This window comes from Chiloscyllium plagiosum, unplaced genomic scaffold, assembly GCF_037043375.1.
Source record: "Chiloscyllium plagiosum isolate Xiang-an unplaced genomic scaffold, Cpla_swu_hap1 HiC_scaffold_35, whole genome shotgun sequence".
In the NCBI taxonomy this organism is placed as follows: domain Eukaryota; kingdom Metazoa; phylum Chordata; class Chondrichthyes; order Orectolobiformes; family Hemiscylliidae; genus Chiloscyllium; species Chiloscyllium plagiosum.
In genome coordinates, this window is record NW_028270173.1 from 57,984,803 (window position 1) to 58,056,891 (window position 72,089).

General features: G+C 42.5%; 2 protein-coding genes and 1 pseudogene across 4 annotated transcripts; 1 reads left to right on the forward strand and 2 right to left on the reverse strand.

Moving 5' to 3' along the window:
- Positions 1–16,953: 16,953 nt before the first annotated feature.
- LOC122541630 (uncharacterized) lies at positions 16,954–39,957 on the forward strand. Of its 3 annotated transcripts, none has more exons than XM_087978778.1 (2): positions 16,954–17,146; positions 38,232–39,957. In XM_087978778.1, exon 2 carries the CDS (start codon positions 38,837–38,839, stop codon positions 39,614–39,616), a length of 780 nt encoding a protein of 259 aa, XP_087834904.1. In that variant the 5' UTR covers positions 16,954–17,146; positions 38,232–38,836; the 3' UTR covers positions 39,617–39,957. The 3 variants fall into 3 exon arrangements, with proteins under 3 accessions (XP_087834904.1, XP_043534483.2, XP_043534484.2); XM_043678548.2 differs by lacking the exon at positions 16,954–17,146 and adding an exon at positions 19,440–19,456; XM_043678549.2 differs by lacking the exon at positions 16,954–17,146 and adding an exon at positions 36,828–37,238.
- Positions 39,958–48,066: 8,109 nt separating this feature from the next.
- LOC122541619 (uncharacterized) lies at positions 48,067–51,947 on the reverse strand. The gene has a single exon (XM_043678516.2). The coding sequence runs from the start codon at positions 51,511–51,513 to the stop codon at positions 50,563–50,565; it is 951 nt and encodes a 316-aa protein (XP_043534451.2). The 5' UTR covers positions 51,514–51,947; the 3' UTR covers positions 48,067–50,562.
- A 17,969-nt stretch (positions 51,948–69,916) lies between these two features.
- Positions 69,917–71,098, reverse strand: LOC148140965 (uncharacterized; annotated as a pseudogene).
- Positions 71,099–72,089: the final 991 nt, after the last annotated feature.

Consider the following 72,089-nt stretch of genomic DNA (forward strand, 5'->3'; position numbering starts at 1 on the left):
GCTAACCACTGTGCCACCGTGCTGCCTTTTACTAGGTTCAAACCTGGACTCAAGTGTATTCTCAGTGCTGCTCCTGACCTATGAATCTACTGGTTTGATAGTATTAGGGCCGTGCTGGGTGTGAGATGTGGTGGGAATACAATCCTGCTGCTGCTGCTTATGCCTCACTGGAGCCCATGGACATCCAGTTGATGGATGTGTCCTCAGTCTACTTCCCTTGTGATGATGAACATGGTGAAGGTTTCATTCATCAGTTGGGAGGGGAGTGGTAGTTTTCCTTGAACTGGTTTGATCTTAAGGCATGAGACTCATGGAGTCAACATTGAGGACTTGACTACCTGCCAATGGGGTGGGACATTCCTAGGGAAAGTGATGGAGGAGACTGGGATGTTTCCAGGTTGATATGATTCTGTAAGTATCACTGCTACTTGACCAGTCTGTGAAGTAATACCTATCACATGAGGGCTTGTCCTCAGACCTTGGTAAGAGAGACTTTACAGACTTCACTGAACTCAGATCACCTTCATCTTATTCTGACACACTGTCAGAATTATCCAGGTCCATCTGATTTTCTTCTTTGAACTTTGTAGTGATTGTTTATCATTGTTGGTATGTTCACATCAGAGGGCAGTTCAAAATCAACCATGTTGTGTGAGACTGGAGTCACGTGTAGACCAGACCAGACAGTTATAGCAGGTTCCCTTCCCTGAAGGACAATGATTGGGTTTTTAGGACAAGCTGAAAGTTCTTATAGTTTTTCTTTTCATTCTATTCAGAAAATTGCAAAATGTGCTAAATATAATTTCACAACATGGAGTGATTGATGTGAAGATTAGAGATCCTTTAAGGGGGAACCAGATAAGCATTTGAGGGAGAAAGGAATGGAAGGATCCTCTGATGGAGTGAGATGAAGAGGATGACAGGAGGCTGGTGTGAAGCATAAACAGCGGAATGGTCTAATTGGGCCATGTGGCCTCTTTCTCACTGTAATTCGATGGATGTAACTTACTGTGGTTAGTTTCAAATTCTTAGTCTCTGAAAAACCGAGTACCATAGCAATTGGGCTGGTATACATGGAAGCACATTTGTTGAAATATCTTATAATACCACCCTTGTAGATTTTACTTGAAGGCCTAAGCCTTTCCATAAAGCCTGGGCTTGCATTTGTTAATTTTGCTCAGTGCAGTGGCTGATTGCACATCCCAAATTCAGTTGTCTGAGTAAGTACAGTGTATCTAATTTCCCAGGATAAAACGGATACACTAAAGCAATATATCCCTCAACTTCTAGCATTTCCTGCCCAGCCTGTTTTCTTTGGATACTTGGATCTTCACCAGCACAATGCAAGCTCTGTGACATGAGAGCCCATTTTACAGTTCACCTGACTGTCTTTTTCATTGCCCTCACAGTCCCGAGGAAGATGGGAGTCTGGGTGGAGAAAATAAATTAGCCATTTTGTATGTTCCTGGTCACTATCTTGTCACCCTTCTGGAAACAGAAAGTGTGGGACAGTGAAATGAGGAAAATGAAAGGATTTGTAACTGATTCTCACACACAGGGGAACAGCAGACTGACACTCCCTGTGGAGCAGTGTCTAACTGAGGAATCACACTGACAACACAGGAGGAGGGGGAGTTGGAGGAAATCATGTTTCCTTTTCCTGTTTTACAGAAGGGTTGTACTGTACTACACCAGAGAATACAGAGAGGATAGACACCCCAGTTGGATCCTGATAATCATCCAAGTAATAACTGAACAACTGTAGGACAGCAGTCCTATTACACCATTACTCATCAAGTCATAGAGATGTACAGCATGGAAACAGACTCTTCGGTCCAACCCGTCCATGCCGACCAGATATCCCAACCCAATCTAGTCCCACCTGCCAGCACCTGGCCCATATCCCTCCAAACTCTTCCTATTCATATACCCATCAAAATGCCTCTAAAATGTTGCAATTGTACCAGTCTCCACCATTTACTCTGGCAGCTCATTCCATACATGTACCACCCTCTGTGTGAAAAAGATGCCCCTTGGGTCTCTTTTATATCTTTCCCCTCTCACCCTAAACCTATGCCCTCTAGTTCTGGAATCCCCGACCCCAAGGAAAGGACTTTGCCTTTTTACCCTATCCATGCTCCTCATAATTTTGTAAACCTCTCAGGTCACCCCTCAGCCTCTGACGCTCCAGGGAAAATAGGCCCAGCCTGTTCAGTCTCTCCCTATAGCTCAATTCTCCAATCCTGGCAACATCCTTGTAAATCTTTTCTGAACCCTTTCAAGTTTCACAACATCCTTCCGATAGGAAGGAGACCACAATTGCAAGCAATATTCCAATACTGGCCTAACCAATGTCCTGTACAAACGCAACATGACCTCCCAACTCCTGTCCTCAATACTCCGAGCAATAAAGGAAAGCATACCAAATGCCTTCTTCCCTATCCTATCTACCTGTGACTCCACTTTCAAGGAGCTATGACCTGCACTCCAAGGTCTCTTTGTTCAGCAACACTCCCTAGGACCTTACCATTAAGTGTATAAGTCCTGCTAAGATTTGATTTCCCAAAATTCAGCAGCTCACATTCATTTCAATTAAACTCCATCTGCCACTTCTCAGCTCATTGGTCCATCTGGTCCAGATCCTGTTATAATCTGAGGTAACCCTCTTCGCTGTCCACTACACCTCCAATTTTGGTGTCATCTGCAAACTTACTAACTGTACCTCTTTTGCTTGCATCCAAATCATTTATGTAAATAACAAAAAGTAGAGGACCCAGCACCGATCCTTGTGGCACTCCACTTGTCACAGGCCTCCAGTCTGAAAAGCAGTCCTCCACCACCACCCTCTGTCTTGTATCTTTGAGTCAGTTCTGTATCCAAATGGCTAGTTCTCCCTGTATTCCATGAGATCTAACCTTGCTAATCAGTCTCCCATGGAGAACCTTGTCGAATGCCTTATTGAAGTCCATAAAAATCACATCAACCGCTCTGCCCTTATCAATCCTCTTTGTTACTTCCTCAAAAAACTCAATCAAGTTTGTGGCACATGATTTTCCATGCACAAAACCCTAATCAGTCCTTGCCTTTCCAAATACATGTACATCCTGTCCCTCAGGATTCTCTCCAACAGCTTGCCCACCACCGATGTCAGGCTCAATGGTCAATATTTACCTGGCCTGTCCTTACCACCATTCTTAAACAGTGGCCCCACGTTTGCCAACCTCCAGTCTTCCGGCACTTCACCTGCGACTATCCATGATACAATTATCTCAGCAGGAGGCCCAGCAATCACTTCTCTAGCTTCCCACAGAGTTCTCAGTTACACCTGATCAGGTCCTGGGGATTTATCCGTTTCAAGACATCCAGCACTTCCTCCTCTGTAATATGGACATTTTGCAAAATGTCACCATCTATTTTCCTACAGTCTATATCTTCCATATCCTTTTCCACAGTAAATACTGATGCAAAATACTCATTTAGTATCTCCCCCATTTTCTGTGGCTCCACACAAAGGCTGCCTTGCTGATCTTTGAGGGACCCTATTCTCTGCCTAGTTACCCTTTTGTCCTTAATATATTTGTAAAAACTCTTTGGATTCTCCTTAATTCTATTTGCCAAAGCTATCTCATGTCCCCTCTTAAGTATATTCCTACTTCCTTTATACTCTACTAAGGATTCACTCGATCTATCCTGTCTATACCTTACATATGCTTCATTTTTCTTAAACAAACCCTCAACTTCTTTAGTCATCCAGCATTCCCTATATCTACCAGCCTTCCCTTTCACCCTGACAGGAATATACTTTCTCTGGATTCTCGTTATCTCATTTCTGAAGGCTTCCCATTTTCAGCCGTCCCTTTACCTGCGAACATCTGCCTCCAATCAGCTTTCGAAAGTTCTTGCCTAATACTGTCAAAATTGGCCTTTCTCCAACTTTTAGATCTGGTCTATCCTTTTTCATCACTACTTTAAAACGAATAAAATTATGGTCGCTGGCCCCAAAGTGCTCCCCCACTGACACCTCAGTCACCTTCCCTGCCTTATTTCCCAAGAGTAAGTCAAGTTTTGCACCTTCTCTAGTAGGTACATCCACATACTGAATCAGAAAATTGTCTTGTACACACTTAATAAATTCCTCTCCATCTAAACCCTTAACACTATGGCAGTCCCAGTCTATGTTTGGAAAGTTAAAACCCCTACCATAACCTTCCTATTTTTCTTACAGATAACAGATCTCATTACAAGTTTGTTTCTCAATTTCCCTCTGACTATTAGGGGGTCTATAATATAATCCCAATAAGGTTATCATCCCTTTCTTATTTCTCAGTTCCACCCAAATAACTTCCCTGGAATATCCTCCCTCAGCACAGCTGTAATGCTATCCCTTATCAAAAATGCCAGCCCCTCTCCTCTCTTGCCTCACTTTCTATCCTTCCCGTCGCATTTGTATCCTGGAACATTAAGCTGCCAGTCCTGCCCATCCCTGAGCCATGTTTCAGTAATTGCTATGATATCCCAGTCCCATGTTCCTAACCATGCCCTGAGTTAATCTGCCTTCCCTGTTAGGCCCCTTGCATTGAAACAAATGCATTTTAATTTATTAGTCCTACCTTGTCCCTGCCTGCCCTGACTGTTTGACTTTCTTCTGTTCCCAACTGTATCAGTCTCAGATTGATCTCTTTCCTCACCATCTCGCTGGGTTTTCCCCCCCACTGTCCAACCACCTTACTAGTTTAAATCCTCCCGAGCAGCTCTGGCAAATCTCCCTGTTAGTCCCCTTCCAATGTAGGTGCAATCCGTCTTTCTTGTACAGGTCACTTCTACCCCAAAAGAGGTTCCAATGATCCAAAAATGTGAATCTTTCTCCCATACACCAGCTCCTCAGCCATGTATTCAACTGCTCTATCCTCCTATTCCTGCCCTCACTAGCTCGTAGCACTGGGAGTAATCCAGATATTACTACCCTTGAGGACCTTTTTAAATTTCTGCCTAACTCTCTGTAATCTCCCTTCAGAATCTCAACCTTTTCCCTTCCTATGCCATTCGTTCCAATGTGGACAATGACCTCCTGCTGGCCCCTCTCCCCTGTGAGAACATTCTGTACCCTCTCTGAGACATCCTTGATCCTGGCACCAGAGAAGCAACACAACTTTCTGCTCTTTCGCTGCTGGCCACAGAAACGTCTATCTGTACCTCGAACTAGAAAATCCCCTAACTCAATTGATCTCTTGGAACCTGATGTCCCCCTTGTTGCATTAGACGCAGTCTCAATACCAGAAACTTGGCTGTTCATGCTACATTCCCCTGAGAATCGATCACCCCCTACATTTTCCAAAATAGCATACCTGTTTGAAATGGGTATATCCACAAAAGACTCCTGGAGTTAACTCATCTATGTGACTGTATCTGAGATTTTTCCCCCCTTCCTATAACTGCCACCCATCACATACTGTTGCTGTTGCAAATTCCTCATTGCTTCTAACTGTCTCTCCAACTGATCCATTCGATCTGATAAGATTCGAAGCCAGCAGCATTTATGGCAGATATAATCCACAGTAAGCCTTAAACTCCCATATCTGACAAGAAGCACACATCACTCTATTAATGGCCATTTTTGCTCCTTCACAGTCTACAGACCCAGAAAATATCACAGTCTTATTCCTCTACAAACACTGCCCCAAATTAAATTCATAGTTATGGCTTATATTTCAAGTTTAAGCAAGAGACATATCTTCAAAAACACATAATCAACAAAGATTCTACTCTACTTACTACTGCAGATTCTCTGTGGGCCACACTTAAAACAACGATTAATTTATCTGATTCTGTGCTATGAACTTCGCCCAAACAGTTCCTCCAAGATCAGTTCTGAATTTCACTGTTTGATAATTTTCCCAGATGCACTGCGATGTCCAGTGATACACGAATTCAAACATCAAAGGCAGTTACTGTGCAGGTTCTCTCTCTCTCTGTCTCTCTCTCTCTCTCCTGCACTGTCCTCACCATGTGCTTCCTTTGTCTGTTCTTTTCCCTTTTAAAACTGCTGTTGTTTTGAATTTTTCTTTTCAAAATTCCAAAACAATGCAACAGCATATGAAACAGTAATTGCTGCTCCTGCAATTCGAAGGAATCACCTCCAGCACCTAAGATACTTCAAAAAAGGAGCAGCTGTTACAGCCAGAAAGTTTTCTTGTCTTCCGTCTTGGATTACCCAGAATCCTCAAGAGAACGTTAGGCAGTGAAACCATCATCTGGAAATCAGTCGAGTCAGGGGAGCTTTGACATATCATCAGTGATGTGGAGTCTTCCATCAGAACCAACCTTTCTGAAGGAAGGCTGGTGGTGATCGGTCAGGGTGAGGTTGGGAAGAAGTGTAAGTGGCTCCCAGTGTGGTGGGAGCTTCAATCATTCATGAACCACTGACTCATTCCTACAGGGAAGAGGCTGTTAAAGTGTAAGGTATGTGAAGATAGCCAAGGCTGGTAAGATCTTGTAAAACACAAGGTACATCTGTTGTACCACCTGGTCAGTTATACAGAAGAGAAATAATTGAAGTGTCAATTTTGCAATCAGTGCTTTACACATTCGTCCTTGCTCATGAATCACCAGTGCATTCACACAGGGAGAAACCATTCATGTGACTTATGCAAAAAAATCGTCCTCAGATTTATCAACTCTCCATCTACACCAACGCATTCACACAGGGGAGAAACCGTTCACATGTGATGTGTGCAACAAATCATTCTTGCAGTCATCAAACCTCCACACACACACCAACGCATTCATACAGGTGAGTTATTCATGTGCACAGTCTGCAATCAATCTTTCTTGAAGTTATGGAGTCTCCGCATGCATCAACACAAACACACTGAGGAGAAACCATTCATGTGTGATGTGTGCAAGAAATCATTTGTGGTGTCATCATAACTCTGCATTCACCAATGTGTTCACACAGGAGAGAAGCCATTCAAATGTAAGGTTTGCAATAAAACTTTTGTAAAGTCTTCTGACCTCTGATGTACAAGAGGTTTCACTCAGGTGAAAAACCCTTCAAGTGTGAGGTTTGTTAGAAGGCTTTTACATGCTCCTCAGACCTCCTGAAGCACCAAACAGTACACACAGGGGAGAAATCTTTCAAATGTGAAGTGTGCAACACGTCATTCTCATGGTCATCAATGCTTGTAAATCATGTCCTTCAGCCCAACAAGTCCACACCAACCCACTGAACAGCAACCCACCCAGATCCATTCCCCTACATTTACCCCATCACTTAACACTGCAGGCAATTTAGCATGGCCAATTCACCTAACCTACATAGTTTTGGACTGTGGGAGGAAACCGGAGCACCCAGAGGAAACCCACACAGACACGGAGAATGTGCAAACTCCACACAGACAGTTGCCTGAATTGAACCCGGGTCTCTGGCGCTGTGAGGCAGCAGTGCTAACCACTGTGCCGCCCATTAGATGTGGATGTCAACTCTCTATATAGGTTCCTCACATCTCATGCTGTATAATTTAACATTATTCTTTCATTATTCCGTGAACATAAGAAATAAGAGCAGGAATAGGCCATCTTCCTCCTCCTCATGGCTGATCTTTTTGTGGACTTAGCTCCACTTACCCACCTGTCCATCATAAGACCTAATTCCTTTACTGTTAAAATATCTGTGTTTGCCTTAAAAATTTTCAGTGAGGTAGCTTCAACTGCTTCATTGGACAGGGGAAGCTTTTATTTGGCTAAGCAATTTACAATGTCCAATATTCCTTACATCTCTCCCTTATTCTTTAAATCTTAAAATAATCCTTTGGTCAAGCTCTATCAGTAAAAATATTTCATTTCTCTGTTTCTGTGTGTTATCATATTTTGGTTTTCATGGTATTTATATGATTACGATGTGCCATTATCAGCTGATTAGTTCCAGTATCTCTCCTGCAATGAACATTTTAATTTCACATCCAGGTATGATACTGTCATGTCCCTTTCCAGATCTTTTTTCAGTGATTAAACTATTGTTTGTATTATTGTCTGTGCTGAGAACTAATTTCATTAACAGCATAAAGCATATAGAGGGGTCATGGAGATGTACAGCATGGAAACAGACTCTTTGGTTCAACTCGTCCACGCTGACCAGACATCCTAAATTAATCTAGTCCCATTTGCCAGTACTTAGTCCACATCCCTCTAGACCCTTCCTAGTCATATACCCATCCAGATGCCTTTTACATGTTGTAATTGTAACAGCCTCCACCATTTACTTTGGCAGCTCATTCCATACACGCATCACCCTCTGCATGAAAAGCTCCTTTTCAATCCTTCCCCTCTCACCTTTAAACCCATGCCCTCTAGTTCTAAACTCCCCCACCCCAGGGAAAAGACCTTGTCTATTCACCCTATCCATGCCCCTCATAATTTTATAAACCTTTATAAAATCACTTTATAGCTCATTCCAGACACGCATCACCCTCTGTGTAAAGGGATATGGGCCAAGTGCTGACAAATGGGACTAAATTAGGTTGGGATATCTGGTCGGCATCTGTTGGACTGAAGGGTCTGTTTCTGTGCTGTATTTCGCTATGACTTGTCAGCCTCCGATGCTCCGGAGAAAACAGCCCCAGCCTATTCAGCCTCTCCCTATAGCTCAAATCCTCCAACCCTGGCAATATCCTTGCAAATCTTTTCTGAACCCTTTCAAGTTTCACAACATCCTTCTGATAGGAAGACCAGAATTGCACATGATATTCCACATATATGCTTAATTTTAAAAAATCCCTTTCCTACTAGCTGCGATAGATTCTTTCATGATTAAATCCTACATGAATCTTTATCTTTAAATGTTTTCTTTTAATATTTGTACTACCTAATGAGTTATTCTTTTTCGATAAAATGTTTATTTCTTACCAGCAGTCATGCTGGCTGCTGCCTGCTGCCTCATTCCCACACCTCTCTGCTGACCACTGTGCAACCCCAAACTGTCACTGTGAGCTGCTGCCCCTTCCTCTGCTGCTGGTCTCATCCTTTTCTTCACAGCACACCACTTCAGGCTGTTTCCAAGTACCCTGGTCACTATGCCATTTACTGGTGGCTTTGGTAATAAACATAGCCTTCACTATACTTTGTGTTAGGCTTTTGGGTGATCTTTGAGCAATCGTGAGTGTTTTTTTTTTTGCTGGTCTGCCCCTAACTCCACTTTTCTCATAGGCCCCATTATTTCTATGAAGTGATTTTCTATTAAACGAGTTTTCACTAGAGGCTATGTGGTGTATCACAGCCCTTCCTTCTCCTGCAGTTTTGCACATTCTTCCTTTTCAAATAGTAATCCAATTCTCTCTTAAACACTTCAATTGAACCTGCCTGTACCATGCTGTCAGGAAGTGCGTTCTAGATCCTAATCACCCACTGTGATTCTCAATCTGTCCACCAGGGGGAACAGTTTCTCCTGATTGATTGTGTCCAGGCCTGTTATAATTTTGATTAGCTATGTCAAGTTGGGAAATCAAAAGCCATTCTTGTGAATCATAGCAGCACTGTCTGTGGTACCTATCCACAGCCTTCCCAATGAATGATGTCCAAAGTTGGACGTAATACATCAGCTGACACCAAACTAGTGTTTTACACAGACAGTTGACAATTTCCTATATAGACAATTATAATCTATCAACCTATTAAAAATGTTTAGGATGCAAAAGCTTTCCTAATTGATCTATAATTCTGTCTTGCAACCATCAATGATTTATACATATGTATTCCCAAATTCCTCTGTTCCTGGACCCTCTATAGGAATGTATTCTTTATTATTGATTCTCTGCATTCGCACAACAACAGTGAATCATGTTTCATAATTGTTAACACAGGGAGTTCTCATATAAAGCATGTTTCAGCAGCGCAATTTAGCTATAATGTCACTGAAGAATTAAGGAGTGGTATTTTCGGGATTCTAATGGCGATCATTTTATGTGCTTTGTTCTGCACATGTGCCAAAGTCTCCACACTGCTCTGCACATGTGCCAATGTCAGCTACCATCAGAGCATAATGATTCAGCAGCTTCATCCCTGCATTAACAATAGTTTTTCAATGTAATGTGTTAAATTTCCTTCCGTTTTGTTAATAAATATGATTTAAACCTTCATTCAGGCTGTGCTATACTTTGTGTTAGGCTTTTGGGTGATCTTTGAGCAATCGTGAGTGTTTTTTTTTGCTGGTCTGCCCCTAACTCCACTTTTCTCATAGGCCCCATTATTTCTATGAAGTGATTTTCTATTAAACGAGTTTTCACTAGAATGCAACTACAGCATTACAGGAGAACCGATCTGTACATTTATATTTATTCTCTTTCAATCTGACTCATTTCCAAAGGTGAGATGTTGCTGTCAAGTGTGAGTATTGTGAGGAAGAATCCACAGGCTCATAAAACCTCTGAACAGGCAAGGTGCATCTATTATACAACTGTTAACACAGGGTAGCTAAGGAAAAGAAACCCTTCAAGTGTGGGGTGTGTGAACAAGCATTCACATGGTCATCAACTCTTGTGAAACACTGATGCATTTGCTCTGTTCAGATGTGAGGTGTGTAACAAGATCTTTGCAGAAACATTCACCTTGCTGGCACACTGGTGAGTTCATATTGAAGAGCTGCTCACATGCAAACACCAATGCATTCAATTCACACAGGAGGGAAACCATTCATATGTGAGATATGTGACAACTCATTCTTATAGTCATGAAATCCCCACAAACACCAACTCATTCACACAGGGGAGAAATTAATCATGTGAGAGGTTTGTGACAATGTCATTCTCGTAGTCATCAAACCTCCACAAACACCAACACTGGAGAATCCATTCAAGTGCGAGGTGTGACATAAACCTTTCCTAAGGTCATCAATCGTCCACAACACCAGTTAATTCACACAGGGGTGAAACCATTCACATGTGAGGTGTATGACAAATCATTCTGATCCTTATCAGACTTGCATGTTCACCAGCGAATTCACAAAAGGAAGAGAATGTTCAGTTGCAAGGTGTGAGACAAATCATAGATGAGAAACCATTCATATGAGGTGTATGACAAGAGTTTTGCACAGTGAGTCTCCTAGTCCATTAATACTCTCACACTGAAGAGAAACCCTACCAATGTGAGTTCTGTAGTAAAGCATTCATGGAGTTATCCGATCTCCTGGAACTTCAGGGAACACACACAGAAGACAAACCCTCCCAGTGTGACATGTCAGAGTTGTTTCACCTACTCTCTCACCACACACAGATGGCTTCACATGGACTCTCTTGCAATAAGAGCGGTGTGTGTTGTTTATCCTCCTGTGCTCACACAGGAGAGCTGTCGTTTCAAAGCACAGTCTGTCGCAGCAGGGTCTTTCTTAAACCTCTCCCACCAGCATACCAATCATTTCAAGGAGGTTAATTTAGCCTCTGATTTGATAACCAAACCACACCAAATGAAGACATCAATAGGTATAGAACTCCTGCTCATGCACAAATATCACTGTGTCTCTGTGAGTATTTCCTCAGCCATAGACAAAAGGTGATTTAGGAAAATGTGTCAGGATTTTCCCTGCTTTGGACAAAAGGGAAATACCTCAATAGATTTTGCAGCATGACTTATTTCCCTTCTTGAAGATAGTTACAATTGTCACATTCTTAAAGTTGGTGGTTATCAGGGAAATTCTTTTTCCTCCCAAACCTGTAAGATAAGTGCATGGAATGTTTGTACAAATAAAACTGTAGCCCACAACTGGAATACCATTGGCTTGCAGGTATTGTTTTTCATCTCTTTCGTTATTGCAGCTCTCCCACTGATGGTGACTTCCCCATGGATTCTAAAACAAAGTACTGGGGGATAGACTGAATCAACTATCCCTGCAGATTCATAGTTGAGGATTTATTCTAAATTTTCTCTCCAGCATTAATGAATGAAATTGTCAGCCTGAAGAAGAGAAATACCATCCTATGAATGAAGGAAATTATTGACCCTGTGATGTCAGTCTTGGTAGTTTTAGAAGAGAATTGCCTGTCATAATTGAACAATGTATTGATTGTCCCTTGGGATTAGTTTGCTCACCACACATCCTTTTTCTTCTAGACTTCTCTTTGGGTATCAGCCTTGAGCTGTTGAAATGCTGCTATGTTGAATTGTGACCGTGGGTTGTTCTGCCCGGCAAGGAAGGCTGATTGCTTTTGTTCCTGAAAGTCATGTATTTGAATTTTATGTTCATCAATGACAACAATGTTCAAACCTAATGGTCTGGAATTCAGTACAGCTGACTTTATATTAATGCCACTGTTTGGGAATTGAGTTGGATGTGTGAAGATTTTTCAGATTGGTCATGAGCTGCTCCTGGAGTCAGGCTGTTTTCAGGCTGAGAGATTGTTCTCCTTCCTCTCGGACTTTGGGCTTTGTGATGTCTTGGTGTTGGGTGGATTTTCATGACTGATCGAACAAATCAATGATCTATCCAGCAGCATCAGTCCCCAGATAGATTGAATAATACAGGCATCATTTAGAACTTCGACGTGAATTCAGATTTTCCAGAGAAACGTCCAAGATGTTTGTGACCAGAAAAATATCGAGAACAAGACCAGGAACTGGCTGTTACATTCAATTACCCCAAAGCATTTGACTCACTAAATCATGGGCATCTGTAGATTGTGTTGCGATTATTTGGATGTCCAAGAAACTTCACAATCCTGCAATTGCTTGACAATGATATGACTGTAACTATCCTGAGTGGGGTTTCTGAAACAGAAGCTTCAAAATCTAGACTAGTATTAAACAGGAATTAAGAGGAAGAGGTGAATTAAATTAATTTTACTTTACCTCTCCTGTCCATAATAGCGACGTTTGCAATTACTTTCTTATTTTTACCTTTCCCCATTTAAAAATAAGCAATGACACTTTGCAAAGTTCAATTTAAAAATTACTCTTTGACACACCACATCTTTCTTCGGGTTTATTACAGCATTCAAAACCCAGGTTCACACAGACAAAGAGAAGTTACAAACTACTTAAAATCAAAGATATCTGAATGAATCCACAGGAATCAGAGAGTAAGTCAACGTTCAGTTGAGTTTCTTTCAGTTGGCTGTATATAACAGTCTCTTTTGAAGGAGTCAGACACAATTTAATTGCTGATAAAAGTATAGGCTTGGGATTAGTTCAATTCACAAACAAAACACCAGATTCTTTCCAGAAATCATAACTTTTTAGAAATATTGTGATCAGCTATTTATTGGAGCTGCTTAGTCTTACGAGCAGGCTCATTAAAGTCGACAAACACTAATTAAAAAGTGATTCAAAGAAGCCAGTGGTTCCAGTGATGTGATTTAGGCTTCCTGCTTAGCCACTCAGCAAATGTGGTGTGGTTTGAAGATGTCCCAATACCATGATTTGGAGATGCCGGTGTTGGACTAGGATACACAAAGTTAAAAATCACACAAAACCAGGTTATAGTCCAGGATGTATTCTGCTTCTTCATTACGTAAGCTCTGAAAGCTAGTATTCCAAATAAACCTGTTGGACTATACCCTGGTGTTGTGTGATTTTTAACTCTTCCCAATACCAATTGTCTTTTGAGACAGACTTGACTCCAAGTCAAGCAATAATGGGTTTTGATGGTTTCCTTTGCTCAGAGGTTTTGATAGTCTGGAAGGGAATGTTCCCAGCACTTTAGCAGGAGGCTGAGTTTGACCATCCATGAATATTCTCATTCCTGATGAAAGGCTTGTGCCTGAAATGTCAACACTCCTGCTCCCCGGACGCTGCCTGACCTGCTGTGCTATTCCAGCACCACACTCTCAACTCCTTTCTTTACTCAGCGAGTCGTGAGTTCATGGAATGCCCTGCCAGTAGCAGTGGTGGACTCTCCCTCATTATGGGCATTTAAGCGGGCATTGGATAGGCATATGGAGGATAGTGGGCTAGTGTAGGTTAGGTGGGCTTGGATCGGCGCAACATCGAGGGCCGAAGGGCCTGTACTGCGCTGTATTCTTCTATGTTCTAATCTCCAGCATCTGCAGTCCTCACTTTCGCCATTCACGAATATTGTTTGCTGAAGATGCTTTAATATTGTCTCTCACCCCCATGTGCAGGGCTGCAAAGTGATGTGAATGGAGGTGTTCATGGAGCTGCCCTCTGTTACTTGACAGGTTATCCATAATTCTCAACAAAGTTTGGTAGGACTACAGAGATTTTTTTCTGAATTTTTGGTTGTGGAGCTGTTTCAATCTGTTAATTACCTACTATTCTTGGTATTTAGTCTGTCCTCTGTCGAACATTTACTAGGTTCAAACCTGGACTCAAGTGTATCCTCAGTGCTGCTCCTGACCTACGAATCGACTGGTTTGATGGAATTCGGTCCGTGCTAGGTGTGAGATGGTAATGGGAATACAATCCTGCTGCTACTGCTTATGCCTCACTGGAGCCCATGGACATCCAGTTGATGGATATGTCCTTAGTCTACTTCCCTCATGATGATGAACATGGTGAAGGATTCATTCATCAGTTGGGAGGGGAGTGGTAGTTTTCCTTGAACTGGTTTGATTTTAAGGCATGAGACTCATGGAGTCAACATTGAGGACTTGACTACCTGCCAATGGGTTGGGACATTTTCAGAAAAGGTGACGGAGGAGTCTGGGATAGTTCCAGATTGATACAATTCTGTGAGTATCGCTACAACTTGACCAGTCTGTGAGGTAATACCTCTCACATGAGGGCTTGTCCTCAGACCTTGGTAAGAGAGACTTTACAGAGTTCACTAGGTTGAGATCACCTTCATCTTATTCTGACACACTGTCAGAATTATCCAGTTAAAACATTTGCAGATGATATCAAAATTGAAGGTGCAATGGAGAGTGAAGAAGGTTATGTCAGAGTACAATGGGATCTTGATCAGATGGGCCAATGGGCTGAGGAGTGGCAGATGGAGTTTAATTTAGATAAATGCGAGATGCTGCATTTTGGAAAAGCAAATCAGAGCAGGACTTACACACTTAATGGTAAGGTCCTGGGGTGTATTGCTGAACAAAGAGACCTTGTAGTGCAGGTTCATAGTTCCTTGAAGGTCGATAGGATAGTGAAGAAGGGGTTTGATATGCTTTCCTTTATTGGTCAGAGCACTGACTATAGGAGTGGGAGGTCATATTGTACAGGTCATTGGTAAGAGTCCAGAATGTGGTGCTGGAAAAGCACAGCAGGCCAGGCAGCATCTGAGGAGGCATCCTGTCTCCCCACTGTAGAGGAGACCGCATTGGGACCAATGGATACAGTAAATGATGTGTGGAAGTGCAAGTGAAACTTTGATGGATGTAGAAGGCTACTCGCAGAACGCTTCAGAGAACATCTCTGGGACACCTGCGCCAACCAACCCCACTGCCCCATGGACGAACATTTAAACTCCCCTCCCACTCCGTAAAGGACATGCAGGTCCTGGGCCTCCTTAACCACCCAAAGCCTGGAAGAGGAATGCCTCATCTTCCCCCTCGGGACCCTCCAACCCCATGGCATCAATGTGGATTTCACCAGTTTCCTCATTTCCCCCCCCCCCCCCCCCCCACCTTATCCCAGTTCCAACTTTCCAGCTCAGCCGCCCTCATGACCTGGCCTACCTGTTCATCTTCCTTCCCATCTATCTGCTCCACCCTCCCCTCCGATCTATCACCATTACCTCCACCTCCATCCACCTATTGTACACTTTGCTACCTTCTCCCCAGCCCAACCCCCCTCCCATTTACCTCTGCACCCCCGAGGCTCCCAGCCTCATTCCTGATGAAGGGATTTTGCCTGAAACGTCTATTTTCCTGCTCCTTGGATGCTGCCTGACCCGCTGTGCTTTTCCAGCACCACACTCTGCACTCTAACCTCCAGCAGTCCTCAATTTCACCAGGTCATTGGTTAGGCTAATTTTTGAATATTGTGCATAATTCGCATCTCCCTCCTATAGGAAGGATGTTGTGAAAGTCAAAAGAGTTCAGAAAAGATTTACAAGGATGTTGCCAGGGTTTGTAGTTTTGAGTTCTAGGGAATTGGATGGGGCTATTTTCACTGGAGCGTGGAGGCTGAGGAGTGACCTTATAGAGGTTTACAAAATTATGAGGGGCATAGATAGGATAAATAGACAAAGTCTTTTCCCTGGGGTCGGGGAGTCCAGAACTAGAGGGCATAGGTTTAGGGTGAGAGGGGAAAGATATAAAAGAGACCGAGGGGAAAGATATAAAAGAGACCAAAGAGGCAACTTTTTCACACAGAGGGTGGTACGTGTATGGACTGAGCTGCCAGAGGATGTGGTGGAGGCTGGTACAATTACAACATTTAAAATGCATTTGGATGGGTATATGAATAGGAAGGGATATGGGCCAAGTGCTGGCAAATAGGAATAGATTAGGTTGGGATATCTAGTAGGCATTGATGGTTGGACCGAAGGGTCTGTTTCCATGCTGTATATCTCTATGACTGGGTTCAGCCAATCACAGATCCTCGGGTGGGACAGCGTTGATGCCCTCTATCCGTCTTGGGTTTGTCGTATTTTTTAAATCAACCTGTTCAGCAATATTATTGCACACCTCTGCAGCAGGTAGCACTTGAACCCAGGCCTCCTAGTTCAGAGGTAGAGACGTTACCAGTGCTCCATAGGAGCCTGTCAAGGCTATAGTACAAGGCAGGCTTACTGTCTCCAGTTGGAACGACATGAACATTACCTGAAACGCTGCTCCGCCTGCCTGCCTGCCTGCCCCCGGGGTCTGACGGGAGCTGTAGTCCTGCCGCGTGACGCGGCGGTTGGGAGTTTGAATCCGAGGGCGCGCGAGGGTTGGGCGGACGGCGGGACCTGGATTTGTAACCGCTTTCTTTCCCCTAATTTGCTCGACGTTCTCAGTTCCGCATCTTTATGGTCAACTGGCTTTCCAATGTACTGTGGCTGGTGATAGGCTGTTTTCTCAACGCTCAAGTGTTTTTTTTTGAAAAGTTTGAGGCTCCTAATTTCTCCCGCACTGTTGCTGAAACTCCTCTCCTCGTCACAGTTTAAGAAACTGAACGTGCACCGCTGCACCACACGGTCCTCAAATTATTTATCTTCTTTGTGAAGCTTTCTGCTTGGCATTCCTTTACGACTGGTTTCCTTTTTTTTTTAAATCCAGAGGTGAGTGTCATTTCTTTCTGACTCGACTGTCAGTGGGTGAGTTTGTAAGAGAACCAGTGTGAATCTGGCATCCTGTAATCAGACGGATTTGGTCAGAGGCAGCATGTGAATGAGAAATAGATGGGGGTGGGGGGTCGAGGACAGACCCCCAGGGAGTGGGGGTGAACTGGGTGGAATAGTGTGTATCAATGTTTTAAAAACGGAATAGAAATAATTTTTAAAAAAATAAAAATTGCTGGAAATCTTCAGCATCAAGTCAGGGAACTCTGGAAAGAAACAGCGTTTCAGACTGAGATGACCTTTCATCAAAATTGCGCAGTTGCTGAAAACCTGAAATAAAAGCTAAGTGCTGCAGAAACTCAGCAGGTCCAGGAGAGAGAAAAACAAAGTAAATGTTTAAAGTCCAAGATGACTTTTTGCAACTGGATGTCGGGCAGTGCTTCTGTAACTCAAAAAGAATTCTCTGTTCACCAACAACATCCTTCCTCCTCTATTCCATCCTCCAGTTCCTCTGTCATCTTCGCAACTGTTCCGATTGTGCCACTTCTTTCTCAACCATCTGTGGTGGACAAAGCCCTCAGCCGTGCCCATCTTCTGCACTTCAGACCTCACTCCCTCTCTTTCTTCCTTCTGAATAGGCAAAGTATTTTCTCTGGGGTGGGGGGAAGTCCAGAACTAAAGGGCATAGGTTGAGTGTGAGAGGGGAACGATATAAAAGAGACCTAAGGGGCAACTTTTTCACGCAGAGGGTGATACTTGTATGGAATGAACTGCCAGAGGATGTGGTGGAGGCTGGTACAATTACAACATTTAAAAGGCATCTGGATGAGTATATGAATAGGAAGGGTTTAGAGGGATATGGGCTGGGTGCTAACAAATGGGACTAGATTGGGTTGGGATATCTGGTCAGCATGGACGAGATGGACCGAAGGGTCTGTTTCTGTGCTGTACGTTTCTATGAAAGCAATTGGATGAGGCTTGGCCTCGTCCACCATCCCACCACCATCTAAATCAAAAAGATGATTCGCCACCATGTCCAGCAGGATGACAGCACCAAAAACCTCACATTTCTCTCTCTTCCCTTTTCAGCCTTCCACAGGGACATGCTGGTCCACTCCCCTCCATTCCCACGGTATTTACCCAGAAGATGTAACATCTGTCTGTTTACTACTCCCCCCTCAGTATCCCAGGCCCCCCCACCACATTGAGGAGATAATACACAGACTGGATGATCGCTTTGCAAAGCACCTATGTTCTGTCTACAAAAATGACAGTTTGTTGCCTGCCGATTTAACATACTACCACGTTCCCTGGCCAATATCTTTGCCTTTGGACCTGCTGAGTGCTCCAACAAAGCTCAGCATAAGCTGGAAGAACAGAATCTCATTTTCCACTTGGGGATCCTGCAGCCTTTGGGATTCAATAGCAAGCACAATAATTTTAGGGCCTGATCACCACCTCCCATTTCCATACTCCAACTCCCACACACCAGGTGTTATCATTAAATGTACCACAAACAACTCATTGCCAGCTACTAATGGTCCCTGTACCGATCCTTACTTGTTCATTTGTCTATTCAATTGTTTTTCTTTCTCTCTCTGGGGGCTTCATCTCGAGCTATTGTTAACTCCTTCCCCAACCCATCTTCAGCATACCATACCAATCAATCAGCTCTGAAGAAGAGTGCTGGACTTGAAACAGCTAGCTCTGCTTTCTCTCCTCAGATGATGCCAGCCTGATGAGGTTTCTGTTTTTGCGCCCTCCACTTTCACGAGTATCCGTAGTCATTCCATCCTCCTGTGACCCTCCCTCCTGTGCATGTGCTGATCCACCAATGCACATCACTGCCTTGGATATTGTGGATCTTCCGCTTCTGATCTTGTCATACACATCCCACTTTGTCAGTTTGAAAATCTCCGAGGATGTAGAATACTATTCCCATACTAGAAATCTTTGTCAAACATTTATCAGGGGAACTGAGAAGCAGCTGCAATAACTGAGGATTTATTCAGATCGGACAATGACAAGTTTAAATCCCCACCTGATCTGCTGTTCAAAGTTACCTCCATTTCCCCATGATTTGGAGATGTCGGTGTTGCTTCCAATTAAACCTGTTTGACTATAACCTGGTGTTGTGTGATTTTTAACTCCATTTCCCCAAGTTTCAGGAAACTCATGTTGCTCCAGAAATATTTGGATTGACTGTGAGAGACGTCAATCAGAGAGCGCACCCACTCTGCACATTGTCTCCTCTTCCTCTTCCAGAGCTGGTTCACTTCCTATAGGGACTGAAAACCAAGTGAGGAGATGGTGAGTGAAGGGGCAGCTTTTATACAAATTGTATCCCATAATATCCACACCAACCTTCAGGCAGTCTGACTATCCTGTGGGTAATCAGGGGTGGAAATGTCCCTTATGCTGTGTGAGAGGATCCAGCTGAGAGAGCTGTTTACTCGGTGCTTTGTGCTGAACTGTGTGACTGGAGCTGTGTGTTGGATATTGAGTGCGTTTATTGGAAACACTTCCCTTCTGATTGCCAGACTGAGTTTTGTTGATGGCTTCGTCCTGAATATGAGAAGTTGAGGTTTATTTCTCTGGGAAATGTAGAGTGTCTGAGGATTCATATTATAAGAGTCATGTTGTTGTGTCGCCAAAATCTTATAAGAACATAGGGGCTGCTCTTTCCTTAGAGAGAAGTGACCGGTGGTTATTTAACCTGAGGGCCATCAGGCCTCGGGCGAGGGAAGAGGTTGAGAAGGGGATTCCTTCATGGTAACCTTGAACCGTGATGGGAATTGAACCCACTCTGTTGGCATCAAGCTATATTGTTGTCCATTGGGCGGCACGGTGACTCAGTGGTTAGCACTGCTGCCTCACAGCGCCAGGGACCTGGGTTCAATTCCAGCCTCAGACTGACTGTGTGGAGTTTGCACATTCTCCCCGTGTCTGCGTGGGTTTTCTGTGGGTGCTCCGGTTTCCTCCCACAATCCAAAGATGTGCTGGTCAGGTGAATTGGCCATGCTAAATTGTCCGTAGTGTTAGGTGCATCAATCAGAGGGGAGTGGGTCTCTTCGGAGGGTCGATGTGGACTTGTTGGGCCGACGGGCCAGTTTCCACACTGTAGGGGAATCTAATCTAAACATAGAAACAGACCCCATTGCCAAACAGATATCCTAAACTGATCTTGTCACATTTGGCTCATATCCCTCTGAACCTTTCCTATTAATGTACCCATCCTTTTAAATGTTGTAATTGTACCAGCCTCCACCACTTCCTCTTGCAGCTAGTTCCATATACACACCATTTTCTATGTGAAAACAGTGGCCCTCAGTCGCTTTTTAATTTTTCCCCTTTCATCTTAAACCTATGTCCTCTTGCTTTGGAATGCCCTCCCCTTATAAAAAGACCTTGACTATTCACCCTGTCCATGCCCATGATTTTATAAACCTCTAAGGCCATCCATCAGTCTCCAATGCTCCATGGAAAGAAGCCCCAGCCTATTCAGTCACTCCCTAGAACTCCAATCCCAGCCATGTCTTTGTAAATCTTTTCTGAACCCTTTCTAGTTTAATAAATCTTTCCTATAGCAAGGAGACCAGAATTGAACACAATATTCTAAAAATGGCTGAACCAATGTCCTGTACACTGCAACATGACATCCCAACTCCTATACTCAATGCACTGACCAATGAAGGCAAGTGTGTCAAACCATTCTGTCTCACTGTGACTTCATTTTCAAGGAACTATGCACCTCTACTTCTAGGTCTCTTTGGTAACATTCCCCAGGGCCCTACCATTAATTGTATAAGACCTGCCCTGGTTTGCCTTCCCAAAATGCAACACCTCACATTTATTAAAATTTGCCACTCCTCAGCTCATTGGCCTATCTGATCAAGGTCCTGTTGTGCTGAGATAACCTTCTTCAGTGTCCACAACACCAATAATTTTAGCATCATCTGCAAACTTGCTAACCATCCCTTCTATATACATATCCAAATCATTGATGTAAAAGTTGAAATGCAACAGTCCTGAGGACAAGACAAAGTACGTGTTGCCAGCCAGGGAGTAGGTACTGGGTCTGTGGAATAAGCAGAAGGGGCAGATTGATTTCTTGTTCAGTTCTGTTAGTGTGTTGGCAATTAGCTATCATCCTGTGGGCTGTAAAGGGATCTAGATGTTTTCTGTCCTTTCAAATCCCTCCAAGAGTCCAACCACCCTATCTCTGTAAGCTCCTCAAATGAAAAACAAAATGGATTTTATAGAGTCTTCTCAACCATCAGATGTCTCAAAGCTCATTACATTCAATGAAGTACTTTTGAAGTGTAGTCACAGTTGCAAGGTAGCATGCACAGCAGATTCCATTAACTGTGGTGTGATAATTGCTAGACAACCATTTTTACTGGTGCTGGCTGAGATATTATTACAATCTCTGCAGAGACTGTGATTTAAAATCCCCTTGATCAATTGTATGGAATCACTCAAATTCAAAGTTTTAAAACTTTTCCTTCAACAAACCAAATAAACAATATCTTGTTGACAACTAGAGAAAAGATATCTCCCCTTAAGTTTTAACACAACTGAACATTTTACGGCAGAGTTATATTCTACATGCTGCTACGTGCAGAGTCACTGGTTTTGCAGAGAGCAGATCAACATTGAGAGTACTTTCCAACAGCTTCACTTCTTTCAGTTTCATTGATTTGTAACTGAGTGACCAACAAAAGCTGTTTCTGAGTTTTCATGAAGTTCTGAACCAGCTATCAATGTTAATGCTCCCTCCAGCAATTCTTTTGCAGGACTCATTAGGACAATTTTTTCAAAGTCTTTAGATATCCTCTGGCTTTTTTTTTTAAACAGAGACCATGTTCCCTCCCAAATTCTATCTGGCAGTTCACAGAAAGGACACCCTCTCCTCTCTGCTGATTACACTGGCTGTAATCCTTGGTCCCTGCCAGAGAAATGGACCAAGGTGTCCCAAAGGGGATGGTCCTTGTGGAATGTTGACTAGGGAGGGGAGGGGATTATGAGCTGGTGGTGGCATCCTGCTGGAGACGGTGGAAATGGCAGCTAATGATCTTTTGGATCTGGATGCTGGTGAGCAGGTAAGTGAGGGCCAGTTGCTCCCCATCACTGCTGTGGGAGGGAAGAGAGGGAATGAGGGATGAAGTGTGGAAGATGGCTGAAGGCCCTATCAATCGTCATGGTGGGGAATCCTTGGTTGAGGAGAAAGGTGGGCATTTCTGAGGGCCTCTTGAAGAGGCTGTCATCATTGGAACAGATGCAACAGAGATGGAGAAACTGGGAGGATGGAATAGAGTCTTTACAGGAATTAGTGTGATGATGCATAGTCATGGCGACTGTAGGAATCACTGGACCCGAAACGTTAACTCTGTTTTCTCTCTATGAATACTGCTGGACCTGCTCAATTTATCCAGCAATTTCTGTTGTTATTTCTGATTTACAGCATCTGCAGTTTTTTTAAATTATAGAATTCATAAAACACTCCAATCCAAGATTAGAGTTCTAAGTCTGAACAAAGGAAACTACTATACTATGAGGGGTGAGTTGACTGCAATAGATTAGATAACACAAGTTAGACATGGTAATGGTTAATATTTAAGGAACAAATGCATATATTGCAACTGTTGTATCTTTCTTTCGGATTAAATAACATGATATGAAATGTGACCCAACAATGTCCAATGAGATTGAAATTTATTTTAGTTCCAAATAGAAGACATATAAAGTTGCTGGAAAAAGTAGCAAGCCTAAGGATTGCGAGCTATTTAGAATTCAGAGGTTGATTAAGAGTGAAAAATAGATTGAGAATAAACTTGCAAGGTACATAAAAGCAGATAGAGCTTCTATATATAAAAGAGGAAAAATGATTAGCAAAGACCAAATGTTGACTTGTAGACTTAAATAGGAGAATTGATTAAGGAAATGGCATAGCAATTAAAGTAACTAGTTCTGTGTTTCCAAAAGAAGACACAAATAACTTCCCAAAAATGGTAGGGAAGCAAGGTTTATTGAGAAGGAGCAATTGAACAAAATTAGTATTCGTTTGAAAAAAAAAGCATTGGAAAAAATTAATCAGACTAAAAGCTGATAAATCCCCAGGGCTAAATAATTTGCTTCCCAGTGTAATAAAGGAAATAATGAGTGCACTCACTTTTTTTAATATTCTGTAGGTTCTGGAACTATCCTGGTAAATTAGTGGCAAATGTAACTTCACTATTTACAAAAGGAGTGAGAAAATGTAAAGTTAGAGACCGGTTAGCCTATCGTCAGTAGAAGGAAAAATGCTAGAGGCTATTACAAAGGATAACAGGGCATTTAGAAAATACCAACAGGATTACACAAAATCAGCATGGATTGTGATGTTTTTGTGTTTCATGAGCCTACTGGAGCTTTCTGAGGAACAGATTGGTGTATTTGGATTTTCAGAAAACTTTTGTTAAAGTTCCACATAAGAAATTATTGTGCAAAGTCAAAGCATGTAGGATTGTTGAATTTGCTGATGTGGATTGAGAATTGGTCAGCAAAGAGGGAACAGAGAATAGGAATAAATAATCTTTTCCAGCGTGGAATGTGTTGACCAGTGGGGTACCACAGAGATTAGTGTTTGGGCCCCAGCTATTCACAATCCTACTGCATACATTAGAGAGAATATTTCCAAGTATACTGGTGAAACAAAATTAGGTGGATTTCGAATGATGAGGGAATTTTGAATGATGCGGGAATAAAGACATTTGAAGGCTATTTAGACAAGTTGAGTGAGTGTAAGATGCAGTGTAGTGTGCAAAAGTACAAAGTTGAGGAGAAAGTGAGGTCTGCAGATGCTGGAGATCAGAGATGGAAATGTGTTGCTGGAAAAGCGCAGCAGGTCAGGCAGCATCTAGGGAACAGGAGAATCGACGTTTTGGGCATTAGCCCTTCTTCAGGAATGAGGGAAGTTGGTCCAGCAGGCTAAGATAAAAGATAGGGAGGAGGTACTTGGGGGAGGGGCGTCGGAAATGTGATAGGTGGAAAGAGGTCAAGGTGAGGGTGATAGGTCAGACTGGGGTGGGGGCGGAGAGGTCGGGAAGAAGATTGCAGGTTAGGAAGGCGGTGCTGAATTTGATGGATTTGACTGAGACAGGCTGGGGGGAGGGGAAATGAGGAAACTGGAGAAATCCGAGTTCATCCCTTGTGGTTGGAGGGTTCCTAGCCGGAAGATGAGGCGTTCTTCCTCCAACCGTCGTTTCGCTGTGGTCTGACGATGGAGGAGTCCAAAGACCTGCATATCCTTGGTGGAGTGGGAGGGGGAATTTAAATGTTGAGCTACAGGGTGGTTGGGTTGGTTGGTCCGGGTGTCCCAGAGGTGTTCCCTGAAACGCTCCGCAAGTAGGCGGCCTGTCTCCCCAATATAGAGGAGGCCACATCGGGTGCAAAGGATGCAATAGATGATATGTGTGGAGGTACAGGTGAATCTGTGGCGGATATGGAAGTTTCCTTTGGGGCCTTGGAGGGAGGTGAGGGGGGAGGTGTGGGCGCAAGTCTTGCACCTCCTGCGGTTGCAGGGGAAGGTGCCGGGAGTGGAGGTTGGGTTGGTGGGGGGTGTGGATCTGACGAGGGAGTCACGGAGGGAGTGGTCTTTACGGAATGCTGATAGGGGAGGGGAGGGAAATATATCCTTGGTGGTGGGGTCCGTTTGGAGGTGGCGGAAATGGTGGCGGATGATGCGCTGTACATGGAGGTTAATGGGGTGGTAGGTGAGGACCAGTGGGGTTCTGTCCTGGTGGCGGTTGGAGGGGCGGGGTTCAAGGGCGGAGGATCGGGAAGTGGAAGAGATGCGGTGGAGGGCATCGTCGACCACGTCGGGGGGAAAATTGCGGTCCTTGAAGAAGGAGGCCATCCGGGATGTGCGTTTTTGGAACTGGTCCTCCTGGGATGAGATGCGGCGGAGTCGAAGGAATTGGGAGAATGGGATGGCGTTTTTACAGGGGGCAGGATGGGAGGAGGTGTAGTCCAGGTAGCTGTGGGAGTCGGTCGGTTTGTAGTAGATATCCGTGTTGATTCGGTCGCCTGAGATAGAAATAGAAAGGTCGAGGAAGGGGAGGGAGGAATCTGAGATGGTCCAGGTGAATTTGAGGTCGGGGTGGAAGGTGTTGGTGAAGTGGATGAACTGTTCAACCTCCTCGTGGGAGCACGAGGCGGCGCCGATACAGTCATCGATGTAGCGAAGGAAAAGGTGGGGGGTGGGGCCAGTGTAGTTGCGGAAGATGGATTGTTCCACATATCCTACGAAGAGGCAGGCATAGCTGGGGCCCATGCGGGTGCCCATGGCTACTCCTTTCGTTTGGAGGAAGTGGGAGGATTGGAAAGAGAAGTTGTTCAGGGTGAGGACCAGTTCGGTCAGTCGAAGGAGGGTGTCTGTGGAAGGGTACTGGTCGATACGGCGGGAAAGAAAGAAGCGGAGGGCTTTGAGTCCTTCGTGATGGGGGATGGAGGTGTACAGGGACTGGATGTCCATGGTGAAAATAAGGCGTTGGGGACCGGGGAAGCGAAAATCATGGAGCAGGTGGAGGGCATGGGTGGTGTCCCGAACGTAGGTGGGGAGTTCTTGGACTAAGGGGGACAGGACGGTGTCAAGGTATGCGGAGATGAGTTCGGTGGGGCAGGAGCAGGCGGAGACAATGGGTCGGCCGGGGCAGTCAGGTTTGTGGATTTTGGGCAGGAGGTAGAAACGGGAGGTGCGGGGTTGTGGGACTATGAGGTTGGAGGCAGTGGATGGGAGATCCCCCGAGGTGATGAGGTTATGGATGGTCTGGGAGACGATGGTTTGGTGGTGGGGGGTGGGGTCATGGTCAAGGGGGCAGTAGGAGGAGGTATCTGCGAGCTGGCGTTTGGCCTCAGCGGTGTAGAGGTCTGTGCGCCAAACTACTACCGCGCCTCCCTTGTCTGCTGGTTTGATAGTGAGGTTGGGGTTGCAACGGAGTGAGTGGAGGGCTGCGCGTTCCGAGGGTGAGAGGTTGGAGTGGGTGAGAGGGGTGGGGGAGTTCAGGTGGCGGTTAATATCGCGGCGGCAGTTGGCTATGCAGAGGTCGAGGGCAGGTAGGAGGCCAGCACGGGGTGTCCAGGTGGATGGGGTGTGTTGGAGGCGGGAGAAGGGGTCGTCAGAGGGTGGGCGGGAGTCTTGGTTAAAGAAGTAGGCGCGGAGGCGAAGGCGGCGGAAGAATTGTTCGATGTCACGCCGCGTGTTGAAGTACAAAGTTGTCTACTTTTGGTGCAAAATACAGTGACATTAGAATGGAATACAATTTAAATGGTGATATACTGGGAAGTATTGATGCATAAATGAACCTGGGGGTCTTTCTGACACCGGTCACAAGCATGTAGATGCAGCAAGCAGTTAGAAAGGCGAATGGCTTGTTGGCCAACATTGCATAAGAGCAAGAAGTATTAATGAAGCTGTACAGTGTCTTTGCAAGACCATTATGGCACATTGATCATCTCTTGAGAAAGGATACACTTGTCATAGAGGAATATAGTGAAGGTTTACCAGACTAATTCCATGGATGACAGGTTTGTCATAGGAGGAGAGGTTGTGTCGACTTGGCCTGTATTCACTGGAGTTTAGAAGAATGAGTGGAGATTTCTTTAAAGTGTATAACTCTGATGGACACATTGAATGCATGAATGATGTTTTCCCGAGCTGGGGAGGTGAGGGGTACAAAGCAAGGTGTCATGTTCTTATGATACACGGCAGTTATTTTGGACAATGATGAGAAATGTCTTCACTTAGAGACTGCTGAATCTGTGTAGTTCTCTATCACACAAGTCTGTGAAAGCTGACTCATGCTTAAGAAAGAAATAAGTTTCCAGAGGCTTAATGTGTTCAGGAGTACAGGGGAAGAGTAAGAGTATGATGTTAAAATAGACAATCGGGCTTGATTGTGTTGACTGGTGGAGTAGGCTTAATCAGCCAGATGGCCTATTACCGCTTGAATTTTGTATATTTCTCTGTTTGAACATTATCTGAACAATGCAGTGAGGGTAGCAAAGGCATGAAATGTACTCTAGTTGAGGCATTTCAATGTCCAACACCAGGAGTGGCTTGATAGCACCACTACTAATTGGCCAAATCCGAATTAAATTAGAATTGCTACAGTGTGGAAACAGGCCCTTCTGCCCAACCAGTCCACACCGACCCTCTGAAGAGTAACCTACCCAGACCCATTTCCATCTGACAAATGCACCTAAGACTATGGGCAATTTAGCATGGCCAATTCACCTGATCTGCACATCTTTGGAGTGTGGGAAGAAACTGGAGCACCCGAAGGAAACCCACAGACACTGGGACCCTGGTGCTTTGAGGCAGCAGTGCTAACCACTGTGCCGCCCCAAAATGTACCTACTTGTTAGAACTGATGAATTAAACTCGAGGATGTGGTGCTGGAAAAGCACAGCAGGTTAGGCAGCATCCAAGGAGCAGGAGAATCGATGTTTCGGGCATAAGTCCTTCATCAGGAATGAGGCTTGTGGGCTGGGTGGCTGAGAGATAAATGGGAGGGAGTTGGGGCTGGGGAGGAAGGGGGGAAAGTAGCTGAGAATGCAATAGGTAGGTGAGGGTGGGGGAGAAGGTGATGGGTGAAGTGGATAGATGGGAAAGGCAAAGGACCGATCAAGAGGGCGGTGTTGAGTTGGAGGCTTGGGACTAGGATAAGGTGGGGGGAAGGGAAATGAGGAAACTGGTGAAATCCACGTTTATCCCATGTGGTTGCAGGATCCCAAGGTGGAAGGTGAGGCATTCTTCCTCCAGGCGGCGGGTGGTTAGAGTTTGGTGATGTAGGAGGTCCAGGACCTGCATGCCCTTTTTGAAGTCAGAGGGGGAGTTGAAGTGTTCAGCCACGGCACGGTGGGGTTGGTTGGTGCAGGTGTCCCAGAGAAGTTGGCACCCTGTCTCCCCGATGTAGAGGGTGCAATGGATACAGTAGATGACATTTGTGGAGGTGTAGTAAACTTCTGGAAGGATCCTTTGGGGCCTTGGAAAGTAGTGGTGGTGATGAGGGGGTGGGGAGTTTGGGGTGCAGGTTTTGCACTTCCTGCGGTGTCAGGGGAAGGTGCCAGGAGTGGGGTGAGGGCTGGTGGGGGGCATGGATCTGGCAAAAGAGTCGTGGAGGGAATGGTCTTTCAGAAATGTTGAAAGGGGTGGGGAGGGAAATATATCCCTAGTGGTGGGGTATGTTTGTAGGTAGCAGAAGTGACGGAGGATGATGCGATGTAGTATGTGGAGGTTGGTGGGGTGGAAGGTGAGGACCTGGGGCATTCTGTCCGTGGGGGGGGGCGGGGATTCAAGGCTGGAGGTGCAGGAAGTGGATGAGATGCGCTGGAGGGCATCGTCTACCACATGGGAAGGCAAATTGTGGTCTTTGGAGAACGAGGCCTCACCCGACTCCCAGCACTCCCTTGTCAGATCCATGAGCCCCCACCAGCTCTCACCCCACTCCTGGCATCTTCAGTCCTCACTTTGTCCTCCCTGATGAATTAAACTGCATTTATTTCCATGCAAGAGGCCTGACAGGTTAAGCAGAGGAACTGAGGGCATGGATGGGAACATGGGACTGGGATATTATAACTATTACAGTAACATGGCTAAGGGAGGAATAGGACTGGCAGCTCAATGATCCAGGGTACGAATGCTACAGGAAGGATAAAATAAGAATCAAGAGAGAGGGGGAGTGGAATTTTTGATTTGGAAAAAAACATCACAGCAATCCTTAGAGATATTCCTGGGGTATCATCCGGTAAAGCAACATGGATGGAACTGAGAAATAAGAAGGGAGTCATTACTTTGAAGGGATTGTACTACAAGTTCCCCACTAGTCAGCAGAAAATTGAGTAAATATGTAGGGAGAATGCAGGTAGCTGTAAGAATAATAGGGGTGTAATAGTAGGGGATTTCAACTTTCCAAACATAAACTGAGACTGCCACACTCAAAATGTGGCGCTGGAAAAGCAACAGCTGGTCAGGCAGCATCTGAGGAGAGGAGAGTTGACGTTTTGGGCATAAGCCTTTCATCAGGAACGAGACTGCCAGAGAGTTAAGGGCTAGGGTGGGAAGGAATTTAAGATGTCAAGAAAACATTCTCAATCAATACATAGAAAGCCCAACTGGTCAAGGGCACACCTGAACTACTACTTAAGAAATAAGGCAAGGCAAATGTCTGCGATGTTAGTGTGGGTGCACTTTGGGACCAGCGACCATAATTCTATTAGTTTTAAAGTAGTTATTGAAAAGGATAGGCTACAAGTTAATGCTCTAAATTGAGACAAGGCTAATTTTGATCGTATTAGACAGGAACTTTCAAAAGTTGATTGGGACAGGCTGTTTGCAGGTGAAAGGGACATCTGACAAGTGGGCGACTCTCAAACGCGAGGTAATGAGAGTTCAGGGACAGTGTGTTCCTATTAGAGTGAAGGGCAAGATTGTCAGGAGTTGGGAACATTGGATGACTAGAGATACTGAGGCTCTGGTCAAGGCAAAAACATATGTCAGGTGTAGACAGCTGGGATGAAGTGAATCTATTGAGGTGTATGGGGGTGAAGGAGTACACTTCAGAGGGAAATCAGGAGGGCAAAAAAGGGACAGCAGGTAACTTTGGCAGATAGGTGAAGGAGAATCCAAAGAGATTCAACAAGTATATTAACAGCAAATGAGTAACGAGGGAGAGTTGGGGCCCCTTAAAGATCAACAAAGTCATTTATGTGTGGAACCACAGGAGATGTTTGAGATCCTAAATAAGTATTTCACATCAGTATTTACCGTGGAGAGAGACATGGAAGCTGGGGAACTCAGGGAAATAAATTGTGATGAAAAAGAGTCCACATCACAGAAGAGGAGGTGCTGCGGGTCTTAAAACACATTAAGGTAGATCAATTTAGAGTCTAGCTTTGCTTGCTGAGCTGTAGGTTTGATATCCAGACATTTCATTACCTGGCTAGGTGACATCATCAGTGGCGACCTCCAAGTGAAGCGAAGCTGTTGTCTCCTGCTTTCTATTTATATGTTTGTCCTGGATGTGGTTGCTGGGGTTTGTGGTGATGTCATTTCCTGTTCATTTTCTGAGGGGTTGATAGATGGTATCTAGATTTATGTGTTTGTTTATGGCTTTGTGGTTGGAGTGCCAGGCCTCTAGGAATTCTCTGGCATGTCTTTGCTTAGCGTCCCAGGATAAATGTGTTGTCCCAGTCGAATTGATGGTTTTTTTCATCCGATGACACAAAACGTGGTAGTGTGATGGACTGTGAAGAAGGTTATCTAAGAGTATAATTGGATCTTGATCAACTGGGCAAATGGGCTAAAGAATGGCAGATGGAGTTTAATTTAGGTAAATGTGAGATGTTGCATTTTGGTAAGACAAACCAGGGCAGGGCATCCCTTGGGAATGTTGTTGAACAGAGAGACTTATGGGTGTAATTACATAATTCCTTGAAAGTGGCATAACAGACAGGATGCTGAAAAAGGCATTTGGCACGCTTGCCTTGATTGGTCAGAGCACTGAGTACAGAAGTTGGGACATCATGTTAGGGCTGTACATGCCATTGGTAAGGCCACATTTGGCGTACTGCATATAATTCTGGTCTCCCTACTATAGGAAGAATGTTATTAAACTGGAAAGGGTGCAAAAAAAATTTACATGGATATTACTGAACTGGAAGGTTTGAGTTATAAGGACAGTCTGGATAGGCTGGGACTTTTTTCCCCCTGGGGTGTAGGACACTGAGATGTGACTTTTTGAGGTTTATAAAATCACGAGGGACATAGATAATATAAAGAGCCAAGGTCTTTTTCCCAGGGTAGGGGAGTCAAAAACCAAACGGTATAAGTTTAAGGTGAAAGGGAAAAATTTAAAAGAGACCTGAGGGACACCTTTTTTTCATACAGAGGGTGGTGCATATATGGAATGTGCTGCCAGAGGAAGTGGTGGCAACAGGTAATTAACATTTAGACAGGTACACGGATAGGAAATGTTTGGAGGAATACAGGCCAAACACAGGCAAATTGGCCTGGTTCAATTTAGGAAACCCAGTCAGCATGGACAAGTTGGGCAGAAGGGTTTGTTTGTATTGTTTAACTCTGTGACTGTACACTGAGTCTACAGTAGATAGTGAAGCAACCAACAGAGTACTTGACTTCACCTTAATAATAAACCAGATTGATATGATTTATTATTTGATTTATTGTTATCATTGTCACAGTGAAAAATTTATTGCATGTACTACAGGCATAGAACAGATTGAGGAATACAATGTTACAGCTGTAGCAAAGATGCATAAAGAATGAGGTCAGCGTTTAAATTTGAAGAATGACAGGTCCATTCAGAAGTCTAATAACAGTGAGGAAGAAGCAGTTCTTGAATCTGTTGGTATGGGTGTTTAAACTTTTGTATCTTCTGCCCAATGGAAGTGGTTGGAAGAGATCATAATGGGGTGGGAGGAGTCTTTGATTATGTTGGGTGCCTTTCTGAGGCAACGAGAAGTATTGATAAAGTCAGTAGATGAAAAGTTGACCTGCATGATGGACTGGGCTAAGTTCACAACTCCCTGGAATTTGTTTTACAGTCCTGGGTAGAGTAGTTGCTGTACCGAGCTGTGATGCATCCATGTAGCATGCTTCTATGGTGCATCTATAAAAATTGGTAATGCCAAATTTTCTTAGCTTCCTGAGGAAGTAGAGGAGTTGCTGTGCTTTCTTGACCGTCACATCAACGTGGGTTGCAGCAGGACAGATCGTTGGTGATCGTCACTCTCGGGGACTTGATCGGACCATCTCCACCTCAGCTCCATTGACTTAGATAGGAGCGTGCCCTCTATCTTTCTTCCTGAAGTCAATAACAAGCTCTTTCGTTTTGCTAACGTTAAGGGAGAGATTGCTATCTTTACACTATGCCACCAAGCATTCTATCTCTTTCCTGTATTCTGTCTCGTCATTGTTTACGATCCAGCCTACACAGTGGTGGTGTTAGTGTACAAAATATACGTACAAAACCTTGTCCTCATTAGTCTACCTGTAGAAAATGCATCTGTGCCTGACAATATCTGTAGGAGTGATCACTGCAAAGTTGTTTTAGAGGTGATGTCCCTCTACTGTCCACAAAAAGATCAGCCATGATCTTATTGAATGGTGAAGCAGACTTGACAGGCCAGATGGCCTACCCCTGCTCATATTTCTTATGTTCACATTGTGGATGCCGTTCAGCGTGTTGAATGACACAACCACTATACTAAATGAGAGAAGTTTAAAATAGTCTTGCAACTCAAAACTAGAAACTGAAAGCACTGTAGAACATCAGCAACAGCAGAATTGTATTCAGTTACAACCTGTGTCAAGCCAGGAGTTCAAACCTGATTCAATAAATAATGCAGGAGGGCATGCCAGAAGTAACAGTAGGCATGTATTAAGATTTGGTAGCAAGCTGGTATAGCTACAACACAGGAACACATGCACACCAAACAGTGAAAGTAGCATGCAATCAGCAAGACCCCAAAAATATCCCCATTTCCAATAATGGGAGAGTAGAGCATATCAATGCAAAAGGCTGAAACAATTGTATCTATCTGGATCCAGAAGTACTGAGTGAATGCTCGATCACCGTGTCCTCCTGAGTTTGCTGGCATCAAAGAAGCCAGCCTTCAGTCAATTCAGTTCACTCCAAATGATACTTGGCTGAAGGCACTGGACACTGCAAAGGCTATGAGCAACAGTACTGAACATGTGTGTTCCAGAACTAGCTGCACCCCGAGCCAAGTTGCTTCAGTGTAGCTACAGCACTGACACCTGCCTGGAAAAATGGAAAATCACCCAGCTATGTCCTGTCCACAAAAAGACTAACCCAACATGGCCAATCACCATCTCCTCAACCTACTTTCAAACAATTAGCAAAGTGATGGAGGATGTCATTAACAATGATATCAAATGACAATTACATAATCTGCTCATTGACACTCACATTAGATTATGTATTTAACTCTATTTACCAAAGCTCACATGCCCTTTTTGTCTTTCTGATTTCTCTCAAGTATACTCCTACTGCCTTTAAACTCTTCCAGGGATTCATTTGATCCCTGCTGTCTGTACCTGACATATGCTTCCTATTCCTTGATCAAAACCTCATTTCCTCTGGAAATCCAGCATTCCCTACACCTACCAGCCTCGTCTTTCACCCCCTGCAGGAACATACTCTGTCTGGACTGTTGTAATGTCATTTTTGAAGGCTTCCCAATTTCCAGCCGTCCCTTTACCTGCGAACATCTGCTCCCAGTCAACTTTTGAAAGTCCTTGCCTAATACTGTCAAAATTGGCCTTTGTCTAATTTAGAACTTTTAATTTTTAGATCCAGTCTATCCTTTTCCATTACTATTTTATGATCACTGGCCCCAAAATGCTCTCCCACTGACACCTCAGTCATCTGCCCTGCCTTATTTCCCAAGAGTAGGCTAAGTTTTGCTCCTTCTCCAGTAGGTACATCCACAAACTGAATCAGAATTCTTTTCTTGTATAGACTGAACAAATTCCTCTCCATCCAAGCCCTTAACATTATGGAAGTCCCAGTCAGTGTTTGGAAAATTAAAATCGCCTACCATTGCCACCCTATTATTTTTACAGATAACTGAAATCTTCTTACAAATTTGCTTCTCAATTTAATGCTAACTATTGGGAAGGTCTATAGTTCAATCCCAACAAGGTGATCATTCCTTTCTTAGTTCGCAGTTCCATCCAAATAACCTCTCTTGAAATACTTCCAGGAATATCTTCCTAAGTATATCTGTAATATTATCCCTAATCAAAAACACCACTCCCCCTCCTCTTTTGCCTGCCTTTCCATCCTTCCTATAGCACCTATACTCCGGAACATTAAGCTGCCAGTCCTGTTCGTCCCTGAGTTACATTTATGTAACTGCTATGATATTCTAGACCCACCTTCCCAACCATGCCCTGATTTCATCTGCCTTGCCTGTTGCATTGAAATAAATGCAGTTTAATTTATCAATCCCATCCCATTCTCTGCTTTGTTCCTGATTGTCTGACTTCCACGTATTCCCAACTGCCCCAGTCTCAAGACTAATCTCTTTTCTCACTATTTCCTTGACCCCACCCCCAACCTTACCAACTCCCCCAATCCCCCCAACTAATTAAATCCTCCCGAGCAGTTCTAGCAAATCTCCCCACCAATACAATTCAGCTACAATCTGTCCTCCTTATACAGGTCACTTTTACCCCAGAAGAAATTCCAATGATCCACAAATGTTGAATCCTTTTCCCCTGCACCAGCTCCTCAGCTACGCATTCATCTGTTCAATCCTCCTATCAGTTTGCATGGATTGTTGGAGCATTAGAAGCAATGAGGAATTAACAAGAGCAAGGGGGTGTGACAGATACTTTCACGAGCTCATGGCACCAGGCATAATCCAGATATTACTACCCTTGACGACCTACTTCTTAAGTTCCTGCCTAATTTTCTATGTTTTCTCCTAAAAATCTTGTCCTTTTCTCTTTGTATATCGTTAGATCCATTGTGTATAATGACCTCCTGCTGATCCTCTCCCCTTTAAGATTGTTCTGCACCCCCTCCGGGATATCCTTGAACCTGGTTCCAAAAAAGAGACACTATTCTGATGTCTCTTTGTTAGCCACAGAAACGTCTGTCTGTGGCTCTGACTTGAGAGTACTCTATCGCAATCAGTCACTTGCAACCTGACGTACCCCTTGTTACATTAGAGCCATTCTCGGTGCTAGAAACCGGGCTGTCAGTGTTACATCCCCCTGAGAGTCCTTTACCCCCTACATTTTCCAAAACAGCATACTTGTTTGAGATATGGGTAGCCACAAGAGACTCCTGCACTACTGCTCACCTCTCCAACCTTTCCTGGAGCTAACCCATCTTCCCGACAGTATCTGTAGTTTCTCTACCTTTTCTGAAACTCCTATCTGTCACACCCCCTTGCTCTTGTTAATTCCTCATTGCTTCTAATGCTCCAACAATCCATGCAAACTGATAGGATTTGCAACCAAATACACTTCCTGCTGATATGATAATCAGGAACATTGAAATTTTCCTTAATATTCAATACATCACTCTACTAACGGCCATTTTTGCACCTTAATAATCTACAGACCAAAACAAAAGCATAATCTTACTGCTCTAAAAACACTGCTCCAGGATAAATTAGTACATATGTTTTATATTTTTAAAGTGTAATCAAGAGACAAATCCCAACGAAATAATCAAAAGAATCCCACTCTACTCATTATTGCAGATTTACAAAAAAAGTAAGGTTACACTTTGGGGAAAAAAAGCTACTTAGCTGTTCCCCTGCTCTGAATTCTCCAAGATCAGCTGTGAGTTTCACTGTTTATTTTTCTTAGAACAACTCTGATGTCCAGAGATACCTGAAACCAAACTGCAGAGGCAGTCAATTGTGCAGGTTCATGGATCCTCCCACATTTTCTCTCAGCAATCAGCTCCAACATTGAAAATACCTCTAAACAGGAGCACCTCTTAATTCCAGATATTTATTGAACCTGGATCCCCAGATTGTACCTGGGTCTCTGGGTTAACAGTTCAGTGGTAACACCACTCGGCCTTTGCCTCACTATTGTCCAGCATCATTCACAACTCCTCAGACCTGAAGCAGTCTGAGTCCACTTGCAGCAAGAGCTGGATACAATTAAGATTTGAGCTTATGAATGGCAAGTAACATTTGCACTACACAGATGTTATGCAATGACCTCTCCAAGAATAGAGAATCTTACCATTACCCTGGGCAGTTAATGGCATTACTGTCACTGAATTCCATCAATATATGTCATGGGAGTTACCACTGACCAGCAGAGGATTGGGAAGCTCACTTGGCTCGACGGCAGTGTGATGCCAACTGTGCAGATTCATTTCCTTTACCAACTAAAGTTACCATAAAGGTCTTGTCTTCTCAACCTCACCCCTTGACTAAGCTGTAGTGACCCACAGTTTAAACCACCAACAGTCTTCTTTATCTCTAATGAGAGAGCAGCCCTATGATCCTCCGCGACTGTGGCGGCTTTATCTTTTATTGACCAGAAGCCGAACATGCACATATGTATTAATACAAGGTCAGACACTAGGAATTCTGTGGTGAGTAACTAACCACCTGAGCATGTCCACCATCTACAAGGCACAAGTCAGGAGTGTGTCTCTCCACTTGTCTAGATGCATACAGCTCCAATGACATTCAAGAAGCTTGACATCATTCAGGACAAAGTAGGCAAGCAGGAGGAACACAAAAAACCATTCCGCATCAGGTGGTGCAGAAGTCAATGTTTTTGGTATAACCCTTCTTCAGGGATGGAAGTGGGGGTAGGCAAACTGTAGATAAAGGTAAGTGGGGAAAGGGTCAGAATGATGAGGTAGTGATAGATTAATATAGGTGGTGGGTACGATCTGGTTGGTTGATGAGAGGAATAAATCCGATTGGTAGCTGGAAGGAAAGGTCAGTAGGTGCTGGAATGGAAGGGAGGAGGCCTGGAGAGGGAGTCAGGTTATTTGAAATTAGAGAACTCAATGTTGAGTCCTCCAAGCTGTAAGCTGCCCAGGCGGAAGATAAGGTGTTGTTCCTCTGATTTGCGGTCTGATTCACTGTGGCAATTGAGGAGGCTTAGGCTGGACATGTTGTTGGAGAGGGAGAGGGAAGGGGAGTTGAAATGGGTGGTGACCGGGAGGTCAGGCTGAAATGATTGGTGAAACGTTCTCTTAGTTTATGTTTGATCTCACCAATGTAAAGAAGACCACATCGGAAGCACCGGATGCAGTAAACTAGGTTGGAGGAGAGGCAGTGAACCTCTGTTTCATGTGGAAGGACAATTCGGCCTTTTGACTGACTCACCATCTAACACACTTACACATTTTCAAATAGTGAAATGGCAGTAGCAGCAATGTGTACCATCTGCAGCACTGATGCTTTGCAGCAACTGAACATGGCTCCTCCAAAAGCACTTTTCACACTTGCAAGCTCTACCACCTGGAAGGACAAGGGCAGCTCTACTGACCTGGGGACATGTCCTCAGACCTTGGTAAGAGAGACTTTACAGATTTCACTGGACTGAGATCATCTTCACTTTATTGATACAGATCTATCTGATTTTCCTCTTATCATTTGAACATTGTATTGATTTTTTATCATTGTCTGCTCAGCCACTTCAGAGGATAGTGCAGAGTCAACCATGTGTGGGACTGGTGTCACATAAAGCCCACTCATAGCAGTTTTAGCAGGTTATCTTTCCTTAAAGGTCAATATTTGGGGTTCTTTGACAAACTGAAAGTATTCTTTTTTGTTTAGTTGTTTCCTCAAATTCCAAAATATGTTATATTCCCCTTCACAGCATGCAGGGATTGAGGTGAAGAGCAGAGATACCTTTTAAAGGGGAAACCAGACAAGCATATGAGGGAGAAAGGAACAGAAGATCTGCTGATAGGATGAGATGAAGAGGAGTAAGAGGAGGATGGTGTGAAGTGCAAACTCTTGGATGGACCAATTGAGTGGAATGCCTGTTTCTCACTGTAAATCTGTTTATGTAACATCCTGTTGTTGGATTTGAACTCTCAATCTCTGAACTGGTAATCCAACACCATAGCAACTCAACTGTAATACATGGAAAAATTTATTTGAATGTCTTTTAATATTTTCTTTAAAGACTTTAGCTGAAGGTTTTGCCTTTGCCAAAAACCTGAGCTTGGATTTAATAAATTTGCTCAGTGCTGCAGCTGATGGCTGAAATGGGATGTGCAGTCTGAACAAAGGCAATGATCTAATTTCATGGGATAAACTATAAGTCTTCAAACGGCTGCACTGAAGCAATATTTTCCTCATATTTTCTTCACATAATTTTTGAAAGCATTAAAGAAATTTCAAATCTTAACTAAATTAACATATCTCGTGAGTATCACCTTACTTATTAAATATATTACTCTGAGGGTTGAACTAATCTTTGCCAGCCAGATATGAACTCATCGTGAATTGATAGCCCATTTTACACTCTTCCTGACTGTTTTTCTATTATCCTCAGGCTTCCTGGAAGATGAGGACCTGGATGGAGGAAAGAAAGTTGCCACATTGTCTGCTCCTGGACACCATTCAGTGTCTATGCTTTAAGCAGATGGAATGTGACAGTCAAGTGAGGAAAAAGGGCTTGCATCTGATACCTCAAACCAGGAAATAGCAGATTGGTACCACTGTGGAACAGTCTGTAACTGAGGAGTCAGCCCCTTTATCAAAGGAGAGTGAGTTGGAGGAAATCATGTTTCCTTTTCCTGTTTTACAGAAGGATTGTACTACAGCAGAGAATTGAGAGAGAAAGACACCGTGGATAGATTTTGACCGTCACCCAAGGAACATTGCTCAATACAAAGAAGGTTGGGTAATTAGGGGACTTATGACTTCTTATTAGGTCTGAAACTGGTCAGTGGTGTGGGCCTTCTATCTAAACACCTTTCTGAAGGTTTGGCTCTGGATGAGGAAGGGTGAGGAAGAGGTGTTTGACAACTTCAAAAATTCATCGAGCCTCATGAGCTACTGACTTGTTCCTACAGGTGAAAGCCGCTCATGTTAGGTGTCTGAGTAGGGCACACAATGTGCATCTGTTCTAACCATTGTTAAAACAAAGGCAGCTACATGGAGAAGAAACCCTTCAAGTGTGAGGTTTGTGCTAAAGCCTTTGTGACATCTTCAAGCCTTCTGATGCATCAGAGGATTCACACAGGGGAGAAGCCATTTAGGTGTGAAGTGTGTGAAGCGTGTTTCACCCAATCCTCCAATCTACTTACACACCGGCGGATTCACACTGGGGAGAAACCTTACACATGTCAAGTATGCAACAAATCATTCTTACAGTCATCGAGCCTTCGCAGACACCAACGCATTCACACAGGGGAGAAACCATTCAAGTGTGAGATGTGTAACAAATCATTTTCACGGTCATTGACTCTTCTTGATCACCAACGTATTCACACGGGGGAGAAACCATTCACGTGCGAGGTCTGTGACAAATCATTCTCAAGGTCATCAACCCTCCTCGAACATCAACATATTCACACTGGGGAGAAACCATTCATGTGTAAAGTGTGTAATAAATCATTCACACGGTGTTCTGACCTGCGTGTACACCAGCGCATTCACACTGGAGAGAAGCCATTCAGGTGTGAGGTGTGCAACAAGTCGTTCTCTGATTCCTCAGCCCTCCGGGAACACCGACGTATTCATACAGGAGAGAAACCATTCACGTGCAAAGTGTGTAACAAATCATTCACTCAGTCGTCAACACTCCTTGTTCACCAACGTATTCACTCAGGAGAAAAACCATTCACATGCGACATGTGCAGCAAATCATTCTCACAGTCTCGGACTTTCCGTGTACACCAATGCATGCACCCAGAAGTAGCCATTCAAGTATGAAATATACTTCCAAGTTTGCAAAGCTCCTCTTCTAACACAGTTCTCATAGGAGAAGCCATTCATACTCAATGTGTGTGATAAATTATTGTCATCTGTCTTCGAACATTTGCGTGGGGGAAACAATTCACATGCGAGCTGCACAGCAAATTTCCAAATTCATTGAACTTGTGTAATCAGCAAAGTACAGGAGAACCTCGATTTATCTGAATATTAAGTATCTGAATTTTGGATTATCGAAACAGGATCTCAAGGTCCCGCAAAAACGTTACATTAAGGTGTAAGTGAATTACCCGTACTGAAGAACATGTGAAAATGTTGGCAAAAACAAAGAAACACAAGCACCTCAAGCATCAGCGACTGGATTTTTTTACATAAGTTATACAGCCCTTTACAAAAGTAAGTGTTTTATTCCTATCACCATACTGGGCTGTTCATAAAAATAATGGCAGAGAAAGTAAACACCTGCGCAAGGTAGTGCTTCTGCCTTTATCGCGCGACACTGAATTCAGCGGAAACTGACCAATGCTATTGTGATTGTAGAAGCTGTTTTGGGACCTTGTTTAATGCTAGGATTTCATATATTTATGTGATGGTAAGGGTTTAGTCCTTCTCAGTTTAACCTGCAATTTGCAGAATGTAAAGATTGTTTAAATTATACATTTAAACAAACTCTCCGTGAGGGGGGAGTAACCTTTCAAGTATGAGATTTGCAATAAGTCTGTCTTTGTCTCTTTAACTGTCCTGAGACCCCAGAGGATTTATACAAGGTAATCTTGGAAGGTATAATGTGTTTGTGACAAGGGTTTCATGTGCTGTTCAGATCTGCTAAAGCACCGGTGGATTCTCATAGGATAGAAACCATTCAGGTGTGAGGTGTAATACTTGGCTTTCAAACCGTCACCATGTCTCCTGTTCCATCAATGCACTTTCACACAGGATAAACTGTTGATGTGAGTTTCATAATGAAGTCTTCACATGTTTGTTGGACACTGCTTGGAATACCAGCAAACCTAACAAGAGCTACCTGGCTAAGTTCTTGCTCCATATGTTCTCAGTATAAACCTCTACACAAGCTCACAGTGCAGGACATACAGTGAGATTGAGGCACAGAACAAGAAGCAGCTTCCACTCCTATCAAACAATGAATCGCAGCAACTCCTGTGCTGCTGGACAATAATGTTAACAATGGAGTCCTCAAGCAGTGTGTTGTCAGTGAAACATGGGACTTGGAGCAACCCTCATGTAGTGAGGACAACCAATTTTGTTTCTATCCAGAGCAGTTACACAAACTGAATGACACACTGTACATCTTGAGAAAAACAGACTGGCAGATGTTTTGTGTATGAATTTTTCAACCAAAGAGATGTACAGCGTGGAAGTAGACTCTTCAGTCCAACTTGACCAGGCCGACCAGCTATCCTAAGTTAATCTAGTTCCATTTGCCAGCACGTGGCCCCTATCCCTCTAAATCCTTCCTATTCACATACCCATCCAGATGTCTTTCAAATGTTGTAATTGTACCAGCTTCCATTACTCCTTTGGCAGCTCATTCCATACACACACCACCGTATCCATGAGAAAGGTGCCCTTTAGGTCCCTTTTAAATTGTTCCCCCCGTCACCCTAAATCTATACCCTCTATTTCTGGACTTTCCCACCCCAGGGAAAAGATCTTGTCTATTTACCCTACCATAGAACAGTACAGCATAGTAAAGGCCCTTCGGCCCTGGATATTGTGCGAGTCCTCCGTCATGCCCCTCATGATTTTATAAACTTCCACGAGGTCACCCCTCAGGTTCTGACAATCCAGGGAAAACAGACCCAGCCTATTCAGCCTCTCCCAATAGCTCTAACCCTTCAACCTTGGTCCTATTCTTCTAAATCCTTTCTGAACCCTTTCAAGTTTCACAGCATCTTTCTTATAGCAGAGAGACCAGAATTGCACACTATTCCAAAAGCGGCTGAACAAGTGTCCTGTTTAGCTGCAACATGAGTTCCCAACTCCTATATTTAATGTACTGACCAATAAAGGAAAGCATATCAAATATTATCATCACTATCTTATCTACCTGTGACTCCACTTTCGAGGAACTATGAATGTGCACTCCAAGGTCTCTTCGTGCAGCAACACTCCCCAAGATCTTGCCATTAAGTGTATAAGTCCTGCCCTGATTTGCCTTTCCAAAATGCAGCACTTCACATTTATCTAAGTTAAACTCTATCTGCCATTCCTCAGCCCATTAGCCCACCTGATCAAGATCCTGCTGTACTCAGGTAAACTTCTTCGCTGTCCACTATACCTCCAATGTCATCTGCAAACTTATTAACTATATCGCCGATGTTCGCATCCAAATCATTTATATAAATGACAAAAAGCAGTGGATCCAGCATTGATCCTTGTGGCACTCCACTGGTCACAGGCCTCCAGTCTGAAAAGCAACCCTCCACCACCACCCTCTGTCTTCTACCTTTTGAGCTAGTTCTGTATCCAAATGGCTAGTTCTTCTTGTATTCCACGTGATCTAACCTTGCTATCCAGTCTATCATGAGGAACCTTATTGAACACCGTAGTGAAGTCCATAGAGATCACATCCACTGCTCTGCCCTCATCAGTCCTCTGTTACTACTTCAATAAAGTTAGTAACCACTACCTGTTTGGGAGAGAAAAGTAGAGTCTGATGGCTGACCACTTTAAACTATCTTTCTCAAACTACTCCTATCTATTCTGAACTGGTTGCAAAAAAATGTTACTTTCATTTCAAAGATATCAGTTCCAACTGAACACTTTTTTTTAAAAGGTTGTGGTTTCCATGCTGTGTATAGGCAGAGGAAATTGGAACCAGAAAGATCAAACTTTTTTTTGGATCACATATGATCATTTTCTTTACGGATTGTGTGTGTGAAATCATTGTAAATAATACTGCATTTTTTTTTCTTATCCAACATTCCTTTTGTGATAAGTACATTTATACACTGTAACTTTCCATGTTGTGAAATCTGAAACTGAAGCTGGGGGGTGGAATCAATAGCAAATTTCGAAACTCAGATTCACAGATATTCAAAAGCATTGAGGGTTACAAAGTGAATGTAGCTGATGAGATAGGGATATAAAATGGAGAGAGGTGCTGTTTTGTTCAAAGACACAATTACAGGTATGGGGAGGGCAGATGTGTTGGAAGGATCATCAACTAAGGAAACATGGATTGAGTTAAGGAACTAATAAGGGGAAACAACACTGCTGAGAGTATACTATAGCCCTCAAAATGTCAGAGGAGCAACAAGTACCCAGGCAAATCTCTGAGAAATGCAATTACAATTAGTTCGAGCCTTGTCATTAATGCCCGCATCATACAAGACTAAAGAAGAAAAATCAAAAGTTTCTGTCTGACACCAAGCGCTCAATACTACAGAAAGCCAAGAAGAGGACAAAACGTGAAGAGGTGAAATCAAAAAGTAGATTCAGAAAGCAAATAGAGGGTATGAATATACACCAGCTAAATCAAAGTGAACCCAATTATGTTTTATCAGACATAGAAAGTAAGACTAGGATTAAAAGTTCAGCCCTTTGAGCCTGAGTCAGCATTCAATATGTTCATGGCTGGTCCTCTAATTTAATGCCCTGTTCGTACTTTCTTCCTAGATCCCTTTTGCACTAAGAATAGAATAGAATATCCTTTATTGTCATCTTGGGTACAAGTACCTAAGTACAAATCTTGGATAGAAAAGAGGAATGAAAGGAAAAATAGTAGCATGACTTCGTGTCTAAAAATAAGTTAGAAATAAGATAGTTATAACAGACTTATAGGATTTACAGTCGAGTAAAGAGTTTCAAATAGTAGCAGCTTGGCATGTGGTCTGGCTGCCCACGCCAGGCACATGTCCAACAACTGTCCTGTTCCCCTCCACCTTCCAGTTTGCTCCTCACTGGCACTCAGCAGCAATAAGGTAGGTCGCACTGCACCAGGACATGGATTTTCCCTCATGCTGTACTAGGACTCACTTCCCCACATGCTGCACCAAGACACAGGTTTCCCCTCACACTGCACTAGGACACTGGTTTCATCTCGTGCTGCTCCAGTACCTGCGCTACTCTGGTATTCAGTTTCCCCTCGTGCCGCTCTGGCACTTGGGTCTCTCCTTGCACTGCTCCAGTACTCTGGTTTCCCTTTATGCCACTCCAATATTCGGATTTCCCTTTGCACTGCTAAAAAGAGAGAAAAGAAAAAAGAATAGGCAGAGCAGAGTAGCTCCAGTTGGAATGTTCCACTCTGCTGCATCTTGCCAACTAAATCTAACTCCTCCTTGAAAACATTCAAATGTTTGGTCCCAACTGCCTTCTGTGGTTGAGAGTTCCACAGGCTCACCCACTCTGGATGAAGACATTTCTCTTCATCTTAGTCCTAAATGGCCTACTCTGTAACCTTAGAATGTTACCCCTAGTTCTGAACTCTTCAGTCATTGAGAGCATCCTTTTTTTTCCATTTATCTTGTCCAGTTAGAATTTTATACATTTATGTATGATTCCACACCAACACCCCCCCAACCCCAGGTCATTGAATGTAGTCCTAACCGATCCAGTCTCTCTTTATGGGCCAATCTGCCAGCCTAGAAATCAGATTGACAACCCTTTGTTGCACCCTTTCCATAGCCAAAATGTCCTTCCTCACATAAGGAGACCAAAACATGCATACTATACTGCAGATGCAGACTCACCAAGGCCCTATACAACTGCAGCAAGGTATTTCTGCTCCTGTATTCACATACTGTCACTATGATGGCCAACATACAATTTGTCGTCTTCACCACCTACTCCACCTGTATGCTTACTTTCAGCACCCAGGTCTCATTGTACCTTTCCCAGTCTATTACCATTCAGATAATAATCTGTTTTTCTGATTTTTCTATTAAAGTGAATAACCACCTATTCATCCACATGAAACTTCATCTGTCATGCATTGCCCATTGACTCTAAATCACACTGAAACATTTCTGCATCCTCCTCATAGATCACCCTCCCATCCAGCTTTGTGTCACCTGCAAACGTGGAGATATTATTTGTTTTAATTAGTTACGTCATCTAAATCATTAATATATTGTGAATAGCTACACTCCAAGCACTGATCCCTGAGATACCCCAGTAATCATTGCTGCCACTTGGAAAAAAGACCTATTAGGAATACAGTAGCGCCTCGACATACGAACGACCCCTTTCATGTACAAATCGGTTTACGAACAGGATTGTACGTAAAATTTTGCTTCAACGTACGTACGAAATTCAAGGTACGAACGCAAAAAGCCCATGTGCGACCACGAGGTTTCATTGTTCTGCTTTGCTACACGTTTGTTGAATGCAAAAGCTCTCAGGCCCCATGTGATCTAATTCAGTTAGTCTTTGGCGCGTGTGCTGTGAACAGCCGTCCAAGCATTCTTACGCTATCCAAACAATGGGAAAAATTGATTCAGTTCACGAACTTTTCAGTTTGCGAACCAGGTCCCGGAATGGATTAAGTTCGTAAGTTGAGGCGCTACTGTATAGGAACAGAATTAGGTCATTTAGCCACTCGAGCCTGTTCCACCATTCAATGAGACTGTTGCTGATCTGTGGCCTAATTCCATATATCTGCCTTTAATACTTTTGTTTAACTTTATTATCTCAAATTTAAAATCAACAACTAATACTACATCTGTTGCTGTTTGTGGAAATGGGTTCCAAGCGTGTACCACCCTTTGCCTGTAGAAGTGCGTCTTAACATCAGTCCTGAACAGTCTCGGCCTAATTCTCAGACTATGCCCTTTAGTTCTAGAATCCCCAACCTATAGAAACAGTTCGTCAACTCTTTCTTTTCTTGTTAATATGTTGAAGACTTTGATCAGATCACCCCTTAATCTTCTAAATTCTAGAGAAAGACAGCCTAATTTGAAAGTCCTCATGACTTATCTCCAAGTCCAGGTATTATTCTTGTAAACCTATGTTGTACTACCAGGAGAAAGTGAGGACTGCAGATGCTGGAGATCAGAGCTGAAAATATGTTGCTGGAAAAGCACAGCAGGTCAGGCAGCATCCAAGGAACAGGAGAATCGACATTTCAGGCTTAAGCCCTTCTTCAGGAATGAGGCCTGAAGAAGGGCTTATGTCTGAAACGTCGATTCTCCTGTTCCTTGGATGCTGTCTGACCTGCTGTGCTTTTCCAGCAACACATTTTCAGCTATGTTATACTGCCTCCAAGGCCAGTATATCTCCCTAAAGTGTGGTGTCCAGATCTTCTTACAATACTCCAAATGGGATCTAACCAGGGTTTTGTGTAGAGGCTGCATTACTTCTGCATCTTTGTACTGCAGCCCTTTAAATATAAAGGTCAGTATTCCATTATTCTTACAATTTGTTTCCAGTCTACCAACCAGTTCTGTATCCTTGTCCACATACTAATCTCAATCGCATGCACTTTAACTTTACATGTTAATTTCTTATGTGGGACCTTATTGAAACCCTTCTGAAGGTGCAAGTTAACACTACTCATTGGGTCTCCCTATTAATTCTGCAAGTTACATTCTTGAAAATTTCCAGTAGACTTGTGAAGCATGATATCCCTTTCGTAAAGATGTGCTGACTCTATTTGATCCTGTAATACATTTTCAAGTGCTGCGCTATTAAATATTTGATAATGGACTCGAGCATTTTTCCCACCACTGATGTCAGGCTAACAGGTTTATAATTTCCTGACCTTTCTTGACCTTTTTTAAATAGCTACCTCTCAATCCATAGAAACTGTTCCAGAGTCTTGAACCACTCATGCATCTGCTATTTTTAGGGCCACTTTGTTAAGTGCCCTAGAATGTAGATTATCAGGCCTTGGGGATTTATTGGCCTTTATAATCTCAACAATTTCCCTAACACCATTTCTGTACGAATACTGATTTTCTTCACTTCCTCTCTCTTACCTCCCTGTGATCCTACAATTACTGAATCATTGAACTATTAAGGTATAGGAGGCCATTCAGTCTGTTGTGCCTGCACCAGCTCTAATATCCAGTTTGATTCTATGATCTAGTGTTAATCTCCTATCTTTTCCCCCATATCATACCATTACTATCCAAAAAAAATTCAAAGCCCTCTTGAACCTGTCTCCATGACATTGCATTCCATTACAGTTGTACCTTTATTGTCTGCATCTCTAATTTCCTATTGAATGCCTTCCTTAACATTACCACTGCAGTTTAGTGGTCTATATACAAACACCACTATCATTTTCTGCCTGTTGGTGTTTCTAGGCTCTACCCATACAGAATTCACTTCACCAGAGCTAATATCCTTTCTCAATATTGTAGTAATGTCATCTTTAATCAGCATTAATATAAATAGAATGGTGACTATCAACAGCTGTGCTTGACACCAGTCTGGATTTTGAAGCTTTCTGGTTCAGATCTCTTACTCAAGACACTTATAATCATTATGAAGTAATTGCAGGATTGTGAAGGTGATTTTACCCTTAATTCATGTCCTGACAAGACTAAGACCATTTAAAGCAACATGGTACTTGGATAGAAAGTTAATTAAAAAGTAAACCTATACTTAAGAAAACTTCAGGAAATGAACTTTCACTTTTTTTTTGGTGCTCTTTGTAAATAGAGGTTTGGTCACAGTCAACATTGTCTCCTCTCTCTCCCTCTGATTTACCATATCACATGGGGAAGCTTTCTTTTCTCTTCAATTCAAGTTTTACTTTCAGGATCATTTATTATTTCAGCATAACAAGGCAATACCAAACTCTGTTTTTAATTCTTAATAATTCAGCCATATGCCTGTATTTCTGTAAATTACAAAATTTTAAGCTGATTAACCATTATTACATCTCAATGCATGCAGAACTTAATCAAGATTTATGGATAATTGTAATTGGTTTTTCTTAATACAGTGTTATAAAATAAAATTGATTATTTAACCACTCTGTTCGCTTAATTATCGAATACTATATCTAACTACATATTTGTGAGGAAGTTTCTTGGATGTAAAAATTGTTCCAACAAAATCCATGTAGTTTCATGTTTCTAGTCAGATATTTTGGTCAAGTCATTGAATATAAGGAAAGGTTCATGAGATTGCTGTTGATATTTTTCTTGAATTTTTCTGGCAACAAAGACCATGTCGGATATTCCTTTGGAAGGTCTAATGCCAAGCCAAAATTCTATGATGTCTGTATCACTTGATCCATGTAGGACTGATGCTGCTGGATAGACCATCGATTTGTTTGATCAATGATGAACAAACACACAGCACCAAGAAATCACAGGCCCAAAGTTCAAGAAGATGATTCTGGATGTTTCTGCCTGAAAACACTCCAATTGTCAGTGGGCAAAAATGTGGCAGATGGAATATTATGGAAAAATGTGTACCTGTCCAATTTTGCATGAAGAATAAAAAATGCAACATATTATTCAAATGGAGTCAGTGAATTTGATGATACAGAGGGATCTGGGGAGAGCAAACAAATAGGAAGAGAAACAGGATGTTGTTGATAATTGCAAGGAGAGTGGAACATAAAATTAGGGATGTTTTGTTAGGTGTTGTATAAATTCTTTGTGAGACCATGTTTGGGAGACTGTATAGTTTTGGCCTCCTGATTTAAGAAAGAATGTAAATGTGTTGTTCACAGTGCAGAGATTTACTCAAATCATACTTGGGAAAGAGATATTTTATCAGTAAACTACATAGACTGGAGTTTAGAAGAATGGGAGGTGATTTTATTGAAATATATGGTGACCTTTTAAATTTATAAAATCATGAGGGGTATAGATAAGGTGAATAGCAAAGGTCCTTTCCCTAAGTTAGGGGAGTTCAATACTAGAGGGCATATTTTTAAGGTAAGAGGAGAAAGATTTAAAAGGGACCTGAGGGGCAACATTTTCACACAGAAGGTGGTTTATATGTGGAATGAACTGTCAAAATGGTTGATGCAGATATAATTAAGATATTTAAACGATGTTTGGACAGGTACATGAATACAGGTTTAGAGGGATATGGACCAAACACATATGGTAAATGGGACTAGTTAAGTTCAGGAAACTTGGTCAGCATGGACGAGATAGACTGAAGGGTCTGTTTCCATTCTGTATGATTATAACTCTATATGAGGTCCTGAGTGGACTGGTCAAGGTGAATAGTTAAAGGCTTTGTGAGAGAAACCAGAATTCACAGCACAGTTTAAACATAAAGGGTTATCAATTTAATATGGAAATGAGATGGAATTTTTCTCTCAGATGGGTACAGGTCTTTGGAACACTTTTCCATAAAGACAGATGAAGGCAGGGTTATTGATTATTTTTAAGGCCGAAGTTGATACATTATTGACTGACAAAGGAGTCAGATGTTATTGGGAATAGGTGGGCTGAGGCTGCAATCAGATTAACCAAGATATTATTGAATAGCAGTGCAGGTTTGAAGGACCGAATGGCCTAATCCTGCACCTTGTTCATACATGCATTCGTAGATATGACCTCCTGGAACTAAAACAATCAGCCTTCGGTGCTGATAGAGCAACCTATTGTCACAGGTCAAGAAGGCAGCATCTCAATCTGACCCCACTAACAAATCTTAAAAGGTAAAAAATGTGTGGTGGGATGAGGAACCCTGAAAGAACAATATGCCAATAGTAATAATGTGCATCTTTGTATAGTCACCTGGACCAAGGTCATACAGACAAGATCCCTTTCATTCGTGGGACAAATGTTTCTCTTAAGAATTAACATTAGAGAAATCCTTTTGAACCTTTTCTCAAACACAGGGGCAACTGACACCCTCTAATCTATTCTCCCGTTCTCAGTGGTAGAATCCATGGACGAATCACATTGATGGGAGAGTTGCAACAAGTATCAAACAGATGAAAAACACCAAAGTCTGTTCCCCCATGGAATTCCAACTGAACCTTTCAAAGCATATAGACTTTTGCACAGTTCGAGACACTGAACTCATCCTATGGATTTGAGAGGAAAGATAATCCCCCCACCCAACCTCAAAAATGTAACTGTTTTCAAGAAGGGAGGTAAATTAAATTGCAGAACTGATTGAGGCAGTTCTCTCTTGTCCATAACAGGGGTAATCCAGACACAGTCTGCTAAGTCACCTACTTCCTGTGGCTGAGGAAATCCAGAGACCCAGTGATATTTGTGCACAAGTAGGAGCTTCTATATATATTCATGTCTTCATTTGGTGTTGTCTGGTAATTTGGTGTATGGTTAACTTGACAGTTTTGAAATGATTGGACTCATAATAGGAGACAGACAGGGTTTCAGAACAACAGTTGTCCTGTATGAGCACTGGAAGGTAAACAGCAGAAGCAGGTGACCCGACTTCAAGTCCATGTGGAGATATCAGTGTGTGGTGAGAGTGGAGGAGTTGGTGAAGCAATCCTAGTACACATCACACTGGAAGGGATTGTCTCCTGTGTGGGTTCATTGATGTTCCAAGATGTCCAACAATTGTGTTAAGCCCAAAAAGATTTCTGTCCTGTGTGAGTGCATTGGTTGACTGGAAAGCTTTGTCTCACACTTCACACCTGAATGGTTTCTCACCAGTGCAGGTCCAATAATGCTACAGGAGATTGGAGGTTTGGTTAAAGTTTCGTCACAAACATAATATTTAAAGGGCTACACTCCTTTTGGTTTCTACTGATCGGGCAAGAGTTACAATGACTTCACACCTCACAGAGTTTCAATTACTGTGTGAAGGTTTGGCCACATGCTTAAAAGGAATCTTCCATTTTATTAGATTTGTCAGCATTATAAAAGCTTCATGAATCTTGTACTTTATAGGTCTCTTCCCTTGGGATTATCTAGTGGTACAGGAGGCTTTTTAAATATGTGAAGATTTTTCTAACATCTGATCAGATTCTTCCCTGTGAAGTTTATAGTGCAGACAGAAGTGGTTAAGAGCAAGAATGGTACATAGCTTATCTAGCATGTGAATACTTTCACCTCTGTGTGAATGCGCTGGTGTACACGGAAATTCGATGAGTCTGAGAATGATTTATCACACACCTCGCATGTGAATGGTTTTTCCCCTGTGTGAATGCGTTGGTGATTGAGGAGCGTTGATGACCTCGAAAACGATTTGTCACACAACCCGCATGTGAATGGTTTCTCCCCTGTGTGACTGCGTTGGTGGTCAAGGAGGTGTGATGGTCGCGCAAATGATTTGCCACATGCTTCACATGTGAATGGTTTCTCACCAGTATGAATACGTTGGTGTACACGGAGGTGGGTTGAGTTTGAGAAAGATTTTTTGCACACTTCACATCTAAATGGCTTTTCCCCTGTGTGACTGCGTTGATGAAGTTGGAGGTGTGAAGACTGCGAAAATGATTTGTTGCACATCTTACACATGAATGGTTTCTCCCCAGTGTGTAGGCGTTGGTGTCTGCGAAGATGTGATGAGACCGAGAATGATTTATCACAAACCTCACACGTGAAGGGCTTTTCACCAGTGTGAATGCGTCGGTGTTTCACAAGTGTTGATGAGTGAGTGAAGGCTCGATCACATACTTCACACCTGAAAGGTTTCTCACCTGTGTGAATCCTCTGATGTATCAAGAGATCAGATGAGTGGCTGAAAGCCATCTCACAAACCTCACACCTGAAGGGTTTGTCACCTGTGTGAATACGTTGGTGTGTCAGGAGGGTTGTCGATACAGCAAATGATTTATCACAAACTTTGCATTTGAATGGTCTTTCCCCTGTATGAATGTATCGGTGTGCACGGAGATGTGATGACCGTGAGAATGATTTCTCACACACCTCACATATGAATGGCTTCTCCATTGTGTGGATGCATTTGTGTTTCATGAGTGCAGATGACTTCGAAGAATCTTGGTCACATGCCCCACACTTGAATAGTTTGTCTTCCATGCTGTTCAACAAATGTAGCTTGTGTGTCAGGAGAAATTGAATGTGTGCAGCCCTCCTCACAATCTCACACCTTATAGGACTCTTATAGCCTCTCACTTATAGGACTGAGTCAGTGGGTCTTGGACTTGATGAATTATTGAAGCTGTAACCACAACTGGGGTTCACTTATATTTCTTTCCAGCCTCATATGACTGATCACCCACAACTGATCCTTCAGAAATGTTAGTTGTGATGGAAGGGTCCACACCAGTGACCAGTTTCAGTGTCAAAACTCCCCTGACATGACCGATTTCCAGGTGATGGTTTTAGTATCCAACCTTCCCAGTGTTGAAACAATGCTACAGAGGGACTGGATGTTTTCTCACAATTGTGCATTTGTTCCTTGGGTGATGGTCAGAATCTATCTGTGGTGTCTATCGTCTCTGTGACGTTTGGTATAGTACGATGGAATCATTCTGCAAAGAAAAAATAATCATGATTTCCTCTCCTTTACTGAATGGGCTGACTCCTCAGTTTACACAATCAGAGAATCGTTAGTGCAGAAAATAACTGTATCATGTTCCCAAGTACACAGTTTACTCCCACTTTCTCTTAATTATCCTTCACATTCCTCCTTTTCAGTTAACTGATTTGCTTTGATTGAATTGCCCCTACCACATCACAAGCAGTATGTTCCAGATCCTAACTACTTGCTACATGAAAAAGTGTTTCTTCACATCCTTTTTGAACTTTTTTAAACCAATTATATTAAATCACTGTCCTCTCTTCGGAGATTTTTCCACTGATTTGGCAGTCTGTATTCCCACGTGGGGGAACCAAATACAAGTCTTTTCCTTTTCTTCACTTGACTATCACACACCCTTTGTTTCCAGCACGGATACTGGACAGTGACCAGGAGCAGACAATGTAGCTACTTTTTTTCATCCATTCAATTCCCCAAGTTCCCAGACTTCATGAAGGCAATGGAAATGAGAGTCAGGCAGAGTGTAAAACAGGCTATCAATTTGCTTTGCTTTCCAAGTTTTGTTTGTGAAGACCAGATGAAACAAACAATAATATAAAATATAAGGTTCAATATATATAGTGTTCAGGACAAATGTGAATTCAATGGAAATTTTTAAATTATTTGAACAAAACATCTGGACAGGAATGTTGGAAGGAGATATCGCTTCAATGTAGCTGATTGAAAGGTTCTGGGTTATCCTGGGAAATTAGATTCACTGCATGCACTCACCCTGCACATAACAGTCACAGCACAAGGCAAAACTGTCAAATCCAAGCCCAGGCTTTTGGAAAAGACTGAGACCTTCAGGAACAATCTACATAGAAGGCCTTCAAAAACATGAAAATGAATGTGTCTCCAGATATGACTGTGGAGATTACAGAAATCAGGAGCAGAAAGACCATTGGACAATTTGAAAACAGAGATGAGAACTTTAAACTTGAGATGTTGCTTGACCAGGAGTCACTGTATTCCTGTGAGGCCAATGGCAACTAGTAAACAAGTTTTTGGGTCAATTACAACATACAGTCTCAATCAATATGTAGATGGCTCTGCTAGAGAAGGGGCAAAAATCAACCTCCTTTTGGGAAATGAGGCAGAGCAAGTGACTGAGATGTTAGTTAGGGAGCACTTTGGGACCAGTGTAAATAATTCTATTAGTTCTAAAATAGTTATTGAAGAGGATAGGTCTGGTGAACAAGTTAAAGTTCCAAATTGGGGCAAGGCCAATTTTAATATTATTAGACAGGAACTTTCAAAAGTTGATTGAGATAGGCTCTTCACAGGTGAAGAGATGTTTGACAAGTGGGAAGCTTTCAAGAGTGAGATAACAAGAGTTAACAACAGTGTATTCCTGTTAGAGTGAATGGCAAGGCTGGCAGGAGTAGGGACACTGGATAATCTGAAATGTTGAGACTTTAGTCTTGAAAACAGGAGGAAGCATATGTCATGTATGGACAGCTGGGATGAAGTGAATCCCTTGAGGACCATAGGTGGTGTAGGAGTACTCTTAAGGAGGAAATCAGGAAGGCAAAAGGGGAACATGTGATAGCTTTGGCAGATACGGTGAAGGAAAATCCAAAAAGTCACGATATAAAGGACAAATGAGTAACGAGGGAGAGAATGGGGTGGCACGGTGGCTCAGTGATTAGTACTGCTGCCTCACAGCGCCAGAGACCCGGGTTCGATTCCAGCCTTGGGTGACTGTCTGTGTGGAGTTTGCACATTCTCCCCGTGTCTACATGGATTTTCTCCGAGTGCTCTGGTTTCCTCCCACAGGTCAGGTGAATTCACCATGCTAAATTGCCCATAGTGTTCAGGGATGTGCAGGTTAGGCGCATTAGTCAGGGGTAAATATAGTTGAATGGGTCTGGGTGGAGTTTCAGTGTGGACTTGATGGGCCAAAGGGCCTGTTTTCATACTGTAGGGAATCTAACAGGGCCCCTTATAGGTCAACAATGCCATCTATGTCTGGAACCACAGGCAATGGGTAAGATCCAAACAGAATATTTTATCTCATATTTAATGTGGATAAAGACATGGAAGCTGAGGAACTCAAGGAAATAAACACTGAAGGCTTGAGAAGTGTCCACATTGCAAAAAAAGGTAGATAAATCCCCAGGACCTGATCAAGTGTATCCCAGGACATTGTCAGAAGCTAGGAAAGAAATTGCGGAGCCCCTAGATGAGATATTTGTATCATCAACAGTCATAGGTAAGGTGGCACAAGACTGGAGGGTGAATAATGTTCTGCCATTATTTAAGAACAGCTGCAAGGAAAAGCCAGGGAACTACAGACCAGTGAGCCTGACATCAATGGTGGGTAAGTTGTTGGAGGGGATTCTGAGAGACAGGATCTACATTTGGAAAGGCAAGGGATGATCTGCATAGTTGTGTGTATGGGAATCTGTGTTTCACAAACTTGATTGAGTTTTTTGAAGAGGTGACCAAGAAAGTAGATAAAGGCAGAGCATGGACTTTAGCAATGCCTTTGACAAGATACTGGATGGTAGATTGGTTAGTAAGGTTAGATCACATTGATCCAGGGAGAGCTGGCCAATGGATACCAAACTGGTTTGACAGTACTAGACAGGTTTGTGGTTGAGGGTTGTTATTTAGACTGGATGTCTATGGTCAGTGGTGTACTGCAAGGATCGATGCTGGGTATGCTGTTGTTCATCATTTTGTATAAATGATCTGGATGAGTTAGTAAGTTTGTTGAAGATATCAAAATGGTGATATAGTGGACAGTGAGGGTTATCTAAAGTACAACAGGATCATGAACAATTGGACCAGTGAGCCAAGAATTGGCATATGGAATTTAATTTAGATAAATGCAAGATATTGCATTTTGGTAAGACAAACTAGGACAGGACTTCCACGGTTATTGGTAGGGCCCTTGGAAGTATTGTCAAACAGAGAGAACTGTTTAAAACAAAGAGAACAGAGTGCAGGTACATACTTCCTTGAAAGTGATGTCACAGATAGACAGGGTGGTGAAGAAAGCATTTGGCCTTCATTGGTCAGAACACTGAGTACAAGATTTGGGACTGATTTGGGACATCATGTTATGGCATACAAGACATTGGAAAGGCCACATTTGGCGTACTGTGTACAATTCCAGTTGCCATGCTTTGGAAGGATGTTATTGAACTGGAAAGAGTGCAGTAAAGATTTACAAGAATGTTACTAAGACTGGATGGTTTGAGTTATAAGGAGAGGCTGGATAGGCTGGGACTTTTTCCCTGGAGTGTAGTAAGCTGAGAGGTGAAGTTATAGAGGTTTATAAAATCATGAGGAACGCAGATAACTTGAGTAGCCAAGGCCTTTTCCCAAGGGTAGAGAAGTCCAAAACTAGAGGACAATGGTTTAAGGTCATAGGGGAAAGACTTAGTAGGGACCTGAGAAGCAATTCTTTCACTAAAAAGGTGATGCTTCTATGGAACCAGAACTAAGCTACCAGAACAGTAGTAGAGGCGAGTAAAATTACAACATTGAAAAGGCATCTTGGCAGGTAAATGGATGGGAAGGTTAGAGGGATATAGGCCAAACACAGACAAATAGGATTAGTCCAGTTTAGGAAATCTGGTTATCATGAACAAGTTGGGCCGGAGGGTTTGTTTCACTGTTGTATTACTCTATTGGCAGAGCTCAGGCTTACAGTGCAGCATCCTGTCAGAAAAGTATCTATATGAATTAGGTAGGGTGCAGGAAATATTCACTAGAATGGTTCCAGCAGTGAGGAACTTTAATTCTGTAAAGAAATGAGAGAAGATGGAAATTTTCTCTTTGGAGAAAACTCCCCCTATAAATCAGAGGGAAATGCTTTCAATAAACATGCTCAAGTCAAACAGTTCAGCACAAAGCAGTAATGAACATGTTTCTCAGCTGGATCTTCTCCAACAGCATATGAGACTTTTCCACCCCTGACTGCCCACAGGATAGTCAGACTGCCTGAAGATTGTTGTGGATATTATGGGATACAATTTGTACGAAAGCTGTCCCTTCACTCACCATCTCCTCACTTGGTTTTCAGTCCCTATAGGAAGTGAACCAGCTCTGGAAGAGGAAGAGGAGACAATGGGCAGAGTGGGTGGGCTCTCTGATTGACGTTTCTTACAGTCAATACAAATATTTGTGGAGCAACATGAGTTTCCTGAAACTTGGGAAACTGACCGGGGAAATGGAGGTGACTTTGAGCAGCAGATCAGGTGGGGATTTAAATTGTCATTACCCCATCTGAATAAAACCTCACTTATTACAGTTGCCTTCTCAGTTCCTCGGGTAAATGTTTGACAGAAATTTCTAGTGTTGGAATAGGTAAAAAGTCACACAACATCAGGTCATAGTCAACAGGTGTATTTGGAAGCACTAGCTTTTGAAGCTCTGCTTCTTCATCAGGTGATTGTGAAGCAGGATGATAAGATGCATAATTTATAGCAAAAGATTAAAGTGATACATTCAACAAATTTAGATTGTTAAGTCTTTCATCTTTCAGAATGGACGTGCTGGTTTGGGTTCTTTAATAAGTAAATCCCAGAGCTTCTTTTCAGTGACATTCTCAAGATAATTTAAGGTTTTATATCGAAAGATGACATCTCAGCTCATTGACTGAGGCATTGCCAGATCTGCTGACCTTTTTGCCTGGGTCTGTGTTTAAGGGGTATTACTGGATAGGAACAGCTCCTTAGTTAAATTGCTGTATTGGGTCAGTCAGGTTTTCCAGTAGTTAAGTTATTCTAAATTTTTTTGTCTGTGTTTCAACTGTGGTGTTTAAATAAATTCTGTTTTGCTTAAAGCCAAGTGGTTTGACCAGCTGCATCACACCTGGAATATCCACCTCACATCTGCCTTTAAAATAAGGAAAAGTTAGGGTATAGGCTACTCTTAAAATATTTGGGGGGGGGGGGGGGTCCATAACAGATTGGGGGCTCTTGTCTGGATTGATTCTATAATTCCAATTTAGGTTTAGGGTTGTTGGACTGAAAGGCAGCGAGTGGTAGGTGTTAGTGGCTTTTGTTCCAGATAGATGTTGAGATTTGGTTGGTTTAAACAGTGCCTGGTGTAATAATGGCTCTTCCAGCCACTAAGAGTTTTCTGGGGATGGAGGAAGTGACTTTGGGGGGGGGGGGGGGGGGGGTTTACAAAAGGTGAACAAGGCTAAGCTGCTGGAATTGGCAGACAAACTGGAGTTTGCGTTGCTTTTAGCTGAGGAAGGGGAAGGTAATTACAGCAATAGCTCAGCATTTAAATTTGCTGAAAATGCGAACAGAATCTTTGGAAATGGTTCGAATTCAATTATGGATGAGGCAGCTTGAACATGAAAAGGAAATGAGACAGTTTGAATTACGGTTAAAAGCAGAGGAAAGAGAAAAAGAACAAATCTTCCGAGCAGGACAAAAAGAAGAGGAAAGAATTGCTTTAGCAGAACAAAAAAAAGGATAGAATCATTGTGGCAGAACAAGGAGGAGAGGAAGGCCCTAGTAGAGGAAAGGGAGAAAGATAGAGAGTTTGAACTTCAGAAATTGACACGTGGACAACAGCTTTAAAGGATGGAGGTGAAGGTAGAAGGTAGGCTTAGTGAGGGGTCTTGTGAGGATGAACAAACCATCGTAGCTAAAGGCCTGGTGCGGATCTTTTTAAATATATCCAAGCATTGCCGAAACTTGATGAGAAGGATTGTTGAAGCCTTCTTCATCTCATTTGAGAAAGTGGCTAAACAAATGCAGTGGCCACTGACCATGTGGGTTTTGTTGATCCAAACAAAGCTGGTAGGTAGAGCCTAGTAAGGTATTTGCATCACCAGCAGAGAAGTATCTATGGAGTATGAGGAGGTGAAGAAAGCCATCTTAAATGAATATCAGCTTGTGCCAGAAGCTTACAGACAATGTTTCCGGCATCCAAAGACAGACCCTGGTCAAATGTATATCGAGGATCAAACAAAGCAAATTTGATAGATGGATCAGGGCATTAAGAATAGATCAGACATATGATGCTCTTCGAGAGACAATTATTTTGGAGGAATTCAAAAATTCATTTCCTGAGGTAATGAGAACTCTTGTGGAACAACAGAGAGTTAAAATGGTAAGATTAGCAGCTGAAATGGCTAATGATTATTGGTTATTTCGTAAATTAAAGTTTGGCTTCTAACATCAATTTCAATTCGGGAGAAAGCGAAATCATGACATGGTAAGGGATAAGTAGATCTCAGTGAAGATAATAAAGGTAGCTTGCTACAATATAGCAGGATAAAAAGGTAACCCATGAAGGGGAAAGAGAAGTTAAAAAGGTGTCATGTTTTCACTGTTATAAAGTAGACCACATGAAGTCACAGTGTTGGTGGGTTAGAAAAAACACTGGGAAGACGGATGTAGGAAAACGGGATAAGCCAGTGAATTTTTTTAAAGTGTTAAAAGAATGTATAGTGGAGGATAAAAAGCTGCACCAGAAGTTGCAATCTGGTCAGAGATTAGGTGAGGAAGTTCCAGATCTTAAACCATTTACCTGCGAAGGTAAGGTTTACTCAGATGGGCTAGGAGCAGCAGGTAGGTAAAGAAATTACAGTAGAAAGAGGTGCAGGATCATGTCAATCTTTGATGTTTAGAGATGAAAAGATATGTAATTCAGAAGGACTATTGCCAGAGAAAATGCAAGTACATGGAATTCATCATGAGACAAGAAGTGCTCCACTATGTAGAATGATGTCAGAGTGTCCAGTGAAAAATGGAGAAGTGATGGTAGGAGTACTGGAAAAAACTCTCAGCTCTAGGAATACAGTTTGTCCTTTGGTAACAATATAGCGGCGTCACAGGCAGGATTCCTGCCTACTGTGGTTGAAAAAAAAAGTGGAAAATCAGGTAGCTGAGGTATTAGAGAAAGTATATCCTGGGATTTTTCTTGACTGAGTGGTAACAAAGTCACGAGCTGAAACAGTACAAGTAAGGAAGTTGAAGTAGAATTATCAGAAACCATGTTTGAGACAAAACAGGAACATGTGGAGGACAACGTGGAAATTTTTGGTTTGTAGAATTAACTGACTTACAACAGAAGGATTAAAAACTGAAGCAATTGCATCTAAGCATACATGGAAGTAGAATCTGAGTGTGTTCCTGAATGTTACTATCTTAAACATGAAGTATTGATGAGGAAATGAAGACCAGCACATATTCAAGTGAATGAGAAATGGGTAGAAGTTCATCAAGTTGTATTGCCAGTGGGTTACAAAAAGGAGATGTTGCGGGTAGAACATGAATTACCGGTAGGATGTCATTTACAGGTATGAAAAACTCAAGCTAAAATACATTTTTACTGGCCTGGAATGCATAAGAATGGTAGTTGAATTTTGCCAGACATGTAATACATGACAGGTAATTGGAAAACTACAGGCAGTAATAAAACCTGTATCTTTAATACTATTCCTGCATTTGAGAAACCGTTTGCAAGAGTCTTAACTGATTGCATAGGACCCCTACCTAAAATAAAAAGTGGGAATCAGTATTAGCTAATAATAATGGATGTGTCCACTAGATTTCCAGAGGCCATTCCATTACACAATATCACAGCCAAAATGACTGGAGAAGAGTGCCTCAAATTTTTCATGAGATATGGACCACCCACCAAGATACAATCAGATCAAGTGTCAAACTTTACATCAAAATCATTCAAGGAAGTTATGAACAGCTCAGGAGTAAAATAATTCACATCCACTGTGTACCATCCTGAATCGCAGAGAGCACTAGAAAGGTGGCATCAGACATTATAGACCATTTTAAGGGTTTATAGTCAAGACTATCCAGATGACTGGGATAAAAGAATTTTGTTTGTACTTTTTGCCATTAGAGATGCACAAAATGAATCGATCAGTCCATTTGAATTAGTTTTTGGGCATGAGGTCAGAGGACAACTGAAATTAATTAAGGAGAAATTGGTGAGTCAGAATTCAGAGACCACATATTTGAACTGTGTGTCTAATTTTAGGGGACTGTTGAATAGAGCAGGGGCGTTAGATAGCATTTTAAAATATCACAGTATCTGATGAAACAGGAAGCAAACAATACTTCAACAACTCACAATTATGCTAAAAGAGGTGAAGTTTTAGTCCTAATTCCAGTGATAGGTGATCCTTTAAAAGCAAGGTTTAGTGGACCTTATCAAGTTGAAAGGCGATTGAGCAAGGTGAACTATTTGACAAGGACTCCAGACTGAAAGAAATCTAACAGAGTGTGTCATGTGAATAGGTTCAAGAAAGAAAGCAATAGGAGAATGTGTTACTGGTTACAAAACAGAGTGAAGAACCAAGTTCAGAGGATTCTGAATTGGACACTTCTCAAATTAAATTGGACAATGAGCAAGTTGTCAAAGAATGGGATAAATCATTGAGTTAGCTTCCAGAGGAAAACTGAAATGACCTGAAAGAGATATTGCTATCACATGGGGAGATATGTGGAAGTAAGCTAGGAAGTACTAACCTAATTATGCATGATATAGATATAGGGCTTGCTTTTCAAATTAAGCAACAGTATTGACTTAACCCTCTAAAGTTGGCACAGGTTCAAAAGAGATTGAATGTATACTCCAGGAACATAATTGAAGTGAGTTGCAGCGACTGGACTCACTCATAGTAATGGTGCCAATTTTAGATCGTATCCAACGGTTATGTGTAGACTATCACAAAGTCAATACAGTTACAAACTGTAATATATATTCAATCAAAGATTTAGAAGACTGTATTGAGAAGGTGGAACAAGCAATATAAATTTCTAAGTTGGACTTACTTATGAGAGTGAAGACAATTTCGGCTTTTGTAACACTACATGGACTGTATCAATTTAAAGTCATGCCATTTGGTATGGAAAATGTGCCAGCTACATTTCAAAGACTAATTAAGTCATAGAGTCATAGAGATGTACGGCACAGAAACTGACTCTTCGGTCCAACTCATCCATGCCAACCAGATATCATAACCCAATCTAGTCCACCTGCCAGCACCCCTCCTATTCATTTACCCATCCAGATGCCTTTTAAATGTTACAATTGTATTAGCCTCCACCACTTCCCCTGATAACTCATTCCATACACATACAACCCTCTGCGTGAAAAAGTTGCCCCTTAGGTCTCTTTTACATCTTTCCCCTCTCACCCAAAACCTATCTAGTTCTGGACTCCCTCACCCCAGGGAAAAGACTTTCTCTATTTATCTTATCCATGCCCCACATGGTTTTATAAACATCTATAAGGTCACCCCGCAGCCTCCGATGCTCTAAGGAAAACAGCCAAGTCCTTTCTGGATTATGCAATTGTGCGGTATACATCAACGACCTGGTGATTTTTAATTTACACATGGAAGTAACATTATCAGAATTTATTGGAATTATTTGATTCACTTTGGGAGGCAGGCTTGGTGATAAATCCGAAGCATGAATTTGCCAAAGCCCAATCACCTTCCAGGGCCATGTCTTCAGACATGGACAGATGGCCCCAAGGAATGTGACAACAAAGACTGCTGGGGAGTTTCCTATACCATTGATGAAGAGAGCAGTATGTTTCCTAGGATTGAGTGGGTTTTATCAGAAATTCGTACTGACTTTTAGCAGTGTGGCTGCTCCACTCACTGAACTACTGAAGAAATGTAGCAAGTTTCAGTGGACAGTAAACTGACAGAAGGCACTTGACAGCCTGAAAGCTGTGTTAACTACTGCCCCAGTATTAGCCACACCTACTTATGCAAAGCCATTCAAGGTGGCTATCGATACGAATGATGTCAGTGTCAATGCTGTATTTGTGCAAGAAGATGATGAGAAGATAGAAAGACTTATTCGATATTTCTCCAGGAAATTGAAAATTCTTCAACAGAAATATTTGACAGTTGGGAAGAAGACCTTGAGCTTGGTGTTGGCGTTACTTTTCAATGTTTATATTGCCAGTAACGTGCCTGAGACAATCATACATACTGATCATAACCAATTAAAGCTTTTGGAGAAATTGAAGAACAAAAAATTCAGACTGGTTCGATGGAGTTTATTATTGCAGCCACTCAATTTGAAAATTATACATGTGACAGGGGAAGAAAACATAATTGCCAATGCATTATTGAGACTTGAAGAAAAAATTGAGGCATTCAGTGGCAGGTGTAAACGGACCGAAATAGTATATAGTAGAGAATGTTTGTACGGTTATATTTAATGTAATATATGTGTATTGTAGGGTACTAACAGAGTCAAACTATGGGGTTTAAAAGGAAGCCATTTCTGTATTTTGATGGTTCATTTTTTTAAGGCGGGAGGTGTGACAATGTTGTTACTTTAACAAGGTTATTTTGTCCTTGGTTTTTTTTCCAAGTGTGGTCACAAAGGCAGAGGTGGAGAAGTGTCTAGTTTAACAATGACAGGGGCGTGGCCAGTTCTCCCAGTTCAAATATTCTTCTAGTTTGGTTTAGCTGCAGCAGTTACGAGATGCTAGTGTCCAGAAAAAGCTTCCAAGCTCCAGCGGGTGATTCCTGACTGACGTTTTGCTCAGAGATCTCTTTGGAAGTTATTCCCTCCTGCCTGTAAGAACCTATGGTTGAATTTACCTTTTTGCCAAGGGGAATGTTAATGAGATGTTACTAGATTGGAACAGCTCCTCAGTTAAGTTGCTGTATTGGGTCAGTTAAGTTTTCCAATAGTTAAGTTATTCTAAATTCTGTTTTCTTTTGTTCATTTCAACTGTAGTGTTTAAATAAATTCTGTTTAGCTTAAAGCTGAGTGGTTTGACCAGCTGCATCGCACTTGGAGTATCCACTCTATACCTGCCTCTAAAATAAGAAAAAGTTAGGGTCTAGGGTAACTTTTAAAAATATTTTGAGGGGGTCTAGCCTGATCCATAACATAAGCTTTTGCAGCAATTTCTATTTTTGTCTCTGATTTACAGCAGTTATTTTGGTTTTATTGAAATGTTTTTTAATGCCTTCTCATTGAGGGAATAAATGGACCTGCGTCTGATGCCCAAAGTACTGTCTGCCTTGGCATTGCTTGTCTGAAACTTTCCTGTCATCAATCTAATCATTTCAAAAAGGCAAATGAACTGTAATCCCTACGAGACTATTTCACCAGAGAAATAGTTTCACTTTCACTACTTGATCAACTCAGTTAAATTCTTAAACTCTTCAATTAGATTGGCTTATTTAAATAGTGGGTATGGTATAAGTGGCTAATCTTTGGGGGCCCTCTTGTGATGCAATGGTAGTGTCTCTACCCCTGGAGGGCCAGGTTCAAGTCCTACAGAGGTGTATAATGACATCCCTGAACAGGTTTATTAGAAAACAGGTTAAATTTTTAAAAAGAAGATTTTGTTAGCCTAAATCCTCTTCTGAAAAATCTCATGTGTCTGTGCTTTTTACCTTATTTTTTAAAACTGGATTAAACAGTTTTCTCCCGTTCATCCTGACAATTCTCTCACTTGTATCCCTCAGCTCTAACAGGTGTTTGCTCCACCAGGTGTTCACAGAGTTCACCACATCCCAGACTCTTTCCCTTATTTATGTCAGCTATAGAATATCAGCAACACCTCATCCAGAATGGGGATAATAATGGGACAAAGCTTGGGAAGCACCAGTTCTACTTGAAGGCAACTAGGGGTCAGCAAGAAATGTAGGTCTTCCTAGTATTTCTCACATACAATGACAGAATAGAATAAAAACAAAAAAGGCCTCTACAAGTTAACAAAGATCCAAACATACAGAGCAGTTGTCACCACTTTCCTGAACTACATTGAGGCTTGCATTGGGAATCAGCAGCACTGAAAATCATGAGAGATATTCCAACAGCAGTGCCTCTACTGCATCCTCTGGATTTACTGGGAGAAGCTTCAAAGAAATGCTTATGTCTCTCTTTCAAGCCATATCTGCAAGCATGCAGGCCAATCTCCATAAAACCCAACTTTGATGTTCTGCACACTGTCTGAATGAACAAAATTCATCCACACCACCAGGTACTATTCTTTTAAGTCTTAAATAGTAGCTTAACCCAAACTCCCTGATCAGTCAGCGTGATACGTTCCTATTCACTGAAATGTTCAGGATTCTGCAATAAGTTTCCTGGACACAATATATTGGTCAGTGTTGCTGTGGGGCAGAATACTTTCTCTACCAATGGGTTTATAATTTCTAGTTTCCAAGAAGCTTTGTGTTTCCCTAAGAAAGAAAGACCTGCATTTATATATCAACTTTCACATCAAAACATTTCACAGTCAACAAACATGGATGTCAGTTTTTGTACTGCAGGAAATGAGGCAACCAATTTGCACACAGCAAAGTTGCATAAGCTACAATATGAAAACGTCTCTGTGAAGTTAATTGCAGTATTTGTATTTACCAGAGTATCAGAAATATTTCCCCACTCTTCAACAACATAGTGTCATGATATCTTTTACATTCATCGGAGGTGTCTGAAATCTGGAAGATGATACCTCTGAGAGTGTAGCACTCCCCTATTATTGCCCTGGAGTGACAGTCTTGGTTCTCAAGTCTCTAGAGCGAGACTTGACCCACAACCTTCTGACTCAAAGACAAGATTGCTATTAAGCCATAACTGACAATGATTTAAAATATTTTTGTTGCATAAGATTCAGTTCCTAAGGGATTAAGTCCCAGTTATAACTAGAATGCTTTACCCCTGTAAGCTGGCAAGCTGAAAGTCTGATTTGATTTAAAATGGTAATTAGTTAGAACTGCAGGTATCAATATTGTATTTGTAATTAGATTCCTGAAGCTGTTAAAGGTGGTAAAATCCCAGGTGTCAGTGGGTAATGTCAGGGTGAGAAACAATTTACAGACGAGGTTACTAGGAGAGGATTCCACATCAAACAAGAATCAAAACAACCCAAATCCTATTGGTCAAGTAAAGCTACACCCAGCACTACCAGGTGCTGTACTTCAAATACTCTTCAGTGTGTTAAGCCAGTGTGGCTGCAGTGCACCTTTCCACTAACAGATGTATCGTAGGACTCTCATCTGCAGCTGCAAATAGCTCTTCCGTTACCATAAAAGTGGAAGAGGTGTAATGAACCCTCTCAGCTCACCACTGTATGTCTGTACCTAGTGACTCTCATATTGGTTCGGCTTCAGTGTTTCCTCTCACAAACTGACACAGTGTCTGCAGGACTCTTGTTCCCCATTTTGCCTGAGTTCTGCTCCCAAATATAGATATGAATGTTTGATGGGATAGTGTTAATGTGCAGAAGTTATTCCATCCCCATTTTAAATGTGGAAGATATTCTTTTGTATTAATTTTCAAGCATCTTTTAAATGTGGAGAGGGTTTCTGTCTCTATCACGCTTTCAGACAACGAATTCCACACACTTTGGGTGACAAATTACTTCTCAATTACCCTCCATTCCTTCTATCAATTACTTTGATTGCTGCCCCCAGTTATTGACCTCAGGAAAATAAGATTAAAATAATTCCATCAACTGCCTCTGACATTTGCCTAATTTCCACTAATCCCCTCGACAAACTTCCATTTATGCTGTTCCCTTCCCTAGTCCTGAACTCACATCTTTCTTTAGTTTCTCTCCTATCTTCCCTCATGTCCTCTCTGAGCTCAGCTTGTCCATCAAGGTGAGGACAGGTTCATGTGAATGGTGTGTTTTTCACTATAATTCTATGTGTAACTTTCTGAAGTTAGATTTAAATTCACAATCTGTCAATAGGTGGCTAGCTGATCATGCTCCATAGGAGAAAGTGAGGTCTGCAGATGCTGGAGATCAGAGCTGGAAATGTGTTGCTGGAAAAGCCCAGCAGGTCAGGCAGCATCTACGGATGCTGCCCTTCCTGAAGGGAAGATCTGAAGGGAAGATCCTGAAGATCTAGCCCTTCCTGAAGAAGGGCTAATGCCCGAAACGTCGATTCTCCTGTTCCCTAGATGCTGCCTGACCTGCTGCGCTTTTCCAGCAACACATTTCCAGATCATGCTCCATAGCAGTTTGGCTGCCATACCTGCAGACACATTTATTAAAATATATTTTAATATCTCTTTTCAGATTTGACCTTTCTCTTGCAGGTTGACATTGTGAGACTTCATATTTATATTGGTCTTCTGATTCTCACCCCACTGAGATCAGGGCATTGGTCCTCATTGTCACCAAGCTAATTAATAACAGAGTTCAAAAGGTCAACAATGTCTCACCCATAAAGAACAATGGATTCTTTGCTCTACTAATTTTCAAGGAGAAAGTGAGGGCTACAGATGCTGGAGATCAGAGCTGAAAATGTGTTGCTGGAAAAGCACAGCAGGTCAGGCAGCATCCAGGGAACAGGAGAATCGACGTTTCGGGCATAAGCCCTATCAGCGTTCCGAAAAGACCACTCCCTCCGTGACTCCCTCGTCAGGTCCACACCCCCCACCAATCCAACCTCCACTCCCGGCACCTTCCCCTGCAACCGCAAAAAATGTCAAACTTGCGCCCACACCTCCCCCCTTACTTCCCTCCAAGGCCCCAAGGGACACTTCCATATCCGCCACAAATTCACCTGCACCTCCACACACATCATCTATTGCATCCGCTGCATCCGATATGGCCTCCTCTATATTGGGGAGACAGGCCGCCCATTTGCGGAACGTTTCAGAGAACACCTCTGGGACACCTGGACCAACCAACCCAACCACCCCATAGCCCAACACTTCAACTCCCCCTCCCACTCCACCAAGGACATGCAAGTCCTTGGTCTCCTCCATCGCCAGACCATAGCAACACGAGAGTTGGAGGAAGAGCGCCTCATCTTCCACCTGGGAACCCTCCAACCACAAGGGATGAACTTAGATTTCTCCAGTTTCCTCATTTCCCCTCCCCCCCACCTTGTCTCAGTCAAATCCCTCGAACTCAGCACCGCCTTCCTAACCTGCAATCTTCTTCCTGACCTCTCCGCCCCCACCCCACTCCGGCCTATCACCCTCACCTTCACCTCCCTCCACCTATCGCATTCCCAACGCCCCTCCCCCAAGTCCCTCCTCCCTACCTTTTATCTTGGCCTGCTGGACACACTTTCCTCATTCCTGAAGAAGGGCTTATGCCCGAAACGTCGATTCTCCTGTTCCTTGTATGCTGCCTGACCTGCTATGCTTTTCCAGCAACACATTTTCAGCTCTACTAATTTTAGCCAGTTTTGAACAAAGTTTTTTTTCAGGTCTAGATACATCAGCGGCATGGTGTTTCCAACTAATGGGGTTACTGTCTCATTTTCACATTCAACAAAAAACTGCTTTAATTTGCAAAATTGAGGGTTTAGAACTGACATGACTTAAACTGAAGGGCTTTTGCCTGAAACATCAATTCTTCTGCTCCTCAGAAGGTGTCTGACCTGCTGTGCTTTTCCAGCGTCACACTTTCAATGCTAATCTCCAGCATCTGCAGTCCTCATTTTCACCAAATAATTACTGTTGCTTACTATAGAGACAATCAACAATACCTCAATAACAAAAACACCAATACATAGGTATTGAAAAGATAACTTGATTTACATAACTCAATTAAGCTATAAATTAATCCAATCACACTGACAGAAAATGCAGGTTACAAAATAGTGGAAGCCATTACTGTACATCAAAAAATGGGGTGGTGATGGCCCAGTGGTATTATTGCTCGAGTTTTAATCTAGATATTGAGTAATGTTCTGGGGACCCAGGTTCGAATCCTCCCCTGGCAGATGGTGGAATATGAATTCAACTGATTTAAGTGTTCAATGATGACCATGAAACCATTGCTGATTGTTAGAAAAATCCACCTGGTTCACTTTTGTCCTACAGGGAAAGAAACTACCATCCTTACCTGGTCTGGCCTACATGTGACTCCAGACCCACATCAATGTGGTTGACACATAACTGTCTCCTGGGCAATTTGGGATGGACAATAAATACTGGCCTGGCAGTGATGCCCAGATCCCGTGAATGACTACATTTTAAAAATGATTTCCTTGAGCTGGTGTTATTAGCTCATGCAAGATTATTGATTTTATTAACTTCTAATGATTTTTAATCAAACTAAGGACTCTTTGGTTAAAAATGAATTCAACTAAGCTTCATGAAAGCAAGGTAAAAATTACACCCTCCTTCCATTGCATTTCCCATCAAGTTCCTCTCTTCTCAGACTCCTCCTTCCCGTTCTCCTCCCTCCTATGCCTCTCGTTCTGCTATACCCCACTTCTTGCTATTAGATTAGATTAGATTAGATTAGATTACTTACAGTGTAGAATCTCTCCAGTGTCCCTGCCTCCCTCCTTTACCTATGTTGATTTTACCTCTGCATGTCACCACTGCCTTGGATGATCTGCATCTTCCTCTTGCGATCTGCTGTCAAACACATCTGAGGACACACATCTCAACTGATGTTAGCAGTTTGAAAGCCTCTGAGTCCGACGGATGCCACTCCCACACTAGGAATCTCTGTCAAACATTTAGCAGGAGAACTGACACAGCAGTTGCAACAAGTGAGGTTTTATTCAGTTTAAATCCCCACTTGAACTGCTGCTCAGTTACCTTTGTTTCATTGGTTGGTTGCCAAAACCTTAGGAAACCTGTGTTCATATGTGCAGTAATTTATATTTTAAACTCTGTTTTATGTAGTGTATACTGTCCTCAAAACTGTACTTACATATGGTAACGTAAGAAGTCACAGGTCTACAAAGGTATTTATCCAAATATTTCCCTTTTATAACAAAATTAAAAATACATGCACTATCATTTGAAAGTTATTTCAAATACATGATTTGTCAAGAAAATTATTTGTCTTGTCCAGTTTCAACTGCCCCTACACTTAACAGGGCATATCTGATCTTGAAAGTGTTTAAGTCTTAAGTAACATCATTTGCAAACATTTTGAAGCTAAAATAAGTGACTTGTGAAGTATGCTTTGAAATGGCTTTTGGTTAGATTCCACAATTACTTTCTCTCACAGACAAGTATTGTTTGAAAATTTCACAAGCAAAGATAATAACCAAGTTCTCATTCTCAAACTGCACAACTTCATTCTGTTGTATTAATGCTCTGGATACAAGCACAACTGGTTGTCCTCACAGCAATGGGAGTGCTCCAAGTCCATTTTCACTAACAACACACTGCAGAGTGACATCATAACACCTCAGTGGTGGAAGGGGGTCCTGTGGTGCAGTGCCAATGTCCCTACTTCTGGACCAGAAGATCTGAGTTCAAAATTTCACCTGCTTCCATGACATGTCTGAACTGGTTAATATAAAAATAACTACCTCAGCACTGCTTTTGACATCACAGGTTATCTGATGCGAGTGAAAGCTGCTTCTTTTTCTGTGCCCTAACAAACATCCTGTGCAGTGAGCTTGTAAAGAGATTCAAGCTCCTAGTCTCCGGGCAGGTTCACTGATGTTCCAGGACGTCTCACTACAGTGTGATGGATTTTTTAGCAGAACACATCCTGATAGAATTTCTCCTGTGTGTATTGATGGAGCAGGAGATAAGTTGATTGTGGGAAAGCTTTGTCACAAACAAAGAGATTTGACCTATGTGAATCCTGTAGTGTCTCAGGAAGGTATAAAATATATGGGAGAAATATATGGGAGAAAATATATGGGTGAAATTTTGAACTCAGATCTTCTGGTCCAGAAGTAGGGACATTGGCACTGCACCACAGGACCCCCTTCCACCACTGAGGTGTTATGATGTCACTCTGCAGTGTGTTGTTAGTGAAAATGGACTTGGAGCACTCCCATTGCTGTGAGGACAACCAGTTGTGCTTGTATCCAGAGCATTAATACAACAGAATGAAGTTGTGCAGTTTGAGAATGAGAACTTGGTTATTATCTTTGCTTGTGAAATTTTCAAACAATACTTGTCTGTGAGAGAAAGTAATTGTGGAATCAGCTTTGTTACAAACCTTGCACATGATTTTTTTTTACATCTATGTGTGGATCCTCTGGTGGAGCAAGAGTTTTGAAGAGCCTGAGAATGATTTGTCACACACCTCATACTTAAATAGATTCTCTTCTGTGTGAATACATTGGTGTATATGGAGGTTTCATAATTGCGGAAATGACTTGTTACATATCTCTCACTTAAATGGTTTCTCCCCAGTGTGAATTCGTTGGTGTACACGGAGACCTGTTAAATCCAAGAATAATTTGTCACACATCTTAAACATGAATGGCTTCTCCCCTGTGTGGATCCTCTGATGGAGCAAGAGGTTCCATGACCTCGAGAATAATATATCATACAATTTGCACACAAAGGGTTTCCTCCCCAGTGTGAATGCGTTGATGCCTGCGGAGATTCAATGACCCTGGAAATGACTTGTCACACACCTCACACCTGAATGGTTTCTCCCCTGCATGCACCTTCCGATGCAGCAAGAGTTTCAATGACTGCAGGAACGATTTGTCACATGCCTTACACTTAAACGGCTTCTCCCCGTATGGATGCATTCATGTGTACGGAGGTACCCTGCCTGTGAAAATGATTTGTCTCACACATTGCATGTGAATGGCAACTCCCCAGTATGAATGTATTGATGTTTGTGCAGGGTTGATGAATTTGAGAATGATTTATGACATATCTCACACATGAATGGTTTCTCCCATGTATGAATACGCGGGTGAACGCAAAAGTGTGATAACTGCAAGAATGATTTGTCACATACACCACAAGTGAATGGTCTCTCTGCTGCGTAGATGCACTGATGTGCACGAAGATGTGATGAATTTGCAAATGATTTGCCACACACTTCACCACTGAATGGTTTCTCCCCTGTGTGAACATGTTTGTGTGTGCAGAGGTGTGATGATTGCGAGAATGATTTAAGGCACACCTCACATGTGAATGGCTTCTCCCCTGTGTGAATCAGTTGGTGTGCAAGGAGAGCTGATGATTTTGAGATTGATTTCTTGCAGATCTTGCATGTAAATGGTTTCTCCCCTGTATGAATGTATCTATGATTCACCAGGCTTGATGACTGTGCAAAGTCTTTGTTGCACACCTCATATGTGAACCATTTCACCCCAGCATGAATGCATTGGTGACTCACGAGCATGATGAAATGTGCAAAGGCTGTCTCACATACCTCGCAATTAAATACTTGCTCACCCATGAACCTGTTCTAGTGCTAATAGTTGCACCTCAAGTGCTAGGAGACTTTATGAACCTTCGGTGCAACCCTTCTGTAAAACAGGAAAAGAAAATATGTTTCATTCCAATTCTGGCTTTCCTCCCATATTCGTCACAAATAGCAGAGGTCCCAACACTGATCCCTGTGGAACACTACTAGTCACAACCCTCCATTCCGAAAGAAAATTCTTCCACTACTACCCTCTGTGTCCTATGACCAAGCCAGTTCTGTATGCATCTTGCCAGCTCACCCCGATACCATGTGACTTCACTTTTGTACCAGTCCACCATGAGGGACCTTGTCAAAGGCTTTTCCTAAAGTCCATGTTGACACTATCAACTACTTTTCCCTCGTTAATCATCAACATTATCTCCTCAAAAAACTAGATCAAGGACCTCCCCCACACAAAATCATGCTGTCTATTGCAAAGAAGTCCATTTGCTTCTAAACGTGCATAAATCTTATCCCTGAGAATCTTTTCCAATAATTTCCCTATCTCCAACATGAAGCTCACAGACCTGTAATTTCCTGGGTTATCCCTGCTACCCTTTTTAAACAATGAGTCAACATTAGCTATTTTCCAGTCCCCTGGGACCTCACCTGTGGCCAAAAAGGATACAAAAATGTCTGTCAATGCTCCAGCAATTTGTTCTCCTGCCCCCTTCAATAATCTGGGATAGATCCCATCAGGACCCAGCGACTCATCCATCTTAGTACTTTTTAAGATGCACAACCCTCTTTCTTTTTAATAGCAACTTAGGTTAGAAATTCAACACTTCCTTTCCTGAGATTACCCTCCACAAGTTCCTTCTTTTTGGTGTATACTGATACAAAGCATTCTCTTAGGACCTCACTACCTCTTCTGGCTCCAAACGTAGATTGCCTCCTTTGTCCTTGAGCGGGCCAACCCTTTCCCTGGCTACCCTCTTGCTTTTTATATAAATGCCTTAGGATTCTCCTTAATCCAGTTTGC

What these genes read in the sequence shown, in the direction of transcription:
- LOC122541630 (XM_087978778.1), top strand. Translation starts at nt 38,837, where the DNA reads ATGGAGAAGAAACCCTTCAAGTGTGAGGTTTGTGCTAAAGCCTTTGTG.
- LOC122541619 (XM_043678516.2), bottom strand. Translation starts at nt 51,513, where the DNA reads ATGGAAGACAAACTATTCAAGTGTGGGGCATGTGACCAAGATTCTTCG.